General features: G+C 41.2%; 3 protein-coding genes across 3 annotated transcripts; 2 read left to right on the top strand and 1 right to left on the bottom strand.

Moving 5' to 3' along the window:
- The first annotated feature begins 9,363 nt into the window (after window positions 1-9,363).
- LOC125374399 lies at window positions 9,364-10,709 on the top strand. The gene has a single exon (XM_048385266.1). It carries the CDS (start codon window positions 9,464-9,466, stop codon window positions 10,523-10,525), a length of 1,062 nt encoding a protein of 353 aa, XP_048241223.1. The 5' UTR covers window positions 9,364-9,463; the 3' UTR covers window positions 10,526-10,709.
- Window positions 10,710-33,666: 22,957 nt separating this feature from the next.
- Window positions 33,667-42,346, top strand: LOC125374395. Its single transcript, XM_048385251.1, has 3 exons — window positions 33,667-33,756; window positions 34,344-39,742; window positions 41,154-42,346. The coding sequence occupies exons 2-3, from the start codon at window positions 39,613-39,615 to the stop codon at window positions 42,038-42,040; spliced, it is 1,017 nt and encodes a 338-aa protein (XP_048241208.1). The 5' UTR covers window positions 33,667-33,756; window positions 34,344-39,612; the 3' UTR covers window positions 42,041-42,346.
- Window positions 42,347-51,687: 9,341 nt separating this feature from the next.
- On the bottom strand, window positions 51,688-55,149 carry LOC125374402. The gene is made up of 2 exons (XM_048385271.1): window positions 55,033-55,149; window positions 51,688-54,052 (listed from the first exon to the last, which is right to left on the bottom strand). The coding sequence occupies exons 1-2, from the start codon at window positions 55,145-55,147 to the stop codon at window positions 53,295-53,297; spliced, it is 873 nt and encodes a 290-aa protein (XP_048241228.1). The 5' UTR covers window positions 55,148-55,149; the 3' UTR covers window positions 51,688-53,294.
- Between the last annotated feature and the right edge of the window lie 9,441 nt (window positions 55,150-64,590).

The following is a 64,590-nucleotide window of genomic DNA, read 5'->3' as shown; positions in this document are numbered from 1 at the left end:
AAACATCACACCATCTACCCAATCTCTTCTGTCCACTGTAACTTGATGCGTGTTTCTTCTGTACACTATGATAACCGTCTTGTTTCTGATGTCCACGGTAACCTTTCTTTTCACCACCATCATAACCTTGATTTCTACTTCTACACTCCGATGCCCTGTGTCCTGGCTTCCCACATGAGAAACATTTAAAGTTCATGACACTGTTTTCATAATTCGGTGTAGGTTGAATCTTTTCCGTTTCTTCATAGCTTCTAAGAGCCGTTTTGAACTCGACAAACGTCACTTGCTTCTCCTTCTGCGTGATCACAGTTGAAAACGTCTTGAAAGAGGGAGGGAGTCCTTTTAGAACCATGGCTATCAATAAACTGTCACTGATTGTCTCTCCTGCCAGTTTCAACGAAGTCGATGCAGTTTCTGCTCGAATTACGTAGTCCGTAACACATTCATGGTCGCCCATCTTCAACGACGTAAGCTCTGTGTAGAATGATATTATTCGTGGCTTACCCCGTCCAAGGTAGTGCTCCCGTAAAATCTCCAACGCCCGTCTCCCATCGTCTTTTGCGTCCCTCATTATCAGGCTCAAACTTCTGTCATCTAAACACTGAACCAACTCAGCGAAAGCATCAGCATTTTTAGCGGCTGTTCCCGAACCTTCCTCGGGTGCTACAATCACATTATAAAGTTTCTGCAATCTCATATGTCCAAGAAATTTTACTTCCCATAATTCGTATTTTGTTTCATCTCAATCAAACAGCAAACGTTGCCTGGGCCCATAACCTGTTGAATTCGCCATACTTCTAACCTTTTGTTTGATAGAGGCTTCAACTACTCTCGTTGGATGAAAGATTTATTCACAGAGCCGTACACATGTCTGACATCGACGATGCATGAATGTCAACAGACACATATATTCAAACATCAGGGGCAGTTAAATCTGATCATCATTTCCGGTTAACATACATGTATAAAGCATATAATAGTGCAAATAAAACGTCCATAAAATATCAATACACGGTTACTTAAGTTTACATTCTAACAATACACTTTGACGGAACTATTGTTATACAAGAGGTACCTCCCCTTTAATTATCTCCCTTTGTCGTAAGTGACTAGCCCGTTAACGTTCCCTTTGTACGTTAGTTCCACATTGACAAGGCAAAATATTAACGGATGGTCATATAAGGAGTTATTCACTTATAGCCGTTTATTACTCTCTCGAAAATGTTTTGATATGAACTGCAAATCATTCATTTAACTCTTCAATCGTGACTGTTCGTTTCGCAAAGCACCATTTTTGTTACTTGACCAGCCTATATTCTTTCGCTTCTCTCAGTGGTCTCCTAATATTCAAGAATATTTTTTGTTAAAGTTGATTTTGTATATAATCATATCGAAATGTATGATAAAGAATTATCTTGACCCTAAATATTTGTTTGATTCTTTTGTTCATACTTTTTAAGATTTTGCAACACGAAACTAATTTTTAAGTCACAAATACAAGGGTGTGTGAACCGGTGAAATTACGTTTTAAGGTTTTACCTTTGTAATGATCTAGTCTAATTTTCTGGTAGTCAACTGCACAAAAAGTATATAATAAATAGGATATTCCATGTATCTCGTGAAATATCATGTTTCTCTCATCTCGTGACAGGGGAACAGGTTGGGATCTACTGATGAGGCCCATAGGACTCTGATGATTGGAATAACCTCTTGGTTTATACAGATGGAGCTTGCTCCTGCTGCCCGTTTTCCTTTCACCACTGTCTGTAGTTAGCCTTGCTCCAAGGCTTTACTGAATGAGTGAGTGAGTGAGTATGGTTTTACGCCGCTTTTAGCAATATTCCAGCAATATCACGGCGGGGGAGACCAGAAATGGGCTTCACATATTGTACCCATGTCGGGAATCGAACCCGGGTCTTCGGCGTGACGAGCGAACGCTTTAACCACTAGGCTACCTGACCGCCCCCTTTACTGAATGATAGCTCCATTGGTGTATATAGTAGTTCTACCTTTTTGTATAATAAGCAAGTCTATATAAGCGCATTCATCCCCTAGTGCATGTTGGGAGGTCTGAAATCTGCACTGAGACATTTTGGTCCTTGATAAGGGTTAGGAAATGTGTCCTAGTCGAGTGAACGTGAACTACATGATGATTGTGGTGTTTACGTACATGTACATATAGTTTCTTAATCAATCATTAGCAATAACGATTGTCCAAGTTAATCAGTTTGTTTCTAGTTAACGCAAATCATAATATAACATTAAAAAAATATCTGTTTAGTCCTGAATCAATTCGATTACTTTGTATCTGTTATCCGTCGACGCCTAGCCTGTCCGTTGTGTCTAGACAACTCTACTCGTGTTGTACATGTAGTAAATCCGATAACTGTACCTAAGGTTATTCTTTCTTTAAAAGTTAATATGTACATTATCGTTGTACATGTATGTGGACGTCCGCATACATTCGTGTGAAAAACAACAAATACACTACAAAAAAACTACAAATACACGACATTTTAAGTGTGAAGAAAAATGCAGCTCCAAACAATGTAGACCGAGATAGGATAATGATCAATATGGACATTTTCAATGTCAAGGAAGGATTGTGATAGTATCCATTGTCAGTTTGAAAATATGCATTGTAGTATATAGGCGATGCAACAGGGTAAGTTGTGTGAGGTAACTCGTGACTGAATTGAACTGATCGGGTTGTTGGCGTATGAATGTGCCACGGCAGCGTGAATCGTTTCTCTTGGTATCAATCACTGGATCGTTTGATTAGGATTCGATTATTTACAGACCACAGTCATGATCGACCGTCACTCACCCACCCACCAACCACACACCCACACACCCACTCCCCCACTCCCTCACTCATTCACTCACTCACCCAGTCACTCACCAGTCGAGAGTCAGGAGTATATCCGATTACACTGGCCCAGACTGACCCCAGCGGGATTCCCTCTACGAGTTAATTCTCAATGCGATACTAACACCGTAGTCTGTCTCTCAGAACCTAGACAGTAAATTTGAAAGGCGTTTTACTCAAGTCTTCAAGGAGTTGGCAAGTCTAGATTGCCTCAGTCCGGCATTGAAATCAAGCAATATTCTGGGATCCATTTGGATTCTATTTTGTAGATATGTCTGGGACATAACATTCCTGTGATGAAGCTATTTATATTATGTGGAATTGTTGTCCATTGTCCGAATCATGTAGACTGAATGTATACACGTACATACAAAACGTATAAGTTTACTGCTGTTCCAAGATTAGAGTTATTTGCCATCATTTACTTGTGGGCTTGCATTTTGCTCCCCTGTTGTGTTCAGTTTGGCCCTTCTATTGGCGGATGCTGGCTTTTCTATATATCATGGCTAATGAATGTCTTAAGTGATAAAGAACCGAATCAGTCAGGGGTCCTTTATGCGCCTTATTCATGTTTAGACATATATTCTCTGTCAGATAGTTTTATATATCATGTATATCACGTGACTAAAGAAATGAAACTGAAAATGTCAAATGTACAAGGAGTGAGGGAATGAGTGAGTGAGTGAGTATAGTTTTACGCCACTTTTAGCAATATTCCATCAATATGACGGCGGGGGACACCAGAAATGGGCTTCACACATTGTACCCATGTTAAGAATCGAACCTGGGTCTTCGGCGTGACGAGCGAACGTTTTAACCACTAGGCTACCTGACTGCCCCCAACTGTACAATGGGCCATGTGGCCTTTAATACCGAATAAAATATATATCTAACCATTTTATTCAACTGCTGATGTCTGTGTGTGCGTGCGTGCGTGCGTGCGTGTGTGTGTGTGTGCTGTTTAATGAATTACTGTATTTCTTTATATTTACATAAAACATATACTGTTTTGTGTACATATGAGATTTCAAAATTCTATAATATTAAAATTTATTCGATACTGTCAACGAAAATAACCACGATTGCAGATGAATATCTTTTAGACTCTATAGAAAAGAATTGGTAAATACACTTTCAGATTGTACACATTGATCATACCAAACGTTTCCAAGACCACTATTGAATAACAATTTGTTCACATCAGTTATCCAATTACTCTTTTCGTTCACATCGTATAACATCATCATGTTGTAACATGACTTTCAGTTGTGAATATATAAATAAAGGAAATCTACTACATTTTCCATAAACCAGATGTGTTGTGTTTTACACCAATAATTCTTTTACATGCATAAAGGTGAACCTGTTCTATTTTTTAAAAATTATTTTAATCCCCATATTTCAGCACCGTTAAGTAAAATTGGGTTAATCCTAACATCAAAGATCTTAAAGAATAACTTGTACTTTCTGGATCGCAGTGGCTGTGAACGTAAAGGCATCATGATTGGCCTTAACACATTTTAGTGCATTCTTAAATCTAGTGTCTACAAATTTCATAAAGGAAGAGAGATGGGAAGAATGTTGTTTTAGGACATTGGATAGGTTTATGTCATGTTTTGTAAGGGCGTTAATATGTTTGGCAAGCAGGTTGACATCATCAATGGTGGCTGTACCAAACAATGTTTTAGAAGGGACCCTACACAACTTAGAACTGCTCGTTTGGAGCGACTTGATGAGGGGACCTTAGATTCAGGGATGAGTTTAATGATTTGGTGCGTAGTTTTATTTAGCAGTGAAACATACCTGGTTTTGATGACGTTAAGGTGCATTTGGATTTGGTGCAGTATAGCACACGTTCCATTGCCTTGGTGGCACCACTCATGGTGGGAATGCTTGGGACATGGCGAAGCTTGACCTCGTAGGTGTGGACCCAGTATTCAGTTGCAAAATGGACTTGTGTAGTTGGCTTAAAAACTATTCCATAGTTGAGTCTCTGAAGAGGGCCGGTGCCGAGGGTAGGGCGGGCAAACAGAGCCATATGCCACAGGATAATCAAGCTCCAGGATGAACCTTTGATGAAATGAAAAGGGATCCATTAGAAGAGTTGGCCTGGTTGAGAAGAATATTGTGGCCACAAACACCTAAAAAACCTAGCACTATAAGACACAGAACACTTGGTAACTGCAAAGGGATGGTCACTCATATCTTATGGCCATGCAATTCACGTCACAAAAGATATGGTGGTAGCTTGATAACACCTATGCAAATGAATCATTGGAAGTACTTATGTCCGTGTTTGCGCTTCTTACCAGACATTGTTCTGGACCTATGGAAGTGCTTGATCAGGGATGGATCAAGATTGGAGGCGGGCTCCCAGGTCGTTTCTGAGTAGCCTAACCACTTGATTTGGTACTGTTTGGTACCGTTTGCCATTTTGCATCTGATAATTTTGTAAACAGGATACGTTGGAATATCTTGAAATTTGTCAACCTGTTGGCGGGCAATGGATGGTGCAGAGCCTGCATCACTGATGTGTGGCTGTGGAAGAACCACCTGTGTGTCTGAGGATGTGTCAGCATCAGCAGAAGTGCTGGGAAGAGGAGAATGTGTGACGGTTCAGCAGAAGTGCTGGGACCAGGAGAATGTGTGACGCTTCAGCAGAGGTGCTGGGACGAGGAGAATGTGTGACGCTTCAACAGAAGTGCTGGGACCAGGAGAATGTACTTCAGCAGAAGTGCTTGGACCAGGAGAATGTGTGACGGCTCAGCAGAAGTGCTGAGAAGAGGAGAATGTGTGACGCTTCAGCAGAAGTGCTGGGAAGAGGAGAATGTGTGACGGTTCAGCAGAAGTGCTGGGAAGAGGAGAAAGTGTGACGGTTCAGCAGAAGTGGTGGGAAGAGGAGAATGTGTGACGGTTCAGCAGAAGTGCTGGGAAGAGGAGAATGTGTGACGCTTCAGCAGAAGTGCTGGGGCCAGGAGAATGTGTGTCCGCTTCAGCAGAAGTGCTGGGACCAGGAGAATGACGACCATGGTTGGGAGTGTGATCTGGAAGGCGGTCGTTGGGAGTGCAAACATTGTGGGCTTTGAGGCGATTGGCATGGATAAGTGCCTTGTGCGTCTTGTTCGTTTGGACATGTTTGGCTTGAAGGTATGATTGGGACCAGTCTCAAGTATGGTGTAGGGACCTACCCATTTAACTGACAGTTTCGGGGACCTACCAGGGAGAACATTGGAATTTTGCATCAGGACTAGATCACCTACTGAGAATTATGGATCTTTAGGTTTTGAGGTCGGTGCTCTCTTTGTTGATTTCTTGATGATTTCTCTTGTCCCGCGTATGTCCTCAGCCTGACATGTGGTGTGTCCATTGTGTGAGATGGAGGTTCAGCTGCTGACGAAGAGGCTATTGATGCAGATGGCAGATGGCAGATGCAGATGAACAATGGCTGACGGCCGAGCGTGCGTCGAACCGTAGCCTTTACTATAACGAGGTAACTGCCGATACTTACTTCAAGATAATGATGATTAAACATTTTAAAACTAATCAAAAACTTCTGACGTTTACCAATTATAAGTAAGTAACTTATAACATTAGAAAGAGTTTATAAAAGAAATGCTGGATATCATATTGTAACTCTTATATACGAGACTGCCACTGAAATGCCTGTATCTTTATAGACTATTCTACGATATGAAACACACAATCTACTGGCGCCCCACGATAGTGGGGATGCATTTATATGATAAATATTTTTATTACTTGCCCGTGAAGAGATCACCCGTTTAATAAACACACAGCTGTATTACACATTGTGTAATACCAAAACGCGTGCTTATGTACTCTCGGAACACGTTTCACGAACAAATATTGAAAGCTCTCAAGATCCCTTGGCTTATTCAACGACATTGCGTGTGGAGATGATAGATCACTGAGAGGAGCTTATGCACACACGATGACCCCAGCAACCTTGTTGCTAGGTTGACGTCACATGGCATTGTTTCGCCGTAGGATCTTGCAACAAAATTCCACAAATTACGTCAACGTGTATTGTGACGTAATTGTAAACTTTGTGGTACCGTTCCACAAGGCGATCGAACGGTAGCGCAACGACAGTCGTTGGTCTTAGTTAAAGTATATGAGTTGCGATAACCTTAACGCTACGATAGTTTTGTGGAACGGACGCCTGAATTCTAAAGGTGGACCGTTGGGTGGTATTAAATTCATACGTTTCAACTTTTGACGTATTTGAAGTATTACTGTGTTAAACTCAGTTGGATTATGCCGTGGATCGTGTAGGTGTCAGCCTATTCACACTCAACAGTATAATTCTAAAAACGTTATAAATTGCCAGTAATAAATAAAATACTAAACTTGCTCCCGTGTAATACCAATTGTATGAAACTCGTGAATAGTTGTGGTATCTGACTCGCTTTCGCTCGTCAGGTACCAGAACTATTCACTCGTTTCATAAAATTGGTATTATACGGGAGCTCGTTTAGTATTCTATATAAAAGACATTACCGAGTCTGTGCGTATTTAGCTAGAGAAACAGTTTTACTTTTCGTGTGTTGTATTCTAGGCATATACGATCACAGACTGGTTATCTGTTAATACATACATTTAGCTGCCGATGCTATGCTACTCATTATATTGAAACATGAAATGTTTCCCGTGAATAAGTAATAATTAAAAGTAACTTACCTTCAGAAACAGACAGAGGGGTACTCAGGCGAAACGCAGGAATGACTCAATGCCAAGATACTCCTGCATTTATACCCGAGACCTCCAGTCCACGTTTGAAAGCATGTCGCTACCCACCTGTCCAGTTTGGAATTAATAACAATGGCTTCCCACATGTTGGTCAAATTTTGCAAGTTTTGATGTGCTGACTTGATTAGTTAATTATTTATAGGCTGGTCGGTTGTGTCTGAAACTAGCCGGGTCTAGAATTTTAATAGCGCTAGCTGATTAGCATCTGCCAGCTCGTTTGACTGGTTTCGACAGCTTGCATCTCCAAGCGTTACGTATTATAATAGGCGTCCTGTAAACTATGTAGCGTTTACTGGCTTGGGAATGTGAAACTTAAAGTAGTAGAATATATTCGATTTTGATAAAACTTGAAGAAAAATATAATGATTTTTGTACTTTTATAGTTTGAACAATCCTCAGCATGTAAATAAGTTACGCAACTACCGTCTTTTAAAACATGTTCTTGTCCCCGAAATTTGCTTGCAAACCATTATATCCAGGAATCTCAGACAATATCTCACTAGACAACATTGTGGAAGCCTCTCCCTTCATGTGGAGACAGGTTGGGGCAATAGACCCCCTACCCTGTTAGAGCACAGAACTTGTTGATTGGAAACAGAAGTTCATATCCTTTCAGAGTGTAATCTTTATAAGGGCCTAAGATACAATATTAACTTATCTTTTACAATTCTACAGAACGTAAAGATCTGTTAATTAAATTGTTATCTGTAAATAGTCCTAAGCGCATTAAATGTATTGTGTCTACCATAAGACCATCTATATACTGTTTAAAACGCCACAATCAGATTAATGTTTGCGTACTATACAGGTTGTGAACTAGACGCAAACGTCTCTAACGTCATCCGTCATTGATGTAAAACTTCACCAGCTGTTAAAAAAATAGCGCACTGCAGGTAGTCCGGTCTCTATTAGTATAACACCTGCATTGCCTAGTTCCATTTCATGAAAATATTTCATGGTGTGTATCAAACAGTGTCGTACAAGGTAAGAAATTTACTTATTCGCAATGATATTGGATAAGTATACAGACTACCTGAATGTATCATTGTTGTAATGCAGGGCATCTAAAATGGATGTCATAATCACAGGTTTCTGCAGAGATTCATGTTGGACATGGAAATGGTTTTGTCGGTTTATTTGACACACTCGTGCAATCTCTTCAATACGGTGTCACAATTACTCACTTCTAACAGTTTTTACTCGACGTGAATTATACCTTTGTTGTGCCAAATGAAGGTGTCAACAAGTTTCTCTTTTCATCTGGTTGCCTTAAACCCGTTGAAGTTTGCGTCAATTCAATGAATTCTTGCTTGCTCTTGGGGCCATATTGATAGATCTTTGTCTCATCACCCAGCACCATAAAACGAAAACATTCTGCTGGTTATGTGTTGGAGAAGGTAACTACTTGTACTTTGGGTGCCATTGTCGCGATGGGATTGACACGCTTTAGCCTCCTTGTGGTTTCAGTTTAGTTTTCACTTTGTATTGATTTGTTTTCTGGTGGTCTGACGGTGCTGATAGTGTGATGTTTTAGGAGTTTGTAATTTCGAAAAGTATTAATCTTCTTTATCGATCTTTATCGATAGCAAATTAAAGAGGTTAGTAAAATGATGAACTTTGTTTTATTGCAACAAACATTGCTTGTGATATATTTATAACCAAATCCGAACAACCTACCGACATGCTTGTGTATGAATTCATCCTGGTGCTGGCGATAGGCATATCATTCATGTCAAGCTCGTCATGTATTGGTATCACACGTAATTAATGATGCTGAAAACAGGTGTATATAGAATTAATAATCACACTTAATTAAGTTTGTCAATGTTTTTTTTTGTTTTTATTTTACAGAACATCGCCATGCAATCCAAGAAGTCTCTCATCTGTTTAGCATTCCTATGCTTATGCAGTGCATACCTCTTTTATTGTAAACTGAAGAGGGATTTCAGAATGGATTTGACAAGGACTTCACAAATTGCATCAGAAAATAATCACGATAATGCAGAGTATAAAGCGAGATTTGTTACAAAAGATTTGACAAGAAATGTCACAAGAGATGCTTCAAAACCAGAAAACACAAAAAATAGTGTAAAGTATGAAACGCGAAATCTTGTTACAGGAAATACAAGAAATGCTCCAAGACTCCAAAACATAAAACAAGGAAAGGATGGGTGTTGGGTCAGCAGAAAAAGTAACGGAGCCAGTAGTTATACGGAGACAGAGAGACGAGCAAAAGATCTATTTTTTGAAAGGTTATCACGGGAAGAGAGAGAGAAATTTAGGGACCTCATTAAAACCTTCAGTGAACGTGTGCCCTCTAACATCACCTACTTCATCTATGGAGGAGCTTTACTGGGTTCCTACTCCCATCACGGCATTATTCCCTGGGACGACGACGTGGACATCATTGTGAGGGAGAGTGACAAACCCGCATTGTTGACATTCCTGCAGTCGCTCCCACCAGAGTATGAAGTCAACGCTTCAGTGAAAATAAGCTGGAAATTGTCTCACGCAAATTCTCTCATGGCTGGTGGCAAGAGCTGGAAATATCCATTCCTCGATATATTTTTTTACTCTGAACACAATTCATACATACAAGATTGTAAAATTCGGGAAAAGATATACAAGAAGAGTGACGTGTTTCCCTTGATAACACGGCCCTTCATGGGCATGATGCTGCCCGCTCCAAGGAACACCCGCAAAGTGCTGGAACTGGTCTACACGATTGATATGTGTGTGTCGAATTTGTATGATCACAAACGGGAAGAGGAAGTGCCATTGGAATGTAGGGCAAGAATTCCTTGTTTTCTTCTGAAAGACATGTTTCCTTTTGTAACCAGAATGATATCAAATAACAAAACTATTGAAGTGTTGGAAAATAACTAAAACATTCCGTAACACCTGGCATTATTCTGGCGTATATTACTTACATACATGTCTACCATACTTGTATCAGTGGAAAATTGATGTTTTTTCATGATCTGGGTAGGTCTCGACTTTTCGTTTGATGAAAAAGTTTATTAATGTCCTTTTAATTTTTCATGCATGCTATATTAGATATCTCTGCTCTCTTGTGGTTTGGATGTAGTAGAAGATCACGTTGATGAAGATGTAGTGAGTGGTTACACTGATGTAGATGTAGTGGAGAGTCATGCTGATGTAGATGTAGTAGAGGGTCACGCAGACATAGATGTAGATGTTGTAGAGGGTCACGCTGATGTCGATGTATTTGAGAGTCACGCTGATGTAGATGTAGTAGAGGGTCCCGCTGATGTAGATGTAGATGTAGTAGAGGGTCACGCTGATGTAGATGTAGTAGAGGGTCCCGCTGATTTAGATGTAATAGAGGGTCAAACTGATGTAGATGTAGTAGAGGGTCCCGCTGATGTAGATGTAGTAGAAGTTCCCGCTGATGTAGATGTAGTAGAGGGTCATACTGATGTAGATGTAGTAGAGGGTCACACTGATGTAGATGTAATAGAGGGTCATTCTGATGTAGATGTAGTAGAGGGTCATGCTGATGTGGATATAGTAGAGGGTCACGCTGATGTAGATGTTGTAGAGGGTCACGCTGATGTGGATGTAGTAGAGGGTCACGCTGATGTAGATGTAGTAGAGGGTCACGCTGATGTAGAGGTAGTAGAGGGTCACGCTGATGTAGATGTAATAGAGGGTCATGCTGATGTAGATGTAGTAGAGGGTCATGCTGATGTGGATGTAGTAGAGGGTCACACTGATGTAGATGTAGTAGAGGGTCACGCTGATGTAGATGTTGTAGAGGGTCACGCTGATGTTGATGTAGTAGAGGGCCCCGCTAATATAGATGTAGTAGAGGGTCACACTGATGTAGATGTAGTAGAGGGTCCCGCTGATGTAGATGTAGTAGAGGTTCCGCTGATGTAGATGTAGTAGAGGGTCACGCTGATGTAGATGTAGTAGAGGGTTACGTTGATGTAGATGTAGTAGAGGGTCACGCTGATGTAGATGTAGTAGAGGGTCATGCTGATGTAGATGTAGTAGAGGGTCATGCTGATGTAGATGTAGTAGAGGGTCACGCTGATGTAGATGTAGTAGAGGGTCATGCTGATGTAGATGTAGATGCAGTAGAGGGTCACACTGATGTAGATGTAATAGAGGGTCATGCTGATGTAGATGTAGTAGAGGGTCATGCTGATGTGGATATAGTAGAGGGTCACACAGATGTAGATGTTGTAGAGGGTCACGCTGATGTGGATGTAGTAGAGGGTCACGCTGATGTAGATGTAGTAGAGGGTCACGCTGATGTAGAGGTAGTAGAGGGTCACGCTGATGTAGATGTAATAGAGGGTCATGCTGATGTAGATGTAGTAGAGGGTCACACTGATGTAGATGTAGTAGAGGGTCACGCTGATGTGGATGTTGTAGAGGGTCACGCTGATGTAGATGTAGTAGAGGGTCACGCTGATGTAGATGTAGTAGAACGTCACGCTGATGTAGATGTAGCAGAGGGTCACACTGATGTAGATGTAATAGAGGGTCACGCTGATGTAGATGTAGTAGAGGGTCATGCTGATGTAGATGTAGTAGAGGGTCCCGCTGATGTAGATGTAGTAGAAGGTCACGCTGATGTAGATGTAGTAGAGGGTCATGCTGATGTTGATGTAGATGTTGTAGAGGATCAGACTGATGTAGATGTAATAGAGGGTCACGCTGATGTAGATGTAGTAGAGGGTCATGCTGATGTAGATGTAGTAGAGGGTCACGCTGATGTAGATGTAGTAGAGGGTCACGCTGATGTAGATGTTGTAGAGGGTCACGCTGATGTAGATGTAGTAGAGGGTCATGCTGATGTAGATGTAGTAGAGGGTCCCGCTGATGTAGATGTAGTAGAGGGTCACGCTGATGTAGATGTTGTAGAGGGTCACGCTGATGTAGATGTAGTAGAGGGTCACGCTGATGTAGATGTAGTAGAGGGTCACGCTGATGTAGATGTAGTAGAGGGTCATGCTGATGTAGATGTAGTAGAGGGTCCCGCTGATGTAGATGTAGTAGAGGGTCACGCTGATGTAGATGTTGTAGAGGGTCACGCTGATGTAGATGTTGTAGAGGGTCACGCTGATGTAGATGTTGTAGAGGGTCACGCTGATGTAGATGTAGTAGAGGGTCATGCTGATGTAGATGTAGTAGAGGGTCCCGCTGATGTAGATGTAGTAGAGGGTCACGCTGATGTAGATGTTGTAGAGGGTCACGCTGATGTAGATGTAGTAGAGGGTCACGCTGATGTAGATGTAGTAGAGGATCAGACGGATGTAGATGATGCAGACATTCACACTGATGTCGATGCAGGTGCTGTAGAGGGAGTAGTATAGATAACCGGAGTACTGGACCACCACAATCTAGGCCAGGTTCAGGCCCTTACAATGCTCACATTGGGGTCTTAAGTTTTATTAATGATGTGATGACGATCATTAGATACATGGCACCAATATTTAACAAGATGCATCCTATATTGAGGACACAAATTATTCTTAATATAATATTATATTATAAAATCATTAAATGTTCCACTGACAATGTCTTGAAACTATTCACCTTATTATGTGTGTCTTATTTGGCATAAATATCTTGGTGAGTGAAATGATCCCAGTTACAACCTGGAACCCATCAAGGTTTATTAAGCTAACTCTTCCTCATTGCACAGAAATACCACAAGGTTGTCGCTCATGTTTTTTACCTCAATTAAGTCCGAGACCCTGTAATACCTCGAGCACCTGTTCTGGTGCACCCCAAAGCAAGACTTCAATGTAAAGTCTAGCGCCACTAAGTATTAAAATAGATTAATTGGTGAGCGTAAAAAAAAGTGTCCCAATTGTGTGGATCGATACCGATACCGATACCGATACCGATACTCGCGACACACTGTATACTGCATGTTGTATACAGTATATCGCAGTTGATATACTGTATACTGCATGTGATACTGATTTGCGGAAAAGCTGAAACATTCACGATTTAATTTGCATTTATTTCTTATACAACAGACCGCCGTCATATATCACTGGAATGCTGCTGAGAGCGGCGTTAAAACAATTTGTTTTCATAATGGAGCGCTGCAGTCATTTAAAATGGAACCGTTATATGCGTAGTACCAACTCAATCACTCTGTTTCGAATATTCAGCAGCAAAAATATATAATAACCAGCTGTGAGGAGAGATATAAGATTTTTATAAGCAGTCAAATATGGATGATAAAGGACCCCTCACTGATTAGGTTCTTGTTTACTTAAGAGCAGAGTTGGCCATGTTAGATGATATAACGGCGTCCTCCCAGATCGCCTAATTTTTCCCCACAAGGTACCAAAATACAATTAGGTGATGTGGGTATGCCATGCCTGGATGAGATTTATAATTAGGTAATGTGGGTAGTTGGAACAGTCCACTTTACTGAATGAAGGGATGACAAGACAGCCAGAGATACATACATATTTTAATCAACAACATATTATAACAAGTAGCCTCTATCAACAACTAAGTGTCTCTGTGTCTCTGGTTGAATTAGCATTAGATAAGGTTGAGAATTAATTATGTTTTTCCAATACATCTTAGACTGGTGAGTCATCTGTTAGCCCAGCTAGAGTTCGAGAATAACCAGGCTACTCATATTTAGCATAGTTGGAAAGTGTGTCGTCTCCTACCCCAGCTGGCGCCATCTGGTAACAATCAATCACAAACCGTCATTCACCCACTGACCCAAAACCCCGACAGCTGAATGTCCTGCTAACTTTCACAAATTAAACTACCAGCGGCGGTGTTGATTTAAACATATTTTATTTCAGAAAACCAAATGGATTAGGCACAAGTGACACACTTAGGAGGCCTTCTCCTATATACATTTCATTACATTGTGGTATGTGAATTCTGTGGTGCAGATTAAATGTACAGTGCATAGGAATTACAAGTAATAAGAAAATATAATAACACACACATATTCATATATATACAGTATTAAACACAAACACATATACTACATACACTCACACATACATCTACATATATACATATGATGAATTTACATTTTTGGTATACAATGGTACATGATATATTTTTTAAATAACACAGTAGTTAAAAAACTACATGTAATAGACATTTTATATTTATGTGAAGGGCGGGAAATCTAGAATGTAACTAAGCTGTGATAGTTACAGAGAATGATATTGTTTTACATCAAAATAAGAGTGTTTAAACAACCATGTATTATATGTACCAATCACTTATAAAATCCAGATAATTTGAAAGTAGCTCGTGAAATATAATTCTTGTTATATTTCTTGTTGTATTAGGATACAATTTAAAATCTGTTTGTTTCTACAATAAATTTATGGACATATTTAAGAATTAAGTTATTTTGTTCTTCAGATAGATTTTTGTTACCACAAAGAATTGTTTCTAAATTTGGCTGAGTCCCTATATTCCTAAAGCTGATAAACAAAGATTGTCTTAACAAAGAATATTTTTTACATTCAAGAAAATAGTGAAAAGCATTTTCGCATGGGGAACCACAAAGGCAAGAAAAAGTGTCTGACAAATTAACCCTAAATAAATTATCATTTAGATTGCTACATCTATGTCTAAGTCTTGTGTGGATAATATTAATTTGACGCTTTCCATAATTGAAATAATTTGGAGATTTAATAACAATTGGATAATTTTTAGTTTTTAATTCAGCTACAGAGATACTATTTTTAATATTTTCATTTTGTGAATTCCATTGTTTTAAAGAGTCTATTATAAATGATTTCTGAAATGTACTTGTTCTGGCAAAAGGTACAGTCATGTTCTGTTTATTACGTAGGTTATAATTTGAAGCAGCTGATCTATTGTGGGGTAACAAGTCCTTTAGATATTTATTTTGTGCACTGTCGTAAGTTTTTTAATTTTTCGTCTCTCTTTTAGTTGTAGCCAGTTGGTTTCGAGATATAAATTTTCTCTCGAGGCAAATTTGGTCAAGCCAGTCACAATTCTGGCAGCGTCAAGTTGTATTAATTCAAGTTATTTTCGTTATAAGCAGAACAGTTGTCCCATACTTCCGACGAGTATTCCAGAATAGGTCTTATAAATGTCAGATAGATTTTGACAGATTATATCTGTTTAATTTATATTTCAGTTTACGCATAGCTGAAACCATTTTCGCTGTTGACCTAGCAATAATTGAAACATGTGCAGTCCATTTTGTATCTTGAGATAACGTGACCCCCAGATCTTTGTTGGTTTCAACATGTTCATTGGCACTGTTAGCATAGCAAATAGTTGGATAATCCTGTACCTGTTTGTGACTAAAAAGCATGTATTTTGTCTTGTTTGGATTAAAGTTTACAAGCCATGTGCTTGCCCACTGGTGGAGAGAGAGAAGGTCTTGATTTAGTCTGTCTTCAATTACGACCATATCAGTAGATGAAGTTCCTATACATGTATCGTCAGCGAATAGCCTAGTAATATTTTGAAGCTGATCAGTAATATCATTTATGTAAACTAGAAATAGGAACGGCCCCAGTACAGAGCCCTGTGGGACACCTGCATTAGTGAAATTTTTACTTGATAAACTACCATTAATAAATACTCTTTGGCAACGGGCTGACAGATAACTACGACACCAAGCTAGTAATTTACCAGTTATACCATATAGTTGAAGTTTATGCAATATACCTTTGTGCCATACCCTGTCGAATGCCTTAGAAATATCACAGAATATCATACAAAAATATTTATGATCATCAAGTGAATTACAAATGTGATGGTAAATTTCAATTAATTGATATGTAGTACAATTGTTTGGCATGAATCCCGATTGATATTTGGAAAGTAGCATTTTCTCCAGAAAGTAATTATAATTTTTTGGAAAAATGAGTCTTTCAAATAATTTCCCAAGACAAGATAACAGTGAAATAGGCCTGTAGTTGGAAGGATGGGATTTATCTCCCTTTTTTTACAAAGGCATTGCATAAGCTTGTTTCCACTGTGATGGGAATGTGCTTTGTTCAAGAGACAAATTAAATAACAAGCGTAAAGGATTGGCTATGGATAGTGATATATATTTAAGTAATCTTTGATTCAGGTTGTCGGGGCCTCTTGCTTTATTTACCGGTAGGGACTTTATGAGATCTGTTATTTCTTGACTTTAAATAACGGTATAGTCCAATTCATGTTCACATAGTTTAACAAATGGTGGTAGTGAGGCGCCTTCATCGTCAACATTGGAAACTTGACCTAAAATAATCGTTGAGAGCTTCAGCTTTATCAAAATCAGAAAATGATTCAGGTACATTGTTGTTGTCAGTGACCAGAGTGGGATCACGGTGCTGGCTCCAGACTCTTTGATCAAGTGACGTAAAAGTTTCCAATAATTAGAACTGTTTTCCTTGATTTGTGTAGATAATAATTCATCTAAGTTAAGATAAAAGTTTTCCTTGGCAGTTTTCTTCAAATTGTTCACTTTATTTCTCTGTTTTCTATATTTAAATAAATCGCGTTCATTGCATGTTCCTCTAGCTTTTTTTCTCAGTCGATCAGCGGCGGTACAGGAGCATACATCCAATGTCGTACAATACAGAACAAGAGTTTGCCACTAACGTGGCGATATCCCCCGCCCCTGTTGCAGAATTTATGACATCTAAACAAACCCTAACCTTTTTCACCGAGGTTGAACTTGTCATGGAAATGGTAAAAAAAAGGGAGGGTTTGGAACCTAAGTCCATCTTGTTGCCATGGAAACATACAGTACGGGACCTGTGACACAACTGGTGGAACAACAGGGCAAGACATTTTCCTTTTATATTTTCTGTGTATATCCTTCTCTTCATTTGAGAAAGGCAAAATTTACTGACCTATCTATCTCAGTGGTTTAAGATTCTTTACTCATGTGCAAGCTATACACCGCTAATATCCCCACTTAAGAGCAGTGTTGGTTTAAGGCTTAATCAGCTATGACTTCCCCGTTGCTCAACGTTGGCCTACTCCAGGAGAGCGCATGGATTAGTGATCAATCAGATTAGGCAATCTGGGCTCACCAGTAATTAGACAATGTGGATATTAATATGTTTAGGAAATTAGGCGATCTGGGTATACTCCGATATAACCATAATCCATGAGTTCCGGCGGGGGGGGGGGGGGGGGGGGCAAACTGGTTTTGTTATTGTGTGGTATGAGCTGTGATGTAGACCCAAGAGAATAAAGTAAAAAATGAGACCAACGCAAGGCTACAATGATTGGGAAAGTCTTGATTTCCACAGCTCTAGCCTGAAATTAAGAATTGTTCTGTCCTCCTTTTCAATTTTTTAATTTTATTTTGTAGACATGGATAGACCAACCAGGAAAGAAATTGATGGAATATTAATATCACATGTCACCAAAATCCAGTTAAATTCATCACACAATAACATATTAGTGTTTGATATTACGAAGGGCATGATCAGGTACATGTTCACTGTAGTAATGTACATACTAGTCAACTTGATTATAATGTTTATTATAGTGTTGCGCGTCATCAACGATTACTATATGATATCCTAACTTGTCATAGATGTATTGACATCGAACAATGGACGATAATTCGAAATTTTTATTCGAGCTATAAATAGCTTCAACAGGGACAGTGCCGGTGTCAGTAAAATTTTCGTAGTTAAAAATATAATCTAAAGGAGCCAAGAACAATATTGTTTTATTAATGCTTTCATCCATGGATAGAATTGAGGCAATCTGGGCTTGCCAAATCGTTCTAGACTTGAGCTGGATTCCTTTTAACTTTATTCTCTATATGGTCTGGGAGACGTACAAGGGTGTCAGTATCGCCTGGAGAAGTGACGTTTGGGAGAATTCAGCAGCGGCCATCATGGTTAGTGTAATCGGATATATTGTGGAGTTTCGGGTTTGGGCTGTTTGTTGAATAGAACAAGGGCTCCCGGACAAGTGCACACCGTAGAGATTAAAGCATCACCACCTCTGTTTATATCAGATATGTTATTGTGATTTGAAATCTCTTTTTGAACAATTGCGAGTTATTGTATACTCTGTATTCTTCCGTCATGGTAGAATATATATTTTCTATGTTGATTTTTGAAATATCCACAAATAATGAGAACTACAATGTAAACATCTGTTTTAAACATATTTATTTCACAACTTGTGAACTGGATTGGTAAACAAGCAAAAACTAATTTGAATACCGCTCCAGAATTAGAATTCAATATAATATGACAAAAGTACAGTCAAGGAATACAATTATATACATGTTCTTATTATAGAAACTACGTTGAAACTACGTTGTCTGCACTGTCTGGTCGCATTTTTAGTAGTAATAGTGTACTGCAATATACGGCAAGGAATAGTATTATAGATTTAAGATGCTATGTAAAATCACAAAACCTATTGGATAGCTGAATGTAGTCTTGTACTGATTTAAGAATTTCTAAGTTTATTTTTGACGTCCTTTCAGGATTACCTAATAGAATTAAATTTAGATCATATCCCTTAACATAATAGTACATATTCTGGATTAAATCATTGTAATTTGGGCATATGAGAAAGCAGTGAAGTGCATCTTCAGTGTGATGGCCACAGCTACATGCGGGATTATCTGATAAATATCGTGCGACCCGGTCTGCATTAAGATCACTGTATCCAAGTCGAAGGCGGGCGTGCACAATTTGACAAAATCTGGACCCGTAGTTTAGATCACAACTTATCATATTTTTTTAAGTCCTCTTTATAGGTTTTTTGAATGTACTCAATGTATCTGCATCTATATGTTCGTCCGATAGTGAAATCAAAATTTGGACAGTATCAGGAATAAATGATTTAGCATAATTTACCGTTTTACAGTTTACAGTTTGCAAATTAGAACTATTTCTCAAATTGAACCTACTCGTTTCTGTTTCTGTTTCTGTGACAACAGTAATCAAAGATTGGCAAGATAAAGGATTTATACATTGTTTCTAAGGTCTTTCTACTAAGGCGGTATTTAAAGCTTCTAAGACAATTACTCATTGGACTAACCTTCTTAAGTATACTATCAGTATGATAGTCCAACAGGCAATCATGTTGAAGTATTAAACCTAAATGTTTATGGGAGTTAACTTCCTCGATTATAGTATCATTAAGTTTCAAACTTGGTTTAGGAGTAGGACGTATTTTACGTGAGAACTGGACAGATATGGTTTTGCTAGGGTTGAAGTTAACCTGCCACATTTCAGCCCATATAGAAATTTTGGCTGAGTCAGTGTTTAAACAATTAGCTGCTGTATCGGGATCGTCTACAACTACATATAAAGAAGTATCTTCTGCAAACAGTCTAATATTACTTCCAATTTCATCGACAATATCATTTATATAGATAATAAATAAAAGTGGTCCTAATACTGACCCCTGAGGGACACCAGCCATAACAGGTCTTAAGTCTGAACTATAACCGTTTATAACTACTTTTTGGGATCCATTTCTAAGTAACTTTGGAACCATTGTAAAAGTTTCCCGCCAATACCAAATGAATTGAGTTTACATAAAATGCCTTTATGCCATACCTTGTCAAAAGCCTTGCTGATATCACAAAAAAACGCTCTAACTTCTTTACCTTAACTAGTTCGTTAGCAATAAAATCATACAAGTAAGTAAGCTGGTTGGTAGTGGAATCTCCTGGCATAAAACCTGATTGTAGATTTGTTAGTAAATCATTATCTCTCAAGTAATTAAATACATATTTAAAGACACACTTTTCAAAAACTTTAGACAGGCAGCATATAAGAGCTACCGGCCTATAATTTTAACACTCATTTACATTGCCCTTCTTATAAATAGGTACCACTGAAGCTTCTTTCCAAATACAAACTGACTTATCTAACGATGTATTAAATAATGCTGTCAGCGGATCAGATATTGCTGTTGCGGACAATTTTAGAAGTTTATTTCCTATTCCGTCTGGCCCTGTTGCTTTCTTCGCATCTATCGAGAGTAAAATATCCAAAACTTCTTTTTTGGAAAGAATAATAGACGAAAGTGATTCATCAGTTTTCTTAGCAAGTTTAGGTGGTGTAAGGTTTGGTTTTTCAACGATAGCTTGATCCGTAAAATATTTTTTAAGCACACTCGCAATGTCTTCATTTTCATCCTATATCTCGTCTTGATACTTTATCGGAGGGAATCTGTTGACATGGTTTCTGTTCTTAAGAAAAAAAATTACCAAACGCCACCAAATCTTTTCTCCGTATGCATTATTAATTCTATTTTCAATTTTGGCTACATATTCCTTTTTAGCAATACGAACAGTTGAAACGACCCTATTCCTAATATGCCTAAAGTTAGCCCAGTCGATAGCTCCATTACGTATTTTAGCGAGTTTATGAATGCGATTGCGTTTTCTTATAAGTTTGCGTATTTCATTATTAATCCAAGGTGGATCATCAGGTCTTATTGTTACAGTTTTGTTTGGAATTCGTTTATTACATATATCCATAACAGAGCAAGTGAAAGATTTAGCCAAATTATCAACATCATCAGTTTAGAAATAATCCCACTTAATATTAACTAAATCATTTACAATCCAATCTCTATCAGCTTGATCATAGTTATAGATTTTCCTTTTATAGTTACTTGAATTGGGAATATTCTCTTTAATAATGACATATACTGGACAATGGTCACTACAAATAGGATCTAAAACACCAGATTTCCAAACACTTTTTAATATTAGTAACAAACAATAAATAAATCAGAGTGCTTGAAGTAGATCCTTGTAGGTTCAGTGATAATCTGAGTCAATCCATACATCGATTGTTGCATCAGGTGCATGCTTTCTTCAAGAAATTGGCAATACCAGCCGGGATAAAACTTTTGCCTAGATTGTCATCTTAACACAATCAGATTGGATTATACCACGTGGATTGTAGACGGAATACTACCAATGTAAGTAAATCAGTTTTATCATCCTTAATATACAAACTTCCATAATGTAATTTGGACTGATATTTCTTCAGCTTATTTCAATCCACGAAGTTGACCAATCTGGTTGTGCAGTGACTAATGAATAAAAAGAAAATCTACGGCATCACAGCTTTATGCAAATGTTAGTATAATATATAGTATTTATAAAGAACCCCGCCCATCCAAATTATCAATAAATTAACACCCATATTGTCCTGTAAGCGAAATGAAGATAGTCACAAGATCATCTTATAATTAGGCAATGTCTAAGAGGATTTTTAGTTAAGCTACACTTAACATTAATCTAGACTATAAAAGATATATTTCTGAGCAAGTGGTTATATCTACCACATGTAGACTTGTAGTGTAGACTACAATTTGCCCCTGAAGCAGATCAATTAATAACTCAAAACTAAATTCTACAGACATACATACACCACATACATATTTACACACGTTCATACATGCATACACATACATACATATATACACAAACATACATACGTTACATATACGTACGTACCAAGAACATGTGAACACATACCCATACACAAACATACATGCACATATACACACGAAAAACATCACACAAATATATTTAAACACGCATACATTGAAACACGCGTATGTTTTTTAGAAGGAATTGATAATAAGATGTCAATAACCACCGGCTTGAGCAATCATCATGACATGCTGATAACACTAACAAGGTTTAGTGGAATTTAAGAGTATTAAGGAAACTGAAGTCAGACTATAATACTGCCTTGAACCTAATGTCAACACATATAAATACATATTATACTTCAGGAGAAGGATCGAAGAACTTAATGGTTAACGTTGTTTTATTAGTAACTTTTTAAATACTAGTCATTTGGCCCGGCTATACATTTGAAGATCAGGTTTATCGGAATGTAACAGTAAACTTGTTACAGTTAGATAGTTTTGGCCAAGGTCATGCGAGAAAAAAATGATTTGTACCCATTCTGTCACTGTCCATTGAACAGGTGATAAGATATAAGTTTTAATCCATGGGAAGTTAGTTGTTTGTTCAAAACACAATGACTTATGACTCAAAAGATGGTTCCCAAATTCATTAGTGTTTGAAAATCTATTCCAAATAGGTTTGCTCCAGTAGATGTCAAATAAAGAGAGCTGAGGTACTATTTGTGGTGTTTTCATCCTTGCTAGACGTCACACACTACATGAAGCAATCGTCACACAAGAAAGTGATTTGAATTGAAACAAAGTATGATAGTTACACACCTCTGATTACCAGGACAACTATTTCAGACCACTAACAAGTAAAGTCAGCAGCCCATCATGGAAACTTGTTTTTGTAAACATCTATCTGGAGATATACAATAATACAACTGAAGGGCATATCTGAAAAATGCGACTAATCGACTAATATTTCTTTCTTAAACACTGCCCGTTATAGGCATTCTTAACATTATATTATACTTTGTATGGTTTAAAAGTTGAGAAATATTGCATTTCAAATAATGGCAAATTGTGTATCTTTCTACATTTTGAATTCATAGTTATTTCTGCAATAAAACCCTAACATCAGATAGTGATATATACGAATATGATCTATACTGTGATACATGAATTATTAATTTCGTATTATGAATTAAATAAATTGAAATATGATAGTACAAACAAATTATTTTAATCTGTTCGTGTGAACAAAAGATCGAGGCAACTCACTAACGTAACCATTTGTGAAAAATGAAATATTAAATGTTTAGGGGTTTGAACATGTGCATTGAATGACAGACAAGAAAGCAACGCAATGATTAAATTATGAATCAAATTATTTTATAAATAAAACTTAATATATAGAAAATAAAAGTTTAAGTTCTCATTGTTGGAAGGTGTTTAATAATTTTAGCTTGATTGTTTGTTGTTAAACGCCGCACTCAACAATATACCTGCTATATGACGGCGGTTTGTAAATAATCCAGTCTGGGCCAGATAATCCAGTTATTGACATCAAGAGCACCGATCTACGCAATTGGGATACGATGACATGCATCAACCAAGTCAGCGAGTCTGATCACCCGATTACGTTAGTAGCCTTCGTACAAGCATGGGTTGTTGAAGGCCTATTCTAACCCGGATCTTCACGTGTATTTATTTTAATAGTAAGGTACAATGAAATTCTGTATATGTCAATAATAAGTGTGTATAAGTAAATGGATAATATATCCATACACGCCAATTAAAGGGGTTACACTGCATATGGTTCATTGATGAACTCTTTTACAAGTCCATATTTCAAGGCATGTATTTGATATTCATAATAACTCCACAAAAGCTACACAATGGCGACAAAACACAGATACCTATAATACATTTTTGAACACGAGATACATATAATTACTTTAAGGTTAAATCATGAATCTAAATAGTAAATTAGAAGGATTAAAAATATACGCTTCCGACACTTTTCGTATAAACTTTCGTTTGGAGAGAGAAGTAGTGACAGTAGTGACTGGTATCTGATGGGTGCAAACAGGTGTCGAGTCGCTGTCTCAGATGGCTCTAATTTCGTAGCTCTAAAGATCACGACGGCGATACAGACCGTGAAGTAGTTTGTCTGACAGTCCCTGAACCATATTATTTTCCCTTCCGCCCAGGCCTCACTGCAATGCTATAGCCCCAAATGAAACAAGCCTAAATGTTCAACAGGTTCAGGTTGAAATTTCCATCTCACCTAGGCTCCTTTTAAATTTAAATATAGTTTCTCGTTTTAACCAAAATAATATATTTTCAGAGACTAAGCGTTAGTCTAACCGTGAAGTACAACTATCCAAAAGATCCCATGCATGTCTATATCTCCATGTTCCTATCGATATGTATCACACGACAAATGAATTAAATATTACAGCACTGGTGAATAGGTTATATGCGCATGTCAGCGTCGATCCTACAATTTCCTTTTGCGCAAAATACATGAATTAACGTTGTAATACTAGGCAAATATATGTCCAGATGTATACATCAGTTTCATCTCGTGATCTTCATTCGTGCGTTTAGCTCTTTATCTACAGGAGATTATGGGGTGTTACATCACACCATAAAGCCTGGTCCAAATTCAAGTCATAATTTCATGGTCCGTCTTATATGTTGGAAACCAATATCGCAACATGGCTGAATATTGCTAAACGTGGTATTTACCCGATTACTCACATAATTATTCCATTGTCTTCATGCACGTTCTACAATCATCTAGATCACTATCGATAAGGAGGTATATCTATATTCATCCAAATGTCCATACATATATGTCCACATACATATGTATTAAGCAAGTCCCACATTCTTTATTAAAAGATAAATGCTAAGCATTTCCTCTGTCTGTATTTATATATGTAAATATCGTTTTCATGTCAACGCTGATGCAGTGAACGTACCACAGACCTGATGCTAGAATAACATCTTATCTCAGAAATGAACATATTTTACAGAAAAAAACCCAGTTCTTAAACAATAGTTGTAAAATATAATTAAAAGAGCCAAGAGGCTTTCTTCATTTTGCCAAATTTTGGGCTGTATTGGACATATCTGTTTCGGGGTCTGTATGACAGACAGACCTAATGCTTTTAAGTAATACTCTAAAGATAAGTAAGTATAGCTGTTGTATATATTCAAAAATGTTTGTGATTAACCCGACCTTGACAAATATTGAAGGATGAGTGGTAACTAGTTATGTCATTATTTCAAATTAGAATGATAGCAAATCAGGAAAGCATGACACTTAAATATACGTATCTTGTTAGCCCAATAGTGTTTTAAGTAAAGGTTTGGTTCGTGACTTATCACACATTGCTGTCAGAAAGTGTGCATATTCTGTTTATCGGCAATAAATGACATAAGGCGATTCATGCGGGTAAATACGATTTACTTCAGAACTAGTATAGATACTTTAGGTGTAACTTTGTTATGTAATTAAAAGAACTTTGGATTTCGGCAAGCCTCGTGCTCAGGGGGTTGTTTGGGCGGGTTCAAAGGATTCGGGTCCTGGCTTGGACTTTGTGTTGGACGTGTAGACGGCATTTCCAGGTCTGACATATCAATGACCAAAATGATGTCTGATGCAATTCTCTATTTTGACTTGTACCGTGTGTTTCCGTGCCTTTTCGGGTGATCAATTGGCTTGTATTTGCATGTGTTTGTGGCGGGTGCCACCAGTGGATCGGGTTGAGCTCGCCTTTTTGCGAGCACCAAGTGTCATCATTTTTTATGGTGAATAATGAAACATGCCCCTGGTGTTGTCGGAATCGTGCAGTTGGCGCTACTTTTGGCAAGGGTTTCTTGTGATGATGGAATGTGATATAATGTCAGTGTATATGGTCATGTAATTAAGAAACAAACCGCGAGTGGGAGTTGTTTATTGTACGATAAACAACGACCACGACTCGTTATTTCTTATATGAGATATCAACATTACGTACAGCCTCTTTAAGGGTGTTAAATTAGGGAAAAGTACACGCTTTAAAAATATTTACCCGTACTTAAATAATGATGACTCCCTGAATAGAATCCGACCGCGTCATTGCCAGATAAATCCATTTTATGAACAGGAGGGGTTGAATTTGGTCTTTCCCGCACATTCTCACAATTTTCTCGTCGATTATATGTACCTTTTCTCCCAATACCGATTGTCATTTCGCTCTCACTTTCGGATGCGATTTTTCCGGCATTGCATTTATTTACCTTCCCCAGCTACATCTATTGGGAACAACTCACTAGACACTTCCCTCTCACAAATAACGTCAAATTTACGACGTCCCCAAGCTGCGAGTGCATGTTCGAATCTCCATAAATGACGTCATGATAGAACAAGTTTTATCGTAAAATATATATCTGTTGCTTCTTCTTTGTTCTTTGCGATTTATCGCGTAGCTGTCTTGGTTTTTGGACAAGCATAGTCGCCTATAACGGCATGCATGAGTTGCTGAAGACCTATTCTAACCCGGATCTTCAAAGGTCAAGTGGAATTCAACTGACATATTAAAACTGAATTATATGTGCTGTTTACATATCAAAGTTTGCCAAATTGTTGCAAAATGTTTGGCCACAGCAAGGCTACGTATTCACAACGTATTATGGTAGGCACAGTATACCTCATGCTTCTGGACTGAGGGAGGGCCGTATTCCTCCTTGCGGGTCACCTGCTTGGCAATATGGGACGGGGAAACTGCAGGGGGTGAGGGCAGTTAAGTTGATGGTACAGACCGATAACAGAGATCATTTTACAAATGTGAAACCTCATTCCACAAAGGAAGAGGCGAACGCTGAAGCTTGCTGAGGTTTACAGAACAAAGGCAGTTATCTATTGTTCCAGTTTTTTTACTTACTCTCGAGGATACATTAAATAATACAATTAATATGTGTGTGTGTGTGTGTGTGTGTGTGCGTGCGTGCGTGCGTGTGTGCGTGCGTGTGTGTGTGTGTGAAGAAGAAGAATTGTACAGCAGAAAAAAGGCTACGTAGTTCGGGTAGTTATGTAGAATGCCCGGCCAGTATGACCTTTGAGACACCACATTGCCATTAAAATGCGTAAAACATTTATTGAGTAAAAGAAAACACTATAAGTGAATGAAACGAAAGACATCTGTACAGGCACATCCAGTCCCCCAACCCCAAGTCTGCAGGTATCAATACTTATACCTGCCACATCCTCAACCACTTAACTTACTTACACAATCATCTCACTACATGTTCGCCAACCCTCGTATCACAACGCTCGCACGCGCACACACATCGCACTCATCTTTCCCCTTTATCCCTACAACCATCTCATTATGTCTACGTCAGCCATCATGGATACATGCGCATGCTTACATACATAATCCATCCTCCCACACTTTCCCCAACATCCATCGCACTATAACTATAACTATAACCGCCTTCATGCATCCGCACTCATGTTCACATTGCATTGCATGCATCGAATTACACGTTTAAAATATCGTAAATATTTTACAATATGTACATATTTAATATCAGCAAACAGAGAGTATTATAACGCAATAGATTTCATCCGTCAAAACATCACAGAAAGAAGGGCAGCCTGGAAATTTACAATGGCATCAGAATGCACGAAGACGTTCATCTGGTCAGGAGGTGAGAGTTGCGGAAAATTACGATAAACTTCAGATCTCCATTACGAATATCTAAAGTGTGAATAAAGATCACAGCTTGCTATAAAGTGTACTTCATCCCTGCAGATTTAACAATTTCCTTAGCTATAAAATTTATGTCTAAATGCTCATGTAGACAAAGACCCAAATGTTTATAGGCATGACCATATTATATTCCACGCAAATATCTCCACATTTAAAAACAAAGCTAGATTGAGGCTTTGAAGGCATTAAGAAGTGATACACACAAGGAAGAAAATGCATGGATGCCAACGTCTTTGTTATGAGGAACACAAGAGTAACGGAGTAAAAACTTACTCCTTCGTCAGGTGAATTAACGCTACAACAAAGGGAAGTCAACAAGTAATTGGCGCTAATTACCCCGGCCTCCCGTTTGCCCATTGTCCATTGCCCATTACCAATCATTCATAAGATAAGTTTTGGCTTTAATTTGTCCATTGATAATCAACTATCAACGTCTATTATCTCAACCCTAAAAAGTACGAGAATCTGTACTTTACTGAGAAAGTATCCAAATATAACATTTGTTACATTTGACCACGTTCTTAATGGCATTGTGTGTTCGAAGCTTTCGGCCATGGGAGCCTTGACATTTTTCACTTGTCAGAGGGGTACACAAAGTACGTGATCTGGACTAACAGTTGTCTGACTTATATTTTTGGTGGAAGCATCGGTGGCTGGGTTAGATCGCTGACTTTGTGTCCTGGTGATTGGGTGCCTCACTCACAGTGTAGGTTCAAATCCCGGACGGGACTCAACCCAAAAACGTACGAGCATCTGTACTTTACTAAGAAGGTGTTATCCCAATTATAACATTTGTTGTCAAGAAAGCACAATAAATGTATATTCGGCTTTGGATGGGTAATATCACAGACATTTACGGATATTGATAACGACTTGAAGGAGCTTCGTAACGCAAGTCTTCTCAATTCAGGGATTGGTAACTGCGGTCTGAAAATATCGCGTCTGGACAGACAATCTTGTGATTGATGTCATGAGCATCGATCCACGCAATTGGGATACGATGACATTCATCAATCTAGTCATCGAACCTGACCACCCGATCCCGTTAGTCGCCTTTTACGACAAGCATTGTCGCCTTCTATGGCAAGCATGGGTTCCTGAAGACCTATTATGCAATGCCATATTTCTTATCGCCAGGGATCACAGGTGTGATACCAGTCTCCCTCAAGGAGACGTCTTATTAAACTCTTTGCTTCGTCAATGCTTCGTCTTGCCCAAACTGGTAACTGGTACCACTAGCAACGATACAATGGCGTATAAAGACTTACAATGAGTCAAGCATCCGTCACTCGATTTCCATTTTCTTGCATTTAGAAAGCACGATTGATTGTTTTATTGATAAATTGTTTGAGTTAATTGATTGGTAGATTGATTAAGTTAGCTGATTGACTTGTTTTATTGATTGCTTTACTTGTTATATTGATTGTATTGTTTTATGAAGTTGATCGATTGTTTTATTGGTTGTTTATTGGAGTCATCCATGCGGATAGCGTTATCTCGATTAATGTATCAGGAACCTCTCGTGAACAACATTTATTGAAAATGCTACCGAAGAATGAAACAACTTAAAGATTTGGCTTCTGTGGAGGAATCATTCTAATATTTCACATAACCGTTAACGTACTTCTTGAATGTTGTCACGCTATTCATTCAGACAGATCTCGAAAATATGTTAATATTTATGCGAGGACAACGGATTAGACATCGCGAGGCCGATTCACAATCCGTAAAAGCCTGTGATATGTCATGAATAGCCCATTGCAACCCCTGTACAAAGAGCCACAAACTTCGGTCAATGGATCAGATTAAAGCAGGACTGCTGGAATCGGTTGAGGTCCCCTTTTCATGACATAAACCCCTACTTGACAACCGCTTTAAGAAAGTGTCGCCATTCATGCACACAACCCTGTGGATGAATGAACGACCTAGCGAGGCCAGTAGCGCCAACTAGTGAGATATAATGGAAGAAGACCAACCGAGAGTTGAATCTTGACTTACTCCGGTGCCATCTGCAGAACCTTGGTTAGCAATGGCACAGTAAGTGAGAGTTTGTGAGTGAGTCGGATTTTACGCCGCCTTAGCAATATTCCAGCAGTATCACGGCGGGGGATTCCCACATTTTGCCTATGATATGCAGAGAATCGAACCTGGACTTTCGGCATGAGGAGCGAACGCGTTTACCACTAGGCAACGCCAGCGGCCTTGATGATATGATCAACTATATGTGTTTTCATTTTTCAAAGGTTAAAGTTTGCAATCACAGATAATGTTTATCACCACTGTAAAATGCAAGGATATCAGCATATCATCACCATCATCATCGTCGTCACCATCATTATCATCACCACCACCATCAGCATCAGCATCGCCACCGTATCGTGATCACAGGTATATACGGTACTCCACACAGAGATTAACGAAGGGCATCTATTTGATCAGGGGTTATTTAAATATCTATACTAGCTGTGTGTCAGTATATCCAGTTTCTGTCAGTGCAGAAAAATACCAAGTCGGTCATCTGTGAACACGGTTCTTCAGCATCGGGCATCATCTGATTTTCTTAAGTCCTTGACACACAAAGACCTCTTGACATGATGTAACTTACCAGAAAGAGGGGACAGTCGGATTGCAGACACGAGGTGGATGTAGTCCCAATCTGATTAAAAATAGGACCTTAGTTCTCGCTACCGCTAAACAAAGATCTGAGGACATCCAATTAGGGGTCACGTCAGAACGACCTTTCATCAGACCAATCAGTGCGTCGCTTACTAGATTATGAAAGTGACAGTCGGAATGTGATTTCTAATCATGCAATCTCTAAAACTTTAACACGGGGTATTCAGAACGATAGTAACGAGTTTAACGACTGAATCATTACAATCTAGACCATCTATTAGCCATTCCAGAATGTTTTTTTGTTCAAATTTGTAATCGAGAATTTGTCAAAAAATGTTTCGAAGCGTAGTCGCCAATTTGAAATTTGTGCTGTAAGCTGCCTTCTGATTGGTCATTCCTTTTGTTGGTCCAAGTTCGAGCAAGGTCGGTCTGACGTGACCCGTAATGGGATGTCCTCAGATCTTTGTTTAGCGGTAGCGAGAACTAAGATCTGATTTTAATGAGATTGATGTCGTCCAAATAGTGTTACGAACTACCAGAAACCGTTTCATAGATCATGTTTTCTGTCTAGGGAACTATTCATTACTGCTCTACAGTATCAAATATATTAGAATATTAGAATATCCCAGGATATATATATGTATGTATATATGTATGTATGTATGTATGTATGTATGTATGTATGTACGTACGTACGTACGTACGTATATATATATATATATATATATATATATATATATATATATATATATATATATATATATATATATATATATAACCGGGCAAAAGAAATGCCTGCCATTCTTATATCAGTCTTGTTTACAGTGTAATTGCGATCCCCGTGTTCCTTAAGACGTCATGTGCACGTCATGTAGTATCGGCTAAGATACCCGAAGCAAATATATCTCCTTTGAATTACCATTTCTTGTTTGTTTCATTTTTAACCACCATCAAACATGGGTGTATACTTACTTTTGCCCGGCAGTGAGTGTGTGTGTGTGTGTGTGTGTGTGTGTGTGTGTGTGTGTGCTGATGAGGCCCAAGTATCGCAGCAACAGTATGATTTGGTTTCTTAGATAGTTACTAGTCTTTTCATCCGAAATTTAACAAAGTTTTTTTGTAATTTCATTACAGTGCTTGTTGTTTGTTGGAATTACTTTAATCCCCTTAAACCCCCAGAGGAGGTTATGCTTTCAGGGGATAATTGTCCGTCTCAAATTAGTGATAAAAAATGAAAAACGTATTATCTACGAAGAAAATACTTATGTCTTCGTTGGACATACTTTTATCTACGTAGAAGATACGTTTATCTAATGTATTTGCTACATTCTAATTCGTATATCTACAGGTTTGTGTTTCTATTTTATCTTTTAAAATATCTTACTTTGTTCATTTGTTACATTTTGTATAACCTTTAATTGCTCATATCAGCTTTTTTGTGGGACCTTTCACTAAGTAGTGTCACTCATCTTTCACTTGGAACTATATGTAGAAGTGCAGTCATAGATCTGATACCAATGACATATAGAGGTCGTATTTACTGGCATACATACGTACATCCATAAATACATACATACATACATACATACATACATACATACATACATACATACATACATACATACACAAACACACACATACATACCTACTTATGTGTGTATAGTGTTTGTATGTATGTGTGTGTGTTGGTGTGTATATGTGTGTTTATGTATGTATGTATGTGTGTGTGTGTGTGTGTGCATATATGTATGTTTGTGTGTATGTATGTATGTATGTATGTGTGTGTGTGTATACTGATGAGGGCATAGTATCGGAGATACATATAATTTGGTTTCTTAGTTAGTCACTATTCTTTTCATTGGAATGTTAAGAAGAACGGTATGCTATAATTTCAATATTTTATTACAGTGCTTGATGTTAGCTGCAATTATTTTAATCCTCTTAAACCCCCAGAGAAGATTATCTTCTGCGCATATCCTATCACGTTTATTGGATACCTTAGTTTAAGCGGTGGGTCTAAATTTAGCGTTCAGAGCTTGGGTGGAACACCGTAATTTATGATGGAGCAATTCACAATTTTCTTAATTGATGAAGCCAGGAAATGACGATAGCATCGTCCGTTAAATGGAAGATGTGTCTAAAAGTATCCAGGGAGGAATCCAAAGCGGGAAAGTGAAAGAGAAGATTGTACATGTCTTCCCTACGAGGCAGCATCCTGCAAGATGCCTTGTCCAGTTATACTTGGACCATTGGGAAGTTTTCAAACCAAAGAATCATAGAAAGCATAGCAAGTTATTTTATATTTATATCTGAAGTAATATTTTATGAGCATTTTTGTTAATGTTAGTATACTTGATATATATTTCTGAACCTTAACTTAATTAAAATATGTCCGTCCAAGATGTGTCACTAAATTAATACGCAGTTGTGACGTCACTCTTTCCACTGTAAATTATGTGTTACAAATGTACAGTTACTTGGATGTTCGTGAAGGGACAAAACGATGATCTACTGGGAATAAAACCGTACGTTCTTTATGAGAGTGTGATTGTGTCAAGTAAGAAGATAGAAAGATTTGCATGCAAAGTTTCCCTGGGGTAGATTGCAGAATCCCGGACACCTACCCCGCCATTGTGGTGAGGACGTGCACGAGCTCCCTCCTCTCGGACGCCCTCTTGATAAATTAACGGGGCGTTTGGGTAACTTACTCAAAGGTTTGTTAGAACTATTTTCTCACGTGAATGATATTTTCAGTTACCAAATAAAACGACATATTTATTGTAAAGGAACCTCTATGGGTGTCACTGATGAGGCAGCAGCGAGCCCCTGTAGAGTTTCTATTTTGGATGCTGATTCTCGAATGTTTGAATTGTCGTGATATTCATTTTCGAGATTGACACACCGTGGTGTTTGTCTGTTTGTTTGTCCTTTAACGCCGCGCTCAAAATATTTCACCTACATGACGGTCGTCTGAAAAAAGTCGAGTCAGGACCAGTCAATCTTAATGCAATATCTTTATTGTGTAAGGAGCCGAACAATTCCACTGTTTCAGGACGTGCAGATGGTGAATAGCCTGTCTCTAAGCATTAATCATGTTAGGAATGCAGGTTTTCACATATTGCATTCACTAACTCACTGTTAATCGATCAATTCCATTCATACAGTCGGTAAATCCTCCACTTTCCGTTCAGGCTCACGCGGGAAAGGGCATGTGCGCATCCGGACGTCCACTTAGGTAAGAGATTGCGCATTGCAACTGACGAACTAGTTTAGTCGTCAAGCTGCTCGCAAAGAAGGAAACACATATCACTCGTGGGACGTATCCCGGTAAGACACTGGCTGCTGTCACCAGGACGAGTACGTAATGTTTATATGTTTACTCTAATCATAAACTAATACGTGACATTAAAAAATCTGCTGAAGTTATTTGTTATTCGTGAATCTGCATTGTGTAAACATGATGCTACTATACAGCGAGACTTCGTGACACGTTTCATTATATAGATCCATGTTGCTGCTAGTGTAGGGAAATCCTGAGCTGTAATTACCTGCTTTCTGGTTTTCCCCTTCTATATATAGTGCCAACAGGTTTACGCTGAGGGCCCAGTGACGTGTGTCGCCTCTGTGTCTGAGGTCGTGGATGTGTCTGTCCTTTCATCATCGAACAACGTACAATACCCCGCTGCTTTATTAGTTACTCATATATGATGACACTTGTTATTGTTTGTTTGTTTTGTTCTGCAATATTCCAGCCAAGTCACCGAGCCTGACCACACGATACCGTTAGTCACCTCTTACGATAAGCATAGTCGCCTTTTACAGCAATCATGGATTGCTTAGATAATTTAATTAGAATGCGTGAAAAATGCCATTTATTATTTCATGAAAATTAACCATGGCATCGAAATATTTAATAATGTTGCAAACTATTTTTTTTCATTTAGATCGTGTACAATGGCATCAACTTGTGACAGAGCTATAGCAACAATAGCTGCCGTCGTTCTTCAGGAGGCTTCTCTAGAGAACACATCGATCGGAGATGTAATATCTGTAATTGAAACGCAGTAGTTTTAAACTAGCTAGTGTATAATATTATGACAGGCCAACAGATGTCCGCTCTTGTTATGTGATTAGTTGCAGGTAAGCGCAATCACGTGCTCTTATGTAACATGCGACAGTCTGAATAAACAGCCGGTCAAGTGGCAGGCTCGTCTCCCTACTCCCGCGTTTGTCGTTCCTCCCTAAGAACCCAACATTTTTGCGACGAGGATGGGATCCAAGGTAGCTATGAAGTATATGTAAAGGAACTTTTGTACGTTTATCTGGCTGTTTGACGGTACATTGACGAGGTGTGTTCGTTGCGACGAGTGTGTTAGCCAAGAGCACGTGGTCTGCTGACCTTTGTTTCACCCGTCAGTGTGAAGTAGGAGAAGCGGTATAGATGAACATTGACTTTTGTTTCGCTCTTCTTGAGGCATTATAACCGTCACTATCTTCAGCTCAGAGATTATGGCTACCACGGGTTTAGTTTTCGGATTGTTTGAATTTAATCCAAAGAAGTCGACATGGTAGGAATGGTGTGAGATACTGACACATGTTTTCGTGGCAAACGGAATTACAGACGAAGACAATCAGAAAAGCATACTGTTAGCGTCATGTGGAACTGAAACTTACCAGTTGATAAGAGCATTGGTTCAGCCCGTGAAACCTAGCGAGAAAACGTTTGACCAGCTGGTGGTTTTATTGAAAGAACATTTCACGCCAAAACCATCGGAAATTGTACCGAGATTTAAATTTCATTCACGGAATAGGAAGGCTGGTAAAAGTGTAGCTGCCTATGTCGCGGAATTGAGAAAATTGACTGACGGGTGTGATTTTGGAACGTCTGTACAGGCCATGTTGAGAGACAGGTTAGTGTGTGGTATTTGTGATGACAATATTCAGAAAAAGTTGTTGTCAGAGACTGCTCTAACATTTAGTAGTGCATTGAAAATTGCTAACGCAATTGAGGCGGCAGACAAGAATCTACAGGATCTTCACGGTGATAAAATTGTGGGCCATTCAGTACACAAGTTTCGCAGCAAGCCATCAGCACAATGTACCAAAGACCAGAGGCCTCATGTTGGATCCGGAAATAACAAACCTTGTTTTAGATGTGGAAAAACTACTCATGCTCCACACATGTATTTTTATATGAATGAGAAGTGTCATAAGTGTGGAAAACGTGGCCATATTGTGAGCTTCTGCAGGTCAGAAGAATCAATTCCGCAGAAACAGAATTCTAAGGCTAAATTCAAGGGAAGACAGAAAGTGAATGCTGTAGTGAGTGAGGTGAACTAGTGTGGCCCAGGTAACAGCAGTGCTAGTGTGGAAGACTTGTTGCTATTTCATGTTAGTTCTCAGCCTTCTGCTAAAGGTGATCCAAACTACCCAAACCCCTACTACATTACAGTGGATGTTAATGGCACACCAGTGACGTTTGAAGTTGACACGGGATGTCCAGTGACCATTGTGAATGAGCAGACGGCTCAAAGAATTGGCCTTCAGTCATCGACATTGTACACATCGCAAGTATCCCTGCAAAGTTATACAGGACAGGAAGTAGATTTGAATGGTTATACTACTGTGGAAGTATCTTACGAGGAGAGATCTTACTCCTTACCGATTTCCATAGCCAAGGGTAATGGTTCCAATCTTTTAGGTCGTACATGGGTACAGCCTTTGAACTTTGACCTGAGGGATGTTTCGGTGAACCTGATGACATCTACAGATTTGACACTTAATGATGTTCTTGAACGACACTCAGCTGTTTTTGAGGAAGGTCTTGGAACACTTGAGGGATTCCAAGCTCACATCTACGTGGATAAAGATGCAACTCCGAAGTTTTTCAAACCTAGATCTGTGCCGTATGCAATACGTCAGAAGATAGAAGTTGAACTGGTCGCTTGCTGAGTGAAGGCATTATTGAGCCAGTCAAGCATTCTGAGTGGGCGTGTCCCATTGTGCCAGTCATTAAACCTGATTCTTCTGTCAGGATTTGTGGAGATTTTAAACTGACAGTGAATCAGTTATCAAAATTGGAGCAATATCCAATACCGACGTTGAAGATTTGTGCACGAAGCTATCTGGGGGTGTAAAGTTCACCAAACTTGACATGAGTCATGCGTATCAACAGTTAGTCTTGGATGAAGAATCGCGAAAATATGTCGTGATTAACACCCACAAAGGACTCTTTAGGTACACAAGATTGCCATTTGGAGTATCTTCGGCACCCGTTATCTTTCAACGGATGATTGAAAGTATACTACAGGGACTCGATTACTCAGCGGGTTATCTCGACGATATCATGAACTCTGGAATCGACGACAGTGAGAATCTTCGTATTCTGGATGAAGTACTTCATCGATTGTCAGAAGCAGGACTACGTTTGAGAAGAAACAAGTGTGTCTTTATGGCTGATGAAGTTGAATATCTTGGCTATAGACTTGACAGTGAAGGTTTGCATCCAGTGGAGAAAAAGATTGCTGCAATTCAGGAAGCTAAGGTCCCTGAAAATGTGAAAGAATTGAGAGCTTATCTTGGTATTCTGAACTACTACCATAGATTTCTACCCAATCTGCCAGACACTCTCTCCCCCTTGTAAAAGTTGCTACAAAAAGAAATGAAACGGTCATGGAGTACATCTCAACAAAAAGCGTTTGAGAAGTCGAAGAACTTGCTTCAGTCTTCGGATGTCTTGATTCATTTTGACAGCTCCAAGCCACTTTTCCTGCAGTGTGATGCATCCCCCTACGGAGTAGGTGTTGTGTTGGCTCACCAACTGCTTGATGGTTCGGAGAGACCTATAAGTTTTGCTTCAAGGACACTGACTAAGGCGGAGCAGAATTATTCTCAACTTGATCGTGAAGGACTGAGTGTGATCTTTGGACTGCGAAAGTTTCATAAGTTTTATGTTTATGGACGTCATTTCCAGATCGTGACAGATCACAAGCCGTTGGTGTCATTATTCAATGAGAATAATCCAGTGCCACAGATGGTGTCTCCAAGAATTCAGAGATGGTCAGTGTTGTTGACTGCATATGACTATAAAATTGTACACAGGAAAGGTACACAGCATACCAATGCAGACGCATTGAGCAGGTTGCCAGCGCCTGACTCAGGGAAGCCTATGGAAGGGATGACAGTCTTAATGCTTCAGGAATTGGACACGTGCCCTCTGAAGTCTACAGACATAAGTATCCAGACTGGCAAGGACTGAACATTGTCTATTGTTCGAGAATTTGTGATCCGAGGTTGCCCGCAGCGTGACAAGTTGGATGACCACTATGAGCCGTACTACAGAGTTCGTTCTGAACTCAGTGTGATGGATGGATGCTTATTGAGAGGTTCGAGGGTCATCATTCCATTGAAACTCAGATCTGTCATATTGTCAGAGTTGCATCAGTCCCACCCAGGACTCACCAGGATGAAGGGCTTGGCCCGAAGCTATGTTTGGTGGCCGCATCTAGATGCTGACATAGAAACAACAGTAAACAGTTGTGATTCCTGCCAGGAAGACAGGAAATGTCCAAGTGTAGCTCCCGTACACCCTTGGGAGTATCCTTCTCAACCTTGGCAAAGACTGCATATGGATTATGCTGGTCCATTCATGGGTAGCATGTTTCTTATAGTGATTGACGCCTAATCCAAGTGGATCGAATGTGCACCTATGTCATCGTCAAATGCAAAGGCTACAATAAACCAGCTGCGTCGGATGTTTGCAGCTTATGGCATACCAGAAATTATTGTAACTGATAATGCTACAGCTTTTGTTGGGGAAGAATTTGCTACATTTATGTCCAGAAATGGAGTTGAACATGTGACAACATCCCCTCATCACCCGGCTGGGAATGGCTTAGCAGAAAGGGCGGTTCAAATAATAAAAGATGGATAAAAGAAGACAACTGGTGACACAGTTGCAACTCAACTCCATAGGTTACTGTTTTCTTATAGAATTACACCACATTCTACAACTGGTGTATCACCTTCAATGTTGTTTCTTGGACGCAGATTGCGTTCGCGATTGGACTTGATGTTTCCAAACCTTACCTCAAAGGTGAAAAAGAACCAGAGAAAACTTGTAGATCAGTCAGCTCTAACGAAATGTAGGGCATTCCAAGTGAATGACTCGGTGTGGGTTAAGAACTTTGCTTCAGGTCCAAAATGGATTAGTGGACAAGTTGATAGTGTAACTGGTCCATTGTCGTACATCATCAAGTTAACAGATGGAAGATTGGTCAGAAGGCATGTGGATCATGTCAGACGCAGGATGTCTTTATCTTCACCCCGGAGGGACGTGATTGAACGTTCAGACACTCCGCTAGAATCGCAGTCTTCACGAAGGAAGGAGTATGAATCAGACTTACCTGACACATCACAGGTAGATTCCCATGAGGAAAGTTTCCCAGGGAATGTTTCAAGTGTACCAGATATGTCTGAACCGGGGGAGGAAACGCCGGTAGTGACATCGCCTGTAGCACCCATACTTCGTCGTTCAACCAGAGTGAAGCAGCAACCGTCTTATCTGAGGGACTTTGTGTCAAAGTGACATTTGAGTGAACTGTGACTGTCATTTACAGTGAACTATGTGTCAAGGTGGCATTTGATATGGCTGTGAATTACAGTTACTTGTATCAGGACTATAATACTTCAGCAGGTTATCAGTATTGTTATGTGTCGGAAAAAAACTCAGTTTAGTTGAATTTCACTTTCTACTTTAACAATGTTTTCATTATGACTGTAACTTGTCAAGTTATCAGGGTTATTAGTACTTTACAAGGGTCAGTGTACATTGTTAGGTTACTTATAATTTATGAAGTCCCGTAGACTGTGTTGTTTATCAAAGATTATTTCTTTTGTTTCAAAGTAACTTAAATTTAGGAGGGGCGGATGTAATATCTGTAATTGAAACGCAGTAGTTTTAAACTAGCTAGTGTATAATATTATGACAGGCCAACAGATGTCCGCTCTTGTTATGTGATTAGTTACAGGTAAGCGCAATCACGTGCTCTTATGTAACATGCGACAGTCTGAATAAACAGCCGGTCAAGTGGCAGGCTCGTCTCCCTGCTCCCGCGTTTGTCGTTCCTCCCTGAGAACCCAACAGGACATAAGGATATTTTGAAGACATGCATCATTGCCAGCTTAGAACAGCACACCCATCGACTGCAGCAGATGCTACGTTCTGAGGATGGGGCTAAAGTAAACATAGAAGCAATGAAGAAGACATTGGGGCACATGGATGACTACCTGATGCAATGTTTCAGACAGAGGCATGCTGAGTTCGACTGTGAAACTTGTGAAGGTGAGTCACAAACACAGTGCCATTATTGCACATTTAAGAAACAACACCCAGAACCAATGTCGCTGACAAGTAGCCATCCGAGTTGAAAACTGAATGTTATTCACTCAACGAAATGTTAGGAAAATGTATCGATATATTCTATATTCTTCAACCCCATTACCCGCAGCTAGTTTCAACCCAATTACCCGCAGCTTGCTTCAACCCCATTACCCACAGTTATCTTCAACCCCATTACCTGCAGCTACCTTTAACCCCATTACCCTCAGCTGGTTTCAACCCCATTACCCACAGCTGGCTTCACCCCCATTACCCACAGCTATCTTCAACCCCATTACCCACAGTTATCTTCAACCCCATTACCTGCAGCTAGCTTCAACCCCATTACCCTCAGCTGGTTTCAACCCCATTATCTGCAGCTGGCTTCAACCCCATTACCCACAGCTATCTTCAACCCCATTACCCACAGCTGGTTTCAACCCCATTACCCACAGCTGGCCTAAACCCCATTACCGACAGCTATCTTCAACCCCATTACCCACAGTTATCTTCAACCCCAATACCCACAGCTAGCAGCAACCCCATTACCCGCATCTAGCTTAAACCCCATTACCCACAGTTATCTTCAACCCCATTACCGACAGCTAGCTTCAACCCCTTTACCCACAGCTGGTTTCAACCCAATTACCCACAGCTGGCTTCAACCCCATTACCTGCATCTAGCTTCAACCCCATTACCCACAGTTATCTTCAACCCAATTACCAACAGCTAGCTTCAACCCCATTACCTGCATCTAGCTTCAACCCCATTACCAACAGCTAGCTTCAACCCCATTACCCACAGCTGGCTTCAACCCCTTTACCCACAGCTAGCTTCAACCCCATTACCCACAGTTATCTTCAACCCAATTACCCACAGCTAGCTTCAACCCCATTACCTGCATCTAGCTTCAACCCCATTACCCACAGCTGGCTTCAACCCCATTACCCGCAGCTAGCTTCAACCCCATTACCAACAGGTAGCTTCAACCCTATTACCTACAGCTGGCTTCAACCCCATTACCCACAATTATCTTCAACCACATTACCCACAGCTGGCTTCAACTCCATTACCCACAGCTAGCTTCAGACGTACTTAAGGAGCGGCTCTCCGCTTATCTGAGGCAAGCAAGTAAGAAAGTCTTTCCCCATGGTTGCAAAACTACGTAATGAAAGGTATAGATTTGACAGTCTCCTCCAGCACGAAGATTCTGAAACATGATACAACACTGCTTATTTCATTTTACATCCCACTATTATCACAACACCCTTTTTTGTATCTCTATAATCAACATCGTCATTCAAATTCAAACATATGTACTTTCATAAACCAATTCAATCTGGTTGTCATACAAACTCATTCTAACATCTTCAGATCCCGACCCTGCGACAACCGGCAATCATGCCACTGTAATCAAGAAGCTATCACCTGTGCTCACCAATGATCTGCGGCTAGAGGGAACCCATATTCTTGACAGGCTACTTCAAGAAGATGTCCTGTCTGAGGCAGGCAGGAGCAGTATTCTCACTCACCCGTCTACTCATGCAAAGAACGCAGCTTTCCTGAAGTTTTGCAATGGCTGTACTTCTTCACAATTCACGGCAACAATTGTTCCTGCTCTAAAGGCATGCAATGATGAAGTGAACACACAGTTAGCGTGTGAAATTGAAAGGGAATTGTCCCTCCTGCCTCAAATTGTTCACGATTCAAAGCGATCTCTCTGCAAGTTCTGTAGTATCCGGAGTAGGGTGAATCTTCGCAGACTGGCTGACGTTATGTATCAGATGAATGCCATATCGGATCAGCAGAGGGAAGACCTGTCATCCCCCTACCTGTCACATGATAAAAAAAGGAAACAACTGGTGAAAAAAACAAAACAGTTTGCATTGTCTCTGAAGAAGAAATATCCTGAACTTTACCAAGATGTGCGATGGACACCGTTCAGTGCACTGTGTTGCTCGTGTGAGGATGTTAGCACCACTGTAAACACACACGAAGAAACTGATAATGAGTCAAGGGCACATATTGCAAGGTTATCGGATGTCGAAAGTGATTTGGAGAATACTGAGATACACGCAAAACAGTTCAGTAGTGACTTGTTGAAACAAACAGGAGAAACATTATGGCAAGTTGGCAAAATACACTACTGTATCAGCCTGTCAGGATGCAATGCACGATGGAACACTCAATCTCCCGTTTGGTCACTGGGCTTTACGAAATCACAACTCACTCAAAGTGTGATGGTGTCGTACTTTCGGTGACAACTAGTTTTAAATTCTGAGTGTCTTACCTTGACCTTTGTTGTCCCCACTTAACTGTTTCACATACATCCTTTGTGATAAACATGCAATGTACTTTGTAGACCAGTGTAAATAAATCAGTTGTGTTTTGTTCTCTTACATGTACGATGATTGTGCTGACTGGAAGCATTCAGATAAAATGTTGTTTTCATATACTTAGTACCATGATGTATTTTCCATATATGAATATGTGTAAATGTGAAAAATAGCTGTAGCAGGTTGTAACTGAAGATTCTGGTTTTGTGATCAATGAAGATAGTGAGTTCATGTTTGTGGTATATTCATCATCGCATCGTAACACAGGCTGACTTCCCTCTCCAGTCAAGTCAGTGAGTGAGAGAGTGAGTGAGTGAGATGTGTGTGATGCCTCTTTGAGCAGTGTTACAGTAGTACCCCAGCGTGTCGGCTAGATATGGGAGGAAAGCCTGTGTGTGGTGGATGTGGGAGGAAGGCCTGTGTGTGGTGGATGTGGGAGGAAGACTTGTGTGTGGTGGATGTGGGAGGTAGACTTGTGTGTGGTGGATGTGGGAGGTAGACTTGTGTGTGGTGGATGTGGGAGGATGGCCTGTGTGTGGTGGATGTGGGAGGTAGACTTGTGTGTGGTGGATGTGGGAGGAAGACTTGTGTGTGGTGGATGTGGGAGGTAGACTTGTGTGTGGTGGATGTGGGAGGTAGACTTGTGTGTGGTGGATGTGGGAGGTAGGCCTGTGTGTGGTGGATGTGGGAGGTAGACTTGTGTGTGGTGGATGTGGGAGGTAGACTTGTGTGTGGTGGATGTGGGAGGTAGACTTGTGTGTGGTGGATGTGGGAGGTAGACTTGTGTGTGGTGGATGTAGGAGGAAGGCCTGTGTGTGGTGGATGTGGGAGGATGGCCTGTGTGTGGTGGATGTGGGAGGTAGACTTGTGTGTGGTGGATGTTGCCCACTTGGTGAAATCAGGTATGTGCTGACAGACGAAGAAACACTGTGTGTCCTCTGTCCCCTATGTGCTCCTCTGTCCCCTATGTGTCCTCTGCCCCTTATGTGTCCTCTGTGTCATATGTCCCCTATGTGTCCTCTGTCCCCTATGTGTCCTCTGTCCCCTATGTGTCCTCTGTCCCCTATGTGTTCTCTCCCCTATGTGTCTTCTGTCCCCTATGTTGTCCTCTGTCCCCTACATGTGCTCTGTCCCCTATGTGTCTTCTGTCCCCTATGTTGTCCTCTGTCCCCTACGTGTGCTATGTCCCCTATGTGGTCCTCTGTCCCCTACATGTGCTCTGTCCCATATGTGTTCCTCTGCCCCCTATGTTGTCCTCTGTCCCCTATGTGTCCTATGTCCCCTATGTGTCCTCTGTCCTTTATGTGTCCTCTGTGTCCAATGTCCCCTATGTGTCCTCTGTCCCCCATGGTGTCCTCTGTGTCCTATGTGTCCTCTGTCCCCTATGTGTCCTCTGTCCCCTATGTGTTCCTCTGCCCCCTATGTTGTCCTCTGTCCCCTACATGTCCTCTGTCCTTTATGTGTCCTATGTGTCCTATGTCCCCTATGTGTCCTATGTCCCCTATGTGTCCTATGTGTCCTATGTCCCCTATGTGTCCTATGTCCCCTATGTGTCCTATGTGTCCTATGTCCCCTATGTGTCCTATGTCCCCTATGTGTCCTCTGTCCTTTATGTGTCCTATGTGTCCTATGTCCCCTATGTGTCCTATGGCCCTATGTGTCCTCTGTCCCCTATGTGTCCTCTGTGTCCTATGTCCCCTATGTGTCCTATGGCCCTATGTGTCCTATGTCCCCTATGTGTCCTCTGTGTCCTATGTCCCCTATGTGTCCTATGTCCCCTATGTGTCTTCTGTCCTTTATGTGTCCTATGTGTCCTATGTCCCCTATGTGTCCTATGTCCCCTATGTGTCCTATGTCCCCTATGTGTCTTCTGTCCTTTATGTGTCCTATGTGTCCTATGTCCCCTATGTGTCCTATGTCCCCTATGTGTCCTCTGTCCTTTATGTGTCCTCTGTGTCCAATGTCCCCTATGTGTCCTCTGTCCCCCGTGGTGTCCTCTGTGTCCTATGTGTCCTCTGTCCCCTATGTGTCCTCTGTCCCCTATGTGTTCCTCTGCCCCCTATGTTGTCCTCTGTCCCCTACATGTCCTCTGTCCCTTATGTGTCCTCTGTGTCCTATGGCCCTATGTGTCCTCTGTCCTTTATGTGTCCTATGTGTCCTATGTCCCCTATGTGTCCTATGTCCCCTATGTGTCCTATGTCCCCTATGTGTCCTCTGTGTCCTATGTCCCCTATGTGTCCTCTGTCCTTTATGTCCCCTATGTGTCCTATGTCCCCTATGTGTCCTCTGTCCTTTATGTGTCCTCTGTGTCCAATGTCCCCTATGTGTCCTCTGTCCCCCATGGTGTCCTCTGTGTCCTATGTGTCCTCTGTCCCCTATGTGTCCTCTGTCCCCTATGTGTCTTCTGTCCCCCATGTGGTCCTCTGTCCCCATGTGTTCTCTCCCCTATGTGTCCTCTGTCCCCTATGTTGTCCTCTGTCCCCTACGTGTGCTCTGTCCCCTATGTAGTCCTCTGTCCCCTACATGTGCTCTGTCCCCTATGTGGTCCTCTGTCCCCTATGTGTTCTCTCCCCTATGTGTCATCTGTCCCCTATGTTGTCCTCTGTCCCCTACGTGTGCTATGTCCCCTATGTGGTCCTCTGTCCCCTACATGTGCTCTGTCCCCTATGTGGTCTCTGTCCCCTATGTGTTATATCCCCTATGTGTCCTATGTCCCCTATGTGTCCTCTGTCCCCTATGTGTCCTCTGTCCCCTATGTGTCCTCTGTCCCCTATGTGTTCCTCTGCCCCCTATGTTGTCCTCTGTCCCCTACATGTCCTCTGTCCCTTATGTGTCCTCTGTGTCCTATGGCCCTATGTGTCCTCTGTCCTTTATGTGTCCTATGTGTCCTATGTCCCCTATGTGTCCTATGTCCCCTATGTGTCCTATGTCCCCTATGTGTCCTCTGTGTCCTATGTCCCCTATGTGTCCTATGGCCCTATGTGTCCTATGTCCCCTATGTGTCCTCTGTGTCCTATGTCCCCTATGTGTCCTATGTCCCCTATGTGTCTTCTGTCCTTTATGTGTCCTATGTGTCCTATGTCCCCTATGTGTCCTATGTCCCCTATGTGTCCTCTGTCCTTTATGTGTCCTCTGTGTCCAATGTCCCCTATGTGTCCTCTGTCCCCCATGGTGTCCTCTGTGTCCTATGTGTCCTCTGTCCCCTATGTGTCCTCTGTCCCCTATGTGTTCCTCTGCCCCCTATGTTGTCCTCTGTCCCCTACATGTCCTCTGTCCCTTATGTGTCCTCTGTGTCCTATGGCCCTATGTGTCCTCTGTCCTTTATGTGTCCTATGTGTCCTATGTCCCCTATGTGTCCTATGTCCCCTATGTGTCCTATGTCCCCTATGTGTCCTCTGTGTCCTATGTCCCCTATGTGTCCTCTGTCCTTTATGTCCCCTATGTGTCCTATGTCCCCTATGTGTCCTCTGTCCCCCATGGTGTCCTCTGTGTCCTATGTGTCCTCTGTCCCCTATGTGTCCTCTGTCCCCTATGTGTCTTCTGTCCCCCATGTGGTCCTCTGTCCCCATGTGTTCTCTCCCCTATGTGTCCTCTGTCCCCTATGTTGTCCTCTGTCCCCTACGTGTGCTCTGTCCCCTATGTAGTCCTCTGTCCCCTACATGTGCTCTGTCCCCTATGTGGTCCTCTGTCCCCTATGTGTTCTCTCCCCTATGTGTCATCTGTCCCCTATGTTGTCCTCTGTCCCCTACGTGTGCTATGTCCCCTATGTGGTCCTCTGTCCCCTACATGTGCTCTGTCCCCTATGTGGTCTCTGTCCCCTATGTGTTATATCCCCTATGTGTCCTATGTCCCCTATGTGTCCTCTGTCCCCTATGTGTCCTCTGTCCCCTATGTGTCCTCTGTGGTCCTATGTCCCCTATGTGTCTTCTGTCCCCTACATGTGCTCTGTCCCCTATGTGGTCTCTGTCCCCTATGTGTTATATCCCCTATGTGTCCTATGTCCCCTATGTGTCCTATGTCCCCTATGTGTCCTCTGTCCCCTATGTGTCCTCTGTCCCCTATGTGTCCTCTGTGTCCTATGTGGTCCTATGTCCCCTATGTGTCTTCTGTCCCCTACATGTGCTCTGTCCCATATGTGGTCCTCTGTCCCCTATGTGTCCTCTGTCCCCTATGTGTCCTCTGTCCCCTATGTGGTCCTCTGTCCCCTATATGATCCTATGTCCCCTATGTGGTCTCTGTCCCGTATGTGGTCCTCTGTTCCCTATGCGGTCCTCTGTCCCCTATGTTGTCCTCTTTTCCCTATGTGGTCCTCTGTCCCTACGTCTCCTCTGTCCCCTATGTGTCTTCTGTCCCCCATGTGTGCTCTGTGTTTCTTCCGTGAGTCCCTTCTGTGAGTCCCTCTGTGCGTCTCTTCTGTGAGTTCCTTCTGTGAGTCCCTTCTGTGAGTCCCTTCTGTCCCTTCTGTCCCTTCTGTGGCATGTTCCGTACGTTCTGTCCTGTGTTCTATGCTGTTCTGGCTATGGTCCCCTGTCCTCTTACAGGAGACAGAGTAGAATTAACGAACACACACAAGAGATTGAACGGACACACACAGCAGACCGAACGGACACACACACTAGACTGAACGGAATCGGGTGGCCAGGCTCGCTGACTTGGTTGATGCATGTCATCGTATCCAAATTGCGTGGATCGATGCCCATGATGTCAATCACTGGATTGTCTGGTTCATCCCTTGTTTCGTTTCTTATTGAGGCCAGCAGTGTATTTGTAATAAACCGGTGCCATGACTTATGATAACAAAATGTTACCTTTAAAATATTATTTACAAACTTTTAAAACTGTTTGTTGGTTTGCAAATTATCAAGACCCCGACAACTAAGTCACGTGTTATCAGTGTCACGTCTATCTTTAGCTTGGGAAAACCAGGTTTGGTGTATTTTAAGTACTGGACTTTCCAATGCGGTGGCGTTATATGTTGCAAGATGAGGCGAAAAGGTTATCACAAGATTACTTATGTTTTCTTCTACTACATAAAACGTTACAGTTTAACTATCATATAACATTCAACCATGGTGAGTATGTCAGACATACCGGCACATATGATAATTCACATATATGTTGTTGTCAGGACAAATACCACCAAATATAAAGGTGTTAATCGTCACTGCCTAATGCAAATAACTGTGTGTTCCCTGTGTTTTCTCGGTTTGCTCCGTGCGTTCTCGGTTTGCTCTGTGTGTTCTGGGTTTGTTCAGTGTGTTCTCGGTTTGTTCTGTGTGTTCTCGATTTACTCTGTGTGTTCTCGGTTTGTTCAGTGTGTTCTCGGTTTGTTCAGTGTGTTCTCGGATTGCTCTGTGTTTTCGTTTTGCTCTGTGTGTTCTCGGTTTGTTCTGTGTGTTCTCGCTTTGCTCTGTGTGTTCTCGGTTTGTTCTGTGTGTTCTAGGGTTATTCTGTGTGTTCTCGGATTGTTCTGTGTGTTCTCGGTTTGTTCTGTGTGTTCTCGGTTTGCTCTGTGTTTTCGTTTTGCTCTGTGTGTTCTCGGTTTGTTCTGTGTGTTCTCGCTTTGCTCTGTGTGTTCTCGGTTTGTTCTGTGTGTTCTCGGGTTATTCTGTGTGTTCTCGGATTGTTCTGTGTGTTCTCGGTTTGCTCTGTGTTTTCGTTTTGCTCTGTGTATTCTCGGTTTGTTCTGTGTGTTCTCGCTTTGCTCTGTGTGTTCTCGGATTGTTCTGTGTGTTCTCGCTTTGCTCTGTGTGTTCTCGGGTTACTCTGTGTGTTCTCGGGTTGTTCTGTGTGTTCTCGGATTGTTCTGTGTGTTCTCGGTTTCCTCTGTGTGTTCTCTTTTAGTTCAGTCTGTTTTCGGGTTGTTCTGTGTGTTCTCGCTTTGCTCTGTGTGCTTTCGGGTTGTTCTGTGTGTTCTCGGGTTGTTCTGTGTGTTCTCGGTTTGCTCTGTGTGTTCTCTTTTAGTTCAGTCTGTTTTCGGGTTGTTCTGTGTGTTCTCGGTTTGTTCTGTGTGTTCTCGGGTTGTTCTGGGTTTGCTCTGTGTGTTCTCTTTTAGTTCACTCTGTTTTCGGGTTGTTCTGTGTGTTCTCGGTTTGTTCTGTGTGTTCACGGGTTGTTCTCGGTTTGCTCTGTGTGTTCTCGGGTTACTCTGTGTGTTCTCGGGTTGTTCTGTGTGTTATCGGCTTGATCTGTGTGTTTTCGATTTCCTCTGTGTGTTCTCGGATTGTTCTGTGTGTTCTCGGTTTCCTCTGTGTGTTCTCTTTTAGTTCAGTCTGTTTTCGGTTTGTTCTGTGTGTTCTCGCTTTCCTCTGTGTGTTTTCGGGTTGTTCTGTGTGTTCTCGGTTTCCTCTGTGTGTTCTCTTTTAGTTCAGTCTGTTTTCAGGTTGTTCTGTGTGTTCTCGGTTTGTTCTGTGTGTTCTCGGGTTGTTCTCGGTTTGCTCTGTGTGTTCTCTTTTAGTTCAGTCTGTTTTCGGGTTGTTCTGTGTGTTCTCGGTTTGTTCTGTGTGTTTTCGGGTTGTTCTGTGTGTTCTCGGTTTGTTCTCTGTGTTCTCGGATTGTTCTGTGTGTTCTCGGGTTGTTCTGTGTTTTCTCGGGTTACTCTGTGTGTTCTCTTTTAGTTCAGTCTGTTTTCGGTTTGTTCTGTGTGTTCTCGCTTTGCTCTGTGTGTTTTCGGGTTGTTCTGTGTGTTCTCGGTTTCCTCTGTGTGTTCTCTTTTAGTTCAGTCTGTTTTCGGGTTGTTCTGTGTGTTCTCGGTGTCCTCTGTGTGTTCTCTTTTAGTTCAGTCTGTTTTCGGGTTGTTCTGTGTGTTCTCGGTTTGTTCTGTGTGTTCTCGGTTTCCTCTGTGTGTTCTCTTTTAGTTCAGTCTGTTTTCGGTTTGTTCTGTGTGTTCTCGCTTTGCTCTGTGTGTTTTCGGGTTGTTCTGTGTGTTCTCGGTTTGCTCTGTGTGTTCTCTTTTAGTTCAGTCTGTTTTCAGGTTGTTCTGTGTGTTCTCGGTTTGTTCTGTGTGTTCTCGGGTTGTTCTCGGTTTGCTCTGTGTGTTCTCTTTTAGTTCAGTCTGTTTTCGGGTTGTTCTGTGTGTTCTCGGTTTGTTCTGTGTGTTTTCGGGTTGTTCTGTGTGTTCTCGGTTTGTTCTGTGTGTTCTCGGGTTGTTCTGTGTGTTCTCGGGTTGTTCTGTGTGTTCTCGGGTTGTTCTGTGTATTCTCGGGTTACTCTGTGTGTTCTCGGGTTGTTCTGTGTATTCTCGGGTTACTCTGTGTGTTCTCGGGTTGTTCTGTGTATTCTCGGGTTGTTCTGTGTGTTCTCGGATTGTTCTGTGTGTTCTCGGTTTCCTCTGTGTGTTCTCTTTTAGTTCAGTCTGTTTTCGGGTTGTTCTGTGTGTTCTCGGTTTGTTCTGTGTGTTCTCGGTTTCCTCTGTGTGTTCTCTTTTAGTTCAGTCTGTTTTCGGGTTGTTCTGTGTGTTCTCGCTTTGCTCTGTGTGTTTTCGGGTTGTTCTGTGTGTTCTCGGGTTGTTATGTGTGTTCTCGGTTTGCTCTGTGTGTTCTCTTTTAGTTCTGTCTGTTTTCGGGTTGTTCTGTGTGTTCTCGGTTTGTTCTGTGTGTTCTCGGGTTGTTCTGTGTTTGCTCTGTGTGTTCTCTTTTAGTTCACTCTGTTTTCGTGTTGTTCTGTGTGTTCTCGGTTTGTTCTGTGTGTTCTCGGGTTGTTCTCGGTTTGCTCTGTGTGTTCTCGGGTTACTCTGTGTGTTCTCGGGTTGTTCTGTGTGTTCTCGGCTTGATGTGTGTGTTTTCGATTTACTCTGTTTGTTCTCGGATTGTTCTGTGTGTTCTCGGTTTCCTCTGTGTGTTCTCTTTTAGTTCAGTCTGTTTTCGGGTTGTTCTGTGTGTTTTCGCTTTGCTCTGTGTGTTTTCGGGTTGTTCTGTGTGTTCTCGGATTGGTCTGTGTGTTCTCTTTTAGTTCAGTCTGTTTTCGGGTTGTTCTGTGTGTTCTCGGTTTGTTCTGTGTGTTCTCGGGTTGTTCTGTGTATTCTCGGTTTGCTCTGTGTGTTCTCTTTTCGTTCAGTCTGTTTTCGGGTTGTTCTGTGTGTTCTCGGTTTGTTCTGTGTGTTCTCGGGTTGTTCTGGGTTTGCTCTGTGTGTTCTCTTTTAGTTCACTCTGTTTTCGATTTGTTCTGTGTATTCTCGGTTTGCTCTGTGTGTTCTCTTTTAGTTCAGTCTGTTTTCGGGTTGTTCTGTGTCTTCTCGGTTTGTTCTGTGTGTTCTCGGGTTGTTCTTTGTGTTCTCGGTTTGCTCTGTGTGTTCTATTTTAGTTCAGCGTATTCTCGGGTTGTTCTGTGTGTTCTCGGGTTGTTCTTTGTGTTCTCGGCTTGCTCTGTGTGTTCTCGGGTTGTTCTGTGTATTCTCGGTTTGCTCTGTGTGTTCTCTTTTCGTTCAGTCTGTTTTCTGGTTGTTCTGTGTGTTCTCGGTTTGTTCTGTGTGTTCTCGGGTTGTTCTGTGTATTCTCGGTTTGCTCTGTGTGTTCTCTTTTAGTTCAGTCTGTTTTCGGGTTGTTCTGTGTGTTCTCGGTTTGTTCTGTGTGTTCTCGGGTTGTTCTTTGTGTTCTCGGTTTGCTCTGTGTGTTCTATTTTAGTTCAGCGTATTCTCGGGTTGTTCTGTGTGTTCTCGGGTTGTTCTTTGTGTTCTCGGCTTGCTCTGTGTGTTCTCGGGTTGTTCTTTGTATTCTCGGTTTGTTCTGTGTGTTCTCGGTTTGTTCTGTGTGTTCTCGGGTTGTTCTGTGTGTTCTCGGCTTGCTCTGTGTTCTCTGTTAGTTCTGTGTGTGGTCGTCTAGATGGTGACAGGTCACTGTAGTTTTGCGCACGTGTCATGGCGCAGTGTCGTGTTGACATTACGCGACTGCCACTTCCTTTACTGCACGCTGTCCATGTGGATTCGATGTCTGTATTTGCAGCCCTGTTTTGAAAGGGAACCATTTCATGACATATTTAATATCAGGCGCGCTGATTCATTTGCGTGGATCGATGCTCATGATATCAGTCACTTGATTGTCTGGTCCAGATTTGATTATTTACAGACCGCCATCATATAGCTGTAATATCGCCGGATGCGGCGTTAAACAACAAACAAACAAACAACAACAATAATGTTATCTGAATGTGCAGACGTACCTGACGTTGCCGGGTCAGATATACAATGTTGACCGTAATGAACCCTGGGTAGACGAGTTCACAGCTCAGAACATCAGTAGATTACAGCACTGACCAGTTTCATTTTCATAGCAGTAACTGCAAAATCTACGTTGCTGCAAATAGCCCCTATTTCATTCCATCTTTACTTTAAAATGTACATTAAATATTTACTAGCGAGCTAACTAACACCGCCCCACCACACACCAACGCACCCGATACCATACCATACCACTCACTCACTCACTTCACGTAAACAACCCAGACAACCAAGTAATGGTACAGTCACACAGTGATTTTAGTGAACTAAACAAATATGTTAATTATGAATTACGACTGCTGTGTACTATGTACACGTTCAGAGATTATGCTACTTATAAGAGAAGACAACAACAATGTTTAAGAAATATATATTCATTTTGCATCACAGAAGGGGAAGCTATAATGTCGCTGTATTTACAAGCTCTTTAGGCAACCGTTAGGGAATCCCAAGAGGATGCATATATAATAAGTCAGGACATACAACATGGCATACAAAAGGGTAAGGCGAAACCAAAAATTGACAATCATATACAATGTATCGTTACAAAATGTTTGCAATAAATTATAAAACAAGAATCATTTAAATAATATGTGAAGACTTTTCAAAATTGGCCAAATCAAGTATGTCATCTAAAATGTTAGAACATTTGAGAGTGTAGTCATTCCGGTCTTGTGTTACGGAGCTGAACATTGTACAACAAATTAATTCTGTAAACGGTATCTTCCACTCTATAAAAATACACCTAATAATATAGTACTTGGTGAGTTTGATAGACTCCCTCTACATCATTTTAAAACATTTTGTTCAGGTTAGATTTGGGACTGGCCTGGTGACAGCAAGAAATCGGCAGTTATAACATTATTCCTAAATGAATTTCAGCAAAGTTCAGCAAAGTCTATTAGATAAGCTGTATAAAAATGGCATTCTTTAATGGAATGTTCTACGCAATGTAATTACTATGTCCAGTACAATTCTATATTGAACACAGAACATTTTTAACATATGACATTCCACATTACGTTAAGATATATATTACGAAGTGTCTATGTCATAACTTCCGTTTAAATCTGAAACTTGGGAGACACAGTTTTACCACACATAATGAACTGTTATTTCTGTTTGTCCGAAAACTGTAAATATATTGAAGATGAATACCATGATATGCCGCCACAAGAAGAAGGTTTGGAGCCAAGCGGACTGTATATAAAAATCATCATGATAAAAGCGACAACAACCTGTCCACAGACAAAAGGAATATATGTTAAAAGCAGAGTCGATTGTATGATTCCGACTGTATCATGAGCATGAGTTTATGAATCACCCCAAAATAGTGATGATACAATGTGTTCGCTGACAGGTGAGCGTATCCTGCCCCATCGGTGGCACCCGTCGAAAACACATGCAAAGGCAAGTCAATTTGTTGACAAACACGGGAAACATACGGTTCATGTCACTATAGAGAGTTACGCACATCATTTTTGTAATCCTGTATTGTGCCATAATGCTTCACTGAGGCATTGAATGTTGTAACCTGGATCACACAACTTTGTAGCAAGAGTATATATGACGCTGTTTGAAATCTTGGTAGAAAGAGCATGCTCGAAATAACTTGAGGCTTCCACTTGTAGAAAGTTTCTTACTAAGCCCTTGTGTTTAAGCTTGATCAGACGATCTTTGAAATCTTCGCAGAAAGTCTATGTTCGATTGTATCTCAAAAGTTGTGAAATGTAGACACCAAAGGCAGGAGCTCTTGGAGCATTGGAAAGTTGAATTCATTCCTTTTGTCACACGTCTTGTGGAGAGTGTTTTGTCACTCTGAATCTGTCACTGGTCTCTCTTATCTTTAACTCAGTGGAGTAAATGAGTGGAAAGAAATTGGCTTTTTGACAAATATTGATCAGACATGGATATATCTGAACATGGCCCAATATCCAACTCAGAATTCCATACCCAGAATTGAAATCACTTCACCCGCGGTTTTCGGAACGAGCCGGAATCAATGTTTACCTTCGGTTTGGGGGTGGAATCAGTGTCGCCTGAGAAATCTGACATTCGTGCAATATCTGACACTTTGTCAACCTCCATATCTTCTTCGGTAGCGGTCTCAGTGCCTGTTGTACACACACACCCTAGCATTAGGGCTTCAGGATTCCATTTTATCTCAAAATATAATTCTTGATATTTCTTTTTTAATGCACGCGAAAACGATTTCGGTTTCCGCATCTTTCTAATTGTTTCCCACTTATCCTCGTGACTGAGGGATGATGAAGCTAAATCCTCATATGTTGGGACACTTATAGATTTGTATTCCATGAGTGCGTCTGCCAATCTTCGGAGGTTTACTTTGTCCTTCATCTTACAATATGAACAGATGGATTTGTTTTTTCCATCTGTTTCATAGCGTGACATTGCGTCTTCCATGTCGCACGCCAACTGATAGTTTGTGGAATCTTTGCTTTCTTTCATTGCTGGGATAACCGCTGACTTAAATTTTGAAGATGAAAATGTATTACAAAACTTCAAAAAGGAACGATTTTGTTTCTGGTTGCCAGAGGAGGCAAGGATACTGGCCCTACCGGCTGCTGATAGGGCACCTTGTTGTTCAAGATTATCAAGAAGTAATGTCCCTTCCATTCTCAAGTCTCGAGTAAGTGATTGCCAGAGTTCCTTGATGGCTCTCCCGTGGACATCTTCTATTACAGACATATTGGAAACGTCACCTATTAAGAAGAAAATGTTAAGATCATTCAGACATTAGTTTAAGCTTATACTTATGTATACTTATGAGATAATGTCAACATGTTTTTGTGTTTTGATATATAACAGTGTATTTTATTGCTAAACAATGATTGTAACTGTGTTAACATTATTTCTTTTGAGATTCGATAGACGCTCGTTGCATTTGGTTTGGGCAGTGACCAGTCGTAAGAAAGTGCGGGTCGTATGCTGCGGACGGTGATAGTATGTCATATAAATATATGGATAGTTCTGTAATGTTCTTATGCTGCTAGACTGGTGAGGGCACGGTATAGAAACTTCCAGTATCTTGTTAGGCTGTAGATATAGTGAGTGAGTTGGGTTTAACGCCGCTTTTAACATTATTACAGTTATATGGCGGCGTGTCAGCTTAATGTGGGAGGAAAGCCCGAAGTGATGCAGGTCTCAGACATTTACCACCTCGGTGAAACCCAGGAGCCACGGGTATGGTGCTGACAAACCTAGAAACATAATCGGCGCGAACCGGGATTCGAACCCACAATCATAGGTATATAGGAGCGTGTTTACGTATCTCTCACGCATTCGTTCACACATTTCATCTTTCACGCATTTCATAACTTTGAAACCAGCTTTCATGTGAGGATCGCTCATCAGCCCTGTTTCCCTGCCGTGTCCATCTCGGAAGCTTGACCATTGTCGCCGCTGGGTGAATATATCTTATTAACACTGACTTTTGCTATTATTTGGTACGACCACTGCCATCAAGTTATACATGGCCATTGGATATGGTACTACCACTTTATTGTGTACTGCAATTGTTATTGCTGTGCGGTAGTTTGTATTGATTTGTATACCTAGATCATTTTTGTAATACATTTGTTGATTTATACCACGTGCTGGTTTCACACGAAGTTCTTTTAAGTACAAATTTCTGGGTTAACATATTGTTTCCATTTGGGAATCGAAACGCCACAATACTTACTTTTCTCCCATTTTGTGTCTAGCTGCAGGATTCTCTGCCTGAAACTTCGCGTCAAGAAATCATCCATGTAAGTCAACTGCATCCCGAGGTGCTCCTGGGTCACTTCAGCATCCATCTGGGAACTGTTAATAAAACTCTCTTTTAAAGCAAGCCTTTGGTCTTTGGGAATATTCTTGTCGACTTCTGCTCTCTTTACAACTTCTTCTGCGACGAAGGACATGTACTTATCGTATTTATCCACGTGTGTCAGGTATCCATGTTTGTCATGCATCCACGTGTGTCAGGTATCCACGTGTGCCAGGTATCCACGTGTGTCAGGTATCCATGTGTATCAGGTGTCCACGTTTGTCATGCATCCACGTGTATCAGGTGTCCACGTTTGTCATGCATCCACGTGTATCAGGTATCCATGTGTGTCAGGTATCCACGTTTGTCATGCATCCACGTGTATCAGGTGTCCACGTTTGTCAGGTATCCACGTGTATCAGGTATCCACGTGTGTCAGGTATCCATGTGTGTCAGGTATCCACGTTTGTCATGCATCCACGTGTATCAGGTGTCCACGTGTGTCAGGTATCCACGTGTGCCAGGTATCCACGTGTGTCAGGTATCCATGTGTGTCAGGTATCCACGTTTGTCATGCATCCACGTGTATCAGGTGTCCACGTGTGTCAGGTATCCACGTGTGCCAGGTATGCACGTGTGCCAGGTATCCACGTGTGTCAGGTGTCAACGTGTGTCAGGTACTTATGTGTGTCAGGTATCCACGTGTGTCAGGTATCCACGTTTGTTATGCATCCATGTGTGTCAGGTATCCATGTCTGTCAGGTATCTATGTCTGTCACGTATCCACGTGTGTCAGGTATCCATATGTGTCAGGTATCACGGTGTGTCATGTATCTATGTCTGTCAGGTATCCACGTGTGTCAGGTATCTATGTGTGTCAGGTATCAACGTGTATCAGGTAGCTATGTGTGTCAGGTATCCCCGTGTGTCAGGTATCCACGTGTATCAGGTAGCTATGTGTGTGATTTATCCAAGTGTGTCAGGTATCCATGTGTGTAAGGTATCAACGTGTGCCAGGTATCAACGTGTGTCAGGTATCAACGTGTGTCAGTTATCCACGTGTGTCAGGTAGCTATGTGTGTCATGTATCCACGTGTGTCAGGTATCCATGTGTATCAGGTATCCACGTGTGTCAGGTATCCACGTGTGTCAGGTAGCTTTGTGTGTCAGGTAGCTATGTGTGTCATGTATCCACGTGTGTCAGGTAGCTTTGTGTGTCAGGTATCCACGTGTGTCAGGTATCCACGTGTGTCAGGTATCCACGTTTGTTATGCATCCACGTGTGTCAGGTATCCATGTGTGTCAGGTATCTATGTGTGTCAGATATCAACTTGTGTCAGATATCCATGTGTGTCAGGTATCCACGTGTGTCAGGTATCGACGTGTGTCAGGTATCAACGTGTATCAGGTAGCTATGTGTGTCAGGTATCCACGTGTGTCAGGTAGCTGTGTGTGTCAGGTATCCACGTGTGTCAGGTATCCACGTTTGTCATGCATCCACGTGTGTCAGGTGTCCACGTGTGTCAGGTATCCACGTTTGTCAGATAACCACGTGTGTCATGTATCCATGTGTGTCAGGTATCCACATGTTTCAGGTATCCATGTGTGTCAGGTATCCATGTGTGTCAGGTATCCACGTGTGTCAGGTATCCACGTTTGTCAGGTAGCTATGTGTGTCGGGTATCCACGTGTGTCAGGTATCCACGTTTGTCAGGTAGCTATGTGTGTGATTTATCCAAGTGTGTCAGGTATCCATGTGTGTAAGGTATCCACGTGTGTCAGGTATCAACGTGTGTCAGGTATGTATGTGTGTCAGGTATCCACGTGTGTCAGGTAGCTATGTGTGTCATGTATCCACGTGTGTCAGGTATCCATGTGTATCAGGTATCCACGTGTGTCAGGTAGCTTTGTGTGTCAGGTAGCTATGTGTGTCATGTATCCACGTGTGTCAGGTAGCTTTGTGTGTCAGGTATCCACGTTTGTTATGCATCCACGTGTGTCAGGTATCCATGTGTGTCAGGTATCTATGTGTGTCAGGTATCAACTTGTGTCAGGTATCCATGTGTGTCAGGTATCCACGTGTGTCAGGTATCGACGTGTGTCAGGTATCAACGTGTATCAGGTAGCTATGTGTGTCAGGTATCCACGTGTGTCAGGTAGCTGTGTGTGTCAGGTATCCACGTGTGTCAGGTATCCACGTTTGTCATGCATCCACGTGTGTCAGGTGTCCACGTGTGTCAGGTATCCACGTTTGTCAGATAACCACGTATGTCATGTATCCATGTGTGTCAGGTATCCACATGTTTCAGGTATCCATGTGTGTCAGGTATCCATGTGTGTCAGGTATCCACGTGTGTCAGGTATCCACGTTTGTCAGGTAGCTATGTGTGTCGGGTATCCACGTGTGTCAGGTATCCACGTTTGTCAGGTATCTATGTGTGTCGGATATCCACGTGTGTCGGGTATCCACGTGTGTCAGGTATCTATGTGTGTCAGGTATCCACGTGTGGCAGGTATCTATGTGTGTTAGGTATCGAAGTGTGTCAGGTATCTATGTGTGTCAGGTATCCATGTGTGTCAGGTATCCACGTGTGTCAGGTATCCACGTTTGTCAGGTAACTCTGTGTATCAGGTATCCACGTGTGTCAGGTATCCACGTGTGTCAGGTATCCATGTGTGTCAGGTATCCACATGTTTCAGGTATCCATGTGTGTCAGGTATCCATGTGTGTCAGGTATCCACGTGTGGCAGGTGTCCAAATTTGTCAGGTAGCTATGTGTGTCGGGTATCCACGTGTGTCAGGTATCCACGTTTAACAGGTATCTATGTGTGTCGGATATCCACGTGTGTCGGGTATCCACGTGTGTCAGGTTATCTATGTTTGTCAGGTATCCACGTGTGTCAGGTATCTATGTGTGTCAGGGATCAACGTGTGTCAGGTAACTATGTGTATGAGGTATCCACGTGTGTCAGGTATCCACGTGTGTCATGTAGCTATGTGTGTGATGTATCCACATGTGTCAGGTATCCATGTGTGTCAGGTATCCACGTATGTCAGGTATCAACGTGTGTCAGGTAGCTATGTGTGTCAGGTATCCACGTGTGTCAGGTAGCTATGTGTGTTATGTATCCACGTGTGTCAGGTATCCATGTGTGTCAGGTATCCATGTGTGTCAGGTATCCACGTTTGTCAGGTATCCACGTGTGTCAGGTATCCACGTTTCTCAGGTATCAACGTTTTTTAGGTAGCTATGTGTCAGGTATCCACGTGTATCAGGTAGCTATGTGTGTCAGGTATCCACGTGTGTCAAGTATCCACGTGTGTCAGGTATCCACGTTTGTTATGCATCCACGTGTGTCAGGTATCCATGTGTGTCAGGTATCTATGTCTGACAGGTGTCCACGTGTGTCAGGTATCCACGTTTGTCAGATATCCACGTATGTCAGATATCCACGTGTGTCAGGTATCCACGTTTGTCAGATATCCACGTTTGTCAGGTATCCACGTTTGTCAGGTATCACCGTGTGTCAGGTATCCACATGTTTCAGGTATCCATGTGTGTCAGGTATCCACGTGTGGCAGGTATCCACGTTTGTGAGGTAGCTGTGTGTGTCGGGTATCCACGTGTGTCAGGTATCCACGTTTGTCAGGTAGCTATGTGTGTCAGGTATCCACGTGTGTCAGGTATATATGTGTGTCAGGTATCAACGTGTATCAGGTGTCTATGTGTGTCAGGTATCAACGTGTGTCAGGTAGCTATGTGTGTCAGGTATCCACGTGTGTCAGGTAGCTATGTGTGTGATGTATCCAAGTGTGTCAGGTATCCATGTGTGTCAGGTATCCACGTGTGTCAGGTATCCATGTGTGTTAGGTATCCACGTGTGTCAGGTATATACGTGTGTCAGGTATCAGCGTGTGTCAGGTAGCTATGTGTCAGGTATCCACGTGTATCAGGTAGCTATGTGTGTCAGGTATCCACGTGTTTCAGGTATCCACGTGTGTCAGGTATCCACGTTTGTCATGCATCCACGTGTGTCAGGTATCCATGTGTGTCGGGTATCCATGTGTGTCAGGTATCCACGTGTGTCAGGTATCCATGTGTTTCAGGTATCCTTGTGTGTCAGGTATCCACGTGTGTCAGGTATACTCGTGTGTCAGGTATCCACGTTTGTCAGGTATCCATGTGTGTCAAGTATCCACATGTTTCAGGTATCCATGTGTGTCATGTATCCATGTGTGTCAGGTATCCACGTGTGTCAGGTATCCACGTTTGTGAGGTATCCTCGTGTGTCAGGTATCCACGTTTGTCATGCATCCACGTGTGTCAGGTATCAACGTGTGTCAGGTAGCTATGTGTGTCAGGTATCCATGTGTGTCAGGTATCCACGTTTGTCATGCATCCACGTGTGTCAGGTATGCATGTGTGTCAGGTATCCACGTTTGTCATGCATCCACGTTTGTCAGGTATCCATGTGTGTCGGGTATCTATGTCTGTCAGGCATCCACGTGTGTCAGGTGTCCACGTGTGTCAGGTATCCACGTTTGTCAGATATCTCGCGGATATCGCGGATATCTGACACACGTGGATACCTTACACACGTGTATTTCTGACAAACATGGGTACCTGACACACGTGGATACCTGACACACGTGGATACCTGACACACGTGGATACCTAACACGTGGATACCTGACACACAGACAGACAGACATATTTTATTCCTTCCAATATGTGAAGAGTACATCTGAAAGTAAGTTAGATCAACTCATAAATGACCTGTAATTAACCAAAAGCAGATAACAAAAAAATACATACAATTCACTTTAAGGTAGGTGATAGCTAAGAGCAATGGTTATAAAATGTTTATAATGTTAACATTTTCATTTATATTTTAGCATGAATGAATACCACAAGACGCGCACTTTAAATATACACACCCATTCAAAACAAATGTCACCTCGATCGTGACCGTAGTGCTGCCTTTTCTCATCCCAGTCGCAATCAACAGAACGTTTTGTTTAAACTTATGATCCTCAGGGAGCTGAGAATGAAATGCACACTGATCCACTGACCCGGGTAATAATGAAGCGCTTTCACCATGCTTCAGGGGCATGGATTTGGCGCAATATAAATATGCACATTATAATTATTATTGTTGACATTCTTGGAAAGTTTGGTCAGTGCCTTGCAAGCCTTTAAACATGGCTTAAGAGCAACGAAGAGGATTAATCCAAGCGAAAATCTCAAGATTTCTATTATCGAAACACACTACATGCAACAACAAACAAACTACAGCTGCATTAATCATTGGGAAAAGTTCGTCTCGATATATTTAAGCTGAACAGCAGACAGACGGTGGAGAAACATCAGAGTAAAGAACAATCTGGAAGTGACAGGGTCAAACAATTGGTCGTTGGCCAACATGTGGCACTGTGCGGGTGTGGTAAGGACAACGAGTGGACACGTGGAGTCGTGAGTGGTAGAGCGGTGCCTCTGAACTATCAAAAGGAGTCAACTTCTGGTACATCAGTAACACGGCATCTTGATCAAATGTACAGTTCAAATGCAGATCGCGAAGGAACAGATTCGACTGAAACAATTCAGTTTGATAAAGGAATTCAGTCACCATCAGTTCAAGAGTCGGTGTCTGAGGCAAGTTTGCCACCAGGAGCCAAGCTGAAGGCGAGTAGGCTATCACCACGAGTTCGCAGATGTCCCAAGACACTTGATTTGTGACTTTAGCCTTGTGTTCATGTTCACGTTACTGTAAATTGAGCTAAGTGTGATAAGTGATCAGTATAGTTTATGTTCATCACAGAGGCGACATCAGTTCAATATATTACCACAAGATTAAGGGTTGCGTCATAGAGCTTGAATATTCAGTGTGTATAATTTACTGCTGGATAAGATCATGGACTGTGTTATATTGTAATGTAATCTATTAAGAATGACTGTACTGTAACTGTGTTATATTCTTTTATTGAGATTCAGTAGAAGTTCATTGCATTGTGTTTGGACAGTGATTAGTTGTCATGAATGTAGTACTATTTCATGTAAGCAGTGGTGAGGATGTTATGATATTTAGATGCTCGAATTATTTGTAAACATATGAAATGGATGGATGTCAAGCGTTATAATAAATGTGGATTATTCTTTGATGTTCAAGTGACACTAGGCGGTGCCTGAAGGTGGTAAGACTATACAAGATCAGGTGCGTCCCTGTCTCATCTCACATTTCATCTTACATTACATTAAGACCAGCTTCTGTGTGAAGATCACCCGGATTCCCAGGCCTATCTCTGACGCTTGTTGCAGATAGGTGAATATTGTTATCACTGAACATTTAGCTATCATACTGCCATTGGATATTGTACTACCACTCTATTGTGCAGTGTCTTTGTAATTGCTATGCAGTAATTTGTTTTGATTTGTAAACATAGTATATTTTGTAAAACATTTTTGATTGTATACCATTTTTTGTTTCACACTAAATTCTTTAACAAACAGGTGTCTGGGTTAACATATTGTTTCTCATTTGGGAATCGACACTTTACAACTGATAAATTCATAAAATGACACTCCGCGCAGTAGGATTGCAGGGAGGAATGGTAGTTTATTAGAATAATGCGATGATCAGTAACATGCGATCTGTTGTACGTTTAAGACACTCACGAATTATGTCTACTGCATGTTTCCGTGCATATGCGGATTTGCGCGAGTATATCGGCCTTTCGTCTTGATCGATGACACAAATGAGTTATGTTGTTTACACGGGGATATTTCAAAACAAATATGCAACAAACCCTGTGCGAGTACAACCAAAACGTCTTGACACCTAGTCATTGTTGCTCCCATCTGTATCATACATAGTGCCCCTTCCCTCTTCTTTAACTAGCTTTGGCTTGGGCGTTGTTATGAAAAATATGGATTATTCTGTGATGTTCAAGTGACACTAGACTGGTCTGGCACTGTGTGGAAAGGGCTGGCAGGTGGTAAGACTATACAAGTGGAGCGGTTGCGTCCCTTTCTCATCTCACATTTCATCTGACATCACATCAAGACCAGCTTTTGTGTGAAGATCACTTATCACCCCGGATTCCCATCCTATCTCTGAAGCGTGTTGCGGATAGGTGATTAATATTGTTTTTTTCACGCTGACTTGGGTGTCACAGAGAACAGGTACACTGTTTCCATACCTTAAATGTTCAAATGTGTAGTCGTACATCAAACATACACGGTGAAAGCTATTTTGCACGAGATCCCGTGACCAGAATTGGGGCTATCAGAAACAATCATGTTGATTGTGTTTATGTCATAAAATGTACAGCAATGTTTTAACAACATTGTGATTTCAATTACGATGAATCATAATTTGAAGTTTATGTTCGTATATTTTTGTGATAAAAACTTCTTTTTTTCTGTCTTGTGTTTTTTTGGCATTAAACACCCAAAAGAAAATCGCATGAACAGTCAACCTTTCGAATTCGAGGAAACAGGAGAGGTACGCATTGTCAAGGTTTGGCTCTACAATACGTTACACTAACCCTTCGTTGACAGATGAGGTCAATGCTCACCTGTTCTGCTTCGTCTGGGAAGTAGAAAAGGCCAGGAGTATCCCGGGAAGACGTCACACACGCTCATACCCCTCCCCTCCAGCTGTATACAGACACTGTGGGAACAACTACAGACTTCTGAATGAGGTTTCTTTGACTCAAATAAAGTGAGTGAGTGAGTATGGTTTTACACCGCTTTTAGCAATATTCCAGCAACATCACGGCGGGGGACACCAGAAATGGGCTTCACACATTGTACCCATGTCGGGAATCGAACCCGGGTCTTCGGCGTGACGAGCGGACGCTTTAACCACTAGGCTACCCGACCGCCCTGACTCAAATAAGGAACGCGCTCGATCACATGGTTTCTACGTTCGGCAGCTGCGCACAGACAGGAGGCCCAACTTACTTCCTTTCACGAAGAAGAGCTGCTCTGGAAACCAAATTTTTGATATGCATATCCCATCACGTTTATTGGATACCTTAGTTTAAGTGGTGGTCTAAAGTTAGCGTTCAGAGCTTGGGTGGAACACCGTAAAATAATGATGGAGCAATTCACAGTTTTCTTTCATGAAGCCAGGAAATGACGATAGCATCGTCCGTTAAATGGAAGATGTGTCTAAAAGTATCCAGGGCGGAATCCAAAGCGGGAAAGTGAAAGAGAAGATTGTACATGCCTTCCCTACGAGGCAGCATCCTGCAAGATGCCTTGTCCAGTTATACTTGGACCATCGGGAAGTTTTCAAACCAAAGAATCATAGAAAGCGTAGCAAGTTATTTTATATTTATAGCCCAAGTAATATTTTATGAGCATTTCTGTTAATGTTAGCTTACTTGATATATATATCTGAACCTTAAGTAAACTAAAATATGTCCGTCCATGATGTGTCACTAAAATAATACATAGTTGTGACGTCACTCTTTTGTTTCCACTGTTAATTATGTTTCACAAATGTACAGTTACTTAGATGTTCGTGACGGGACAAAACTCGGATCTAGAGGGAATAAAACATACGCTCTTTATAAGAGGGGGCGGTTGGGTAGCCTAGTGGTTAAAGCGTTGGCTCGTCGCGCCGAAGACCCGGGTTTGATTCCCGACATGGGTACAATGTGTGAAGCCCATTTCTGGTGTCCCCCGTCGTGATATTGCTGGAATATTGCTAAAAGCGGTGTAAAACCATATTCTCTCACTCACTCTCTCTCTCTCTCTTTATGAAAGTGTGATTTTGTTAAGTAAGAAGATAAAAAGATTTGCATGCAAAGTTTCCCTGGGGTAGATTGCAGAATCCCGGACACCTACCCGGCCATTGTGGTGAGGACGATCACGAGCTCCCTCCTTCGTAATGTGGCATATGGTATTGGTTTTAGACAGTGTAACTGGTGTATTGCATTAGATTATGTACGGTACAAGTTTACAGCCAGATTGCTCCAAGCTGAACTTGGGCAGGTCTGTTTATTGAATGAATGAATGAATGAATTTCTTTATTTCCTCCAGAGTTGAATCCGAAGATTTTACATGGGCAAATACATTTTTACAATACATCAATGAAATTACTTGTCTATATACAATGCAATCATGTTATACACTGCTATGAATAAATAATTTACGATGTACATTTTGAGAGCAGTAAGGTATCTAGTAGATATACATAAGGTGTTTCTTTAAATTCCATATGAAGTGGCAGAAAGACATTATGATGCTTTGCCGAGTATCGTAATCAAGTTCGTTCGTCATGTCATGGACATCTGCACCGAGAAAGAATGAAAGCATATCATCATCGTCAAGCATATCTATTTTCACGTATACATCTACATCAAGTTTATCAATCAAGCATGAGAAGAAATTATTTCTGTCAGGCATCAACATTTCACAGTGCAAAATAATATGGCAATCATAGTCACAGCAATGTCTATTACAGTGGTTACATTCTGTCGAC

Source organism: Haliotis rufescens, unplaced genomic scaffold (assembly GCF_023055435.1).
Source record: "Haliotis rufescens isolate VD_foot unplaced genomic scaffold, xgHalRufe1.0.p SCAF_56, whole genome shotgun sequence".
NCBI classification, from domain to species: Eukaryota; Metazoa; Mollusca; class Gastropoda; order Lepetellida; family Haliotidae; genus Haliotis; species Haliotis rufescens.
This window is presented reverse-complemented; position numbering and strand designations above follow the sequence as displayed.

Bases quoted from the DNA above. Each gene is read 5' to 3' on its own strand.
- LOC125374395 (XM_048385251.1), top strand. From the start codon at position 39,613: ATGCTACGTTCTGAGGATGGGGCTAAAGTAAACATAGAAGCAATGAAG. The intron at 39,743-41,153 runs GTGAGTCACAAA...TAACATCTTCAG, and splicing joins CGACTGTGAAACTTGTGAAG to ATCCCGACCCTGCGACAACC.
- LOC125374399 (XM_048385266.1), top strand. From the start codon at position 9,464: ATGTTTTTTTTTGTTTTTATTTTACAGAACATCGCCATGCAATCCAAG.
- LOC125374402 (XM_048385271.1), bottom strand. From the start codon at position 55,147: ATGGATGCTGAAGTGACCCAGGAGCACCTCGGGATGCAGTTGACTTAC. The intron at 54,053-55,032 runs GTAAGTATTGTG...TCTTCTTAATAG, and splicing joins AGACACAAAATGGGAGAAAA to GTGACGTTTCCAATATGTCT.